General features: G+C 39.2%; 3 protein-coding genes across 7 annotated transcripts in view; 1 reads left to right on the top strand and 2 right to left on the bottom strand.

Annotated features, from left to right (window-relative positions):
- Window positions 1–873: 873 nt before the first annotated feature.
- Window positions 874–30,074, bottom strand: LOC102232354 (probable cation-transporting ATPase 13A3). Of its 4 annotated transcripts, XM_023334963.1 has the most exons (32): window positions 29,733–30,073; window positions 26,835–26,904; window positions 26,284–26,457; window positions 25,194–25,364; window positions 25,018–25,088; window positions 22,954–23,037; window positions 22,759–22,828; window positions 22,521–22,655; window positions 22,278–22,350; window positions 22,073–22,204; window positions 20,984–21,151; window positions 20,737–20,894; window positions 19,200–19,388; window positions 18,766–18,827; window positions 18,533–18,683; window positions 18,294–18,416; window positions 16,632–16,782; window positions 16,359–16,479; window positions 15,015–15,139; window positions 14,760–14,923; window positions 12,608–12,706; window positions 12,434–12,513; window positions 12,291–12,333; window positions 11,534–11,643; window positions 10,725–10,821; window positions 10,573–10,645; window positions 10,274–10,451; window positions 7,997–8,181; window positions 7,794–7,882; window positions 6,620–6,700; window positions 6,279–6,374; window positions 874–4,138 (listed from the first exon to the last, which is right to left on the bottom strand). In XM_023334963.1, exons 2-32 carry the CDS (start codon window positions 26,886–26,888, stop codon window positions 3,956–3,958), a joined length of 3,690 nt encoding a protein of 1,229 aa, XP_023190731.1. In that variant the 5' UTR covers window positions 26,889–26,904; window positions 29,733–30,073; the 3' UTR covers window positions 874–3,955. The 4 variants fall into 4 exon arrangements, with proteins under 4 accessions (XP_023190731.1, XP_023190732.1, XP_023190733.1 ...); XM_023334964.1 differs by lacking the exon at window positions 6,279–6,374 and having other exon boundaries at window positions 29,733–30,074; XM_023334965.1 differs by lacking the exons at window positions 26,284–26,457; window positions 26,835–26,904; window positions 29,733–30,073 and having other exon boundaries at window positions 22,954–23,035; window positions 25,194–25,326.
- Window positions 30,075–41,890: 11,816 nt separating this feature from the next.
- On the bottom strand, window positions 41,891–48,597 carry LOC102232101 (nucleolin-like). Of its 2 annotated transcripts, none has more exons than XM_023335144.1 (14): window positions 48,496–48,597; window positions 47,372–47,432; window positions 47,222–47,284; window positions 46,854–46,955; window positions 45,927–45,998; window positions 45,722–45,845; window positions 45,464–45,621; window positions 45,000–45,126; window positions 43,618–43,769; window positions 43,385–43,532; window positions 43,173–43,306; window positions 42,970–43,096; window positions 42,681–42,856; window positions 41,891–42,169 (listed from the first exon to the last, which is right to left on the bottom strand). In XM_023335144.1, the coding sequence occupies exons 1-14, from the start codon at window positions 48,508–48,510 to the stop codon at window positions 42,162–42,164; spliced, it is 1,467 nt and encodes a 488-aa protein (XP_023190912.1). In that variant the 5' UTR covers window positions 48,511–48,597; the 3' UTR covers window positions 41,891–42,161. The 2 variants fall into 2 exon arrangements, with proteins under 2 accessions (XP_023190912.1, XP_023190914.1); XM_023335146.1 differs by lacking the exon at window positions 48,496–48,597 and adding an exon at window positions 48,441–48,459.
- Window positions 48,598–48,600: 3 nt separating this feature from the next.
- The window catches only part of gk5 (glycerol kinase 5 (putative)), a 19,129-nt gene continuing 6,200 nt past the window's right edge, over window positions 48,601–61,529 (top strand). Inside the window, exons 1-14 of the mRNA XM_005802367.3 lie at window positions 48,601–48,637; window positions 48,975–49,285; window positions 50,750–50,843; window positions 50,980–51,055; window positions 51,180–51,273; window positions 54,514–54,645; window positions 55,788–55,863; window positions 56,177–56,238; window positions 56,338–56,411; window positions 57,733–57,793; window positions 58,980–59,106; window positions 59,199–59,303; window positions 59,403–59,497; window positions 61,367–61,470. Coding sequence (XP_005802424.2) covers window positions 49,148–49,285; window positions 50,750–50,843; window positions 50,980–51,055; window positions 51,180–51,273; window positions 54,514–54,645; window positions 55,788–55,863; window positions 56,177–56,238; window positions 56,338–56,411; window positions 57,733–57,793; window positions 58,980–59,106; window positions 59,199–59,303; window positions 59,403–59,497; window positions 61,367–61,470 — 1,238 coding nt within the window. The 5' untranslated portion in view covers window positions 48,601–48,637; window positions 48,975–49,147. The remainder of the gene's footprint in view (window positions 48,638–48,974; window positions 49,286–50,749; window positions 50,844–50,979; window positions 51,056–51,179; window positions 51,274–54,513; window positions 54,646–55,787; window positions 55,864–56,176; window positions 56,239–56,337; window positions 56,412–57,732; window positions 57,794–58,979; window positions 59,107–59,198; window positions 59,304–59,402; window positions 59,498–61,366; window positions 61,471–61,529) is intronic.

Raw genomic sequence — 61,529 nt, 5'->3', positions numbered from 1 at the left:
GGTGAGTTGCTAGCTGCGAGGAAGAAAGACTGTTTGTTTTAGCTTCTTTATTTGTCTTCACCACTCTCCATCTGTTCCGACTACGGACACAAAAGCAATACAGCAGAGAGTACACACACACACACACACACACACACACACACACACACACACACACACACACGCCAACCCACGTCTCTCTGCGCAGAGGCAACACTATCCGCAAAAAACACCACACGGCAAACAAGCCGGCGAAGGCAAGACATCGGTGTTTACCGAAAAGATGATCCCACAAGTCACAGAGACACATGAATTCATGATGCCTCCTCATCCTCATCATGAATATTCCCCTGAAATAAAAGGCCCCTTCCCTGATCTGTGGGAGATTCCTTTCTTTTGGCTACAAGCGAGGAACCCCTTCCCCTTATTCACGGTCCCCGCTAAATCCGTCCATTCACGGCCCGTAGGCCCTGATCTCCACATGAAATGATAGCACTCTTTCTCCTCCACTCCTGCGCCCTTAAGGGCCCATATGCCAGGCAGCGAGGAGGCTGGGAAAGCCCATAATTGATCAGTGAGTCTTGGCTGAAAAAGTGTGACCAAGGTCAGCCCCCCACGAAGTCTGCAACACTGGCTTCAAATACACATTTACTGGGGGAATTTCATGGAAGTTCTGCAGAGCAAACACTGGCATCAAAAAAAAGAAAAAGAAAAAAAGATACAGTACATATATGTTTATATATATGTTTACATATATGTACATATATGTTTATATGTACAAATACGGAATTACATTTTCATTCAAATGAGACTTTTTCCACATTTTCACAGATTTATTTTTGTGGAGCTGACTGGGAAACACTTTATGTGAACAAGAATCTACGGACACAAAAATCTGATAAAATCAAGTTTTCAGTTCCATGACATTTTAATATGCAATTATTAAAGTGGAATGTACCATAATCATAAAAAAGAGAGTCATATCAATCAGAAAAGGAGGACAAAAGGATCTACAGGAAGACGGGTGGTTGTTTCTTTTCTCTTCCACAGGAAGAATTCTGTCTCTATAAGAAAAAAAAAAGCTAATTTAACGCTTTCTATCTCAAAAGTACAACAGCCCTGCATATTTTTAATAAACTTAGATTACAATCACCAGTAAAATGACACCCTCTTTCATTTGTATGGTATTATCAATCAGAAACAGCATTCAGTTTTTATGCTGTATTAATATGGAAAGAACTCCCAGAATCAAAACACTGAGTTCATTTACACATTAAAAGCCACATGTTTATTTTTACTATTGATTAGCAGTAAGTGGAATACTGATCAACAGTCTCTAGAAAACCTCTGAGATTAATGTCAAAATTTCTTTTTTTTTCTAGAGAATTTTTGAGTTTTCAAACTCAAGAACTTCCCAAGTTTTTTTCTAGAAAATTTCTGAGCTTAATCTCAAAATTTCTGAGATGTTTTTGGTGGAAATTTACTCTTCCCTTGGGCTCTAGTACGCCATATGGCAGACAACCTCAAAGAAATGAAACAGGAGTAGTTTTCTTTACAAACTGGAAAGAAAAGTGAGCAAAAGAATCTCCACAACAGTCTGATGAACCAAAACGGCTCCAGAGACCTAATGCTGCTGCAGGTTGCTCTTAAAGCTACATGGGGTGTACTTAGTTCTCCAGAGAAATAATCACAGAGTTGCATCTGTTGTTAATTTTTGACAGAAGGTTAGATTGAATTCATTTTACAACCTTGTAGAGAGATGAGCCTAGAAATGAAAGAGGGTGTACTGTCTTTCGTTTATGACTAAATCTTCCATTTATCCTTAAATGCATCACGTCATCTTCATGTTAAACTTCAAGTTTATTTGAATAATGACGGCTTGATGATAGTAAAATAAACTCCATGATAAACTCAGTCGTCTGAAGTGTGTGTATTTTGTCTCAGCACTGTTAGCCTAGTAAGATGAATTCATAAAAAACTATTATTACAGTAGTCAGTGTTTAATATGTGCAATTATATTCTGTACCACTTCTGAACCTTTTAATAACTCAAGTTGCAAATGACCTGCAGAGGAGAGGACATGAAATATAAACCTCACAACTGTAAAAAAAAAAAAGTATCTGACCCTCACTTTAGTTTGATGTATTTCAGATCACCAAACCAACAAGCCAATTTTGACATCAGACAGATAACCTGATTAAATACAGAAAGGGATGATTTCATTCAGAAAGCTGTTCCAACTGACCTGCTACTATGTGAAAGAGTAAACGTCCATCTTGTTATGAATTAACTGTGATTAACCAGGTTGTTTTTTTTTGGGGGGGGGGGGGGGTTCAGTTTTACTAACCACAACCAGGCCTGGTTAGTTCCAGACCTGTTTGCAGACATGCCAACAGCAGGACCTGTCTGACAGCAAGAGGCACACAGAGATCTGGAAAAGCAACACATCACGTCCCGATCTAAACAAGTCCAGAAAGTGGTGAGAAACAAACTTCATTGATATTTAATCTTAACGTTGAAATGTCTGTTTTCTCTCCGTTTTCTTCTCTCCACAGAGGCCACGCCTGGTCTGGCGTTCTGTTTGGCTGTGACTCCGTCTTGGAAGACGGCACCGGCTGAGATAATGCTGCCATCAACTAATCCTTCTCCCTCTCCTGCTGTTAATTTTTACTTTTTTTATTAACAATGAAGTTACTCCTGTTTCTGTTTTGTGTCTCTGCTCTGTCTTCTCAAACCCACAGGCAGACAGCTGCTTGTACTGAGCCAGGTTCTGGTTCTGCTGGAAGTTTCTTCCTGTTAAAGGGGAGTTTTTCCTGCCCACTATCGCTACATGCATGATCGGTCTGAGGGATTGCGGTAAAGTTAATGACACAATGCAGGCGATTTTCGCTGAAATAATTTTATGTTGTAAATTATAAATAAACTGGACTGAATTGAAAATTACTTTAAGTGTACATCATGTACGACCTTTGGGCGTACATGCTCAAAAACTCTCCAGTTTGACTGAATTCAAGAATTCTGCCGTAAAAAGTGAACCACAACTCTTTTACAGTCATGTAAAAAAAATAATCAGCAGTTCTTGAAGGCTGTTGTCTCTCTAGGTAAAACAAGCTGTGTTTCCATTGACTGTATAGATACGCAGTTTGACATTATGAAAGTAGTTTAGCTTAATGGAAACACGGCACTGTAGGAAAAAATCTCATTTTTGGATGAAAGGTTTGGGATAAGGTGAGGTGGAGGGATTTTTTGGCCGTACTGAAATTGTTTTATTTTGCAAAACTGCAGTGGAAACACTTATGTTTTTTTTTGTTTTGTTTTTTGCTCACAGAAGTCACATAATCATCAACCAGATGTTCCCATCGACGCAAACCATGAAGAAGAAGTCAACAGGAAGCAGTTGGAGGATGATGGCGAGGAATGATTTTTAATGACTTATCGCCTGAACAAACATATTCACATGTGATTTTATTTGCATTTTCTATTCAATGGAAACGCCGCATTACCAAAATTGTGTTTGTTTTTTTAATTAGGGGAATATTGGCAAAGTTTTGCGCAACCCAGATCAGGTAGTTCTTAGGCTCAGGAGTAATTTATCTCTTACATACGTCTGTTGAACAATTTGTATTTAGTCAGGTTATCTTTGTCTGTTTGGTGATCTGAAACATGTAACTGTGACAACAAAAGAGATGAAATCTGTATGAGGGCAAACCATTTTTTACGGTATGCTCGTCATTTCTGCACTCATTAGAACATTCAAGTATGATTCATGACAGTTGCTCCAGAGCATTAGCATTAGCATACAAGGCTCCAAAAATGGAAAGCCCTCTGGCTCAACCCAGGATTCAGAGTTTAGTTCACTTTGATATGGCGGGTAAGAATGAAGGACATCAAGTAGGAGACCGTGTGTGTGGGCTTGTGTGTGTGTGTGTGTTAGTCTGTATCAGTAGGACATGTCAGGCTCCACCTCCTGCAGGGATCAGAGAGTTGCAGAGATGTGGGGCTGTGCTTCAGCAGCATATGTGACAGTAGAGGGTTGGGGGGGCCAGTTGGCGTCGTCCTGCAGCTCCAGGGCCAGGTGCCTGTACAGAACCTTCGGCCGCTTGTTCCTCCGACAGAACAAGCAGGACAGGAACAACGCGCCCCAGCTGTCATTAGCAACCTGTCAACACATCAACACCAACACAAATCTAGGAGTCAAAGCACTCCTACAAGTGCTTTGACTCCTAGATTAGCTATTCAATCTAGGAAATATCAACTTTTTAGTTGATATTTAACTAAAAAGATGCAGAAATCTATGTTTTTAAATGAGCAGCACAATAAACACATTCCTGAAATTCTGAATTTGTTTACAAAGCTTATTAAAGAGGATTCTGCTACATTTTCATCATCATAGAAAGTTATCAACATAAAAAAACTAAACAAAATAAAAGCGTGTACTACAGTATCTACTCCTGCTACACCTGTCTTGTGTATCTACACTGTAAAAACACAAGGTCTTACTAGATATTTTTGCTCTAGTTTCTAGTGCAAATATCTTAGTACACTTGAAATGAGACAAAAGTAACTTAAGTGGCTTTTTAGCACTACGTCTTAAGTTAATTATTGACTTAAGATGTAGTAACAAGTGTTATTCACTTGTTATAACAATGACAGATTATTTCAGTGTTATCAATGAAATAATCTGCCTGTGGAACCATTACTTTTTTATCAATATTAAGGAATGATTTACTGAAAACAAGCTTTTATATCTCACTCAAAAATTAATTGTACGTCGGTTTTGTCTTATTTCAAGTGTATTAAGATATTTGCACCAGAAAGTAGACCAAAAATACCTAGTAAGACTTTGTGTTTTTGCAGTGTATAAATAAATGGTTTGAGGTAAATATTGCTTCAGCATTCTAGATTGATACATAAAGCATTGAAAATAAGAGATTCACATACACTTCATAGAGAAACACAACAATTTTTTTCACTGTCTAAAAAAAATAAAACAAATTAAACTTTAATGTTTAATATCAACTTAAACATTGAAGTTAATCAAATTAAACTTTTAATTTGTCAGGTTTAATATTAATTTTTTTCAAATTAGGAAGTTTGTACACACTCAGATTGCTCTGTGTTTAAATAGTTTGAGATAGGCCAAGTGGTGATGTCATGGCTTTATAAGCTTCTGATAGGTACATTTAAAAGGTTGAATTAAACCGGGACAATCATGACAAAGTATTTTAAGGCAACAACTTAAACAAAGCCGTCTTGGGTGACGTCATGGGAAAAAAAGCACTTCTGCTAGTTCTTTAATGTGCTAATAGCAGAGCTAACTTTTCGTTTAGCATTTTTGATATCTTTGAAAACACTTAGCGCATTTAGCTTCTTCATAAACAAATCTTTCCAGATAAAGTGCCGATGTACTGTTTTGTTAACTTTTAGTTGAATAAAGTTCGACATCTGTGTTGACGTTTTTGTCATTGACTGTTATGAATTCTTAAAGTAGTAAGGCATTTATATTAATGCTCTTATTTTGAAGTGGGTGAAGACTGTTAACGCAGCCTCAGTTACACAGAAGGACTGGGACAAAATTCAGCAAACTACTGTGAAAAGCCTGAGCTAAGTCATTCAGCAAAAATATCAATTCTACCAAATACTAAGAAAATATGGAAATCTATGAATTAATACTCTCAAAAAAATTATCTTGCATGTTTTTGGCATTTGGGAAAAAGACAGAATTTCGGTGACCTTAACTGAAAACAGGACATGTTTGGTCTGATTTAATTACAGACATGAAAAATAAAAAGGCTACATCTTTATACAGCGTAACTAAACATTTAGCTGCTCCTTCTGCAATAATGAAGATCTGCTCACCTACAAATAGCTCAGTGAGTGAAATCTGTCCTATTTTCTGATTGATTTGGATCAATCAGAAATCTTGATTGATCCGTAGACTTTGTAATAAGCGTTGAGCTTTCAGTATCAGATGGTCAGGCAGGAAAAAGAAAGAAATGACATCACAGTAGCACACCTTCGATCCGAGTACCATGCACTATACCAAATGTTGACGAATCAAGAGCAACACACATATGTTCATGTTTCACCAAATGTTTCACCAAATGTGCAAAATTGTCTTCACATTTAAACCCACTAAAACGAGATTTTCATACACACTGAACCACCACGCTTATCAAGAAAAGACAGACAGCAGGTTTAGGAGTGAAAGAGAGCTAGCGTTAAGTACAAGGTGCTATCTAAACAGTGAGACCGAATGAAGCAGATTTTAGTAAGACAGAAAAAAAAGGCTTCCCAACCTGTGGTGTGTCGCCAGAGGAGGACTCTCTGGGGCCATTTGCCCCCTGACTTCCTCTGGAAACAAGCCTCCACAAGATGATGTCAACGATCAAAATCTAAAGGGAGATTTCAGGGGAGGGGAACTTCAAGAGTCGGCTAATCATCAAGATCGAGTTACAGCACCAGAAAAACGGCAAGTGTCACAAATTTAAAAGATTTAATTAACATCTTTCATTCATTAAGAAGCAACTGTGCAGCTACAAGCAGGATTTTGGTCAAGGAAAAAAAAAAATTTCAATGCATGCAAATCACACTTTGCATATTCAGGCAGATCGGTCAGAGACAGGATGTGATGTCGTACCTCCAACATGAAAGACACAACGGCATTCGCTGCAACAACGATGACCAGAGTAACGCGCCAGTCATGTGGAACACACACGATCTGATGGGTGGGGGAGGGGTGGGGGGATTGGAGGGAGACGTGATGAGCAGTGCAGACAGCATCACACAAAAGACTTTTTCTCACACAACCGGTCACTTTACTTTAAAGCTGCAGTATGTAACTTTTATAAAAATATATATATTTTTAATATTTTTGTTAAAACTGTCACTATGTGGTGACAGTTTGTTATTAGACAGATAATCTGTGAAAAGATCGATCTCCTCCACCTTCTCCCTGAGCAGCTATCACCGTCTGATGAAATGCACTAAAAACAACCAATCAGAGTCAGGAGGAGGGGCTTACAGCTGTCAATCATCCTCATGCATTCACAACTAAACGTGCTAATGGTGGAGAAACAACTTACAGTTACAGGAAAATTGTTTATCCGCCTTCCACAGTGGGCATGCTAACTAGTGTAGCATTCACTACAGGCTTTGCTAGCTGCAGCGTAGCAAAGAGCAAGAGGGATGAGCAGCGCCACACGAGGGATGACTGACAACGCTAAGACCTGTTTCCTGGCTTTGATTGATTGTTTTTTTGGGGGGGGAGTTATAAATTAGTGCACACAGAACAAACATTACAGATCAAAAGATTTGTGCAAAATAATTTTATTATCTTTAAATTTATTATTGTCTGACTCTCTAATATTCCTGAATTAACCTAGCGTCACAGGTATTTTGGGTAGAATTGGAAAAGAGAGAGAAAAAAGAATAACAAAATTGATAATTAAATTAATAAAAGTATGCACCAAGACTAACAGGTTAAATATATAAAGGATAACTAAAGAACACTTTCTGTGGTCTTTTTGTTAGACTGTGGTTGTTTCTAGTTAACACTCGGAGAAGGTAGAGGAGCTCGGATCTTTTCACAAATTATCTGTTTCATAGCATACTCTCATGACATGGTGACAGTTTCAACAAATATGTAAAAAAATATATATTTAATACTACAGCTTTAAACATGCTTTAAAAAAAGAATGTTTGAATGAATGTATCGATGGCATTCTTTTATCATCCATTAGCATGAAACTACCACCTAAGCAGTGCCTTGGATTTACACCCAGAATTAATGAAAAAGTAGTCAAAACGTTTACCTCTAGAAAGTTATCGATAGCAGAGATGGGGGACAGCATGATGAAGAGGAGAAAAGAGTAGAGACCGACACAGGACAGCATGAACGGCCCTTATGAAAGATAAAAAAAAAAAAGACATTCAGATGGTGTTTTTATGTTTGCCTTGACTTCACATATCACAAAGGCAACACATCAATAAAGGCGCGTCGCTGCAACTGACTTACAGTTCTTGTAACTCGGCTGCCTGAAGGGCTTCCCCTTGGAGAAAACTATAGCCACGGCTAAATACTGGAAGGACGACACGTAGAAGAGGGACGTGTTCTCGTAATTGCGGATGTTTTTGTGGTCGTGAGAGGTCGTTCCGTTCCGGCGGTCGGAGAAGCTGCTGGGTCGGGAGACGTTACAGGCGCTGCAGGACAGAGGGAACGCAAGAAAATAAATAAACTGATTCCGAAATAAAATAACTTCTTTAAATCAAAATGATTCATGCAGCGAATCGATGAAAAAATTTTATCAGCCTAATTGCAAAGTCACGTTTTAATCAAAAATTATATATTGATAAAGTATGTAACATTTTCAATCCACAAACTCTTATTGCTGCAAATATTTTGAATAAATAGACATATAAAGATATTTATTGTTATTTAGGATCTTCACCCATCAGATTGGTGAAAAGTGCTATAATACACCTTCAGATTGTATCCTGATCATTCACAGAACTTCTTTGAAAAAGAATTCTTATTTTGAAATGTTTGTGCTGCTGCTAAATGTTTACCACTGAGATGCTATTATAGACTACAATATCTTAGCTCATAGGCTAACTCCTGGAAGGACGACATGTTCCCAACAACAAGGACTGTTGTTGTCCTTTTAGCACAACAACAGTCTTTTCCACTGTCCCATTAGGTTGTTTCTTGTAGCTAAAATGTACCCCCAGTCGGGCCAAGGTGAGGAAGTCTTAAATGCCAAATTCCTTCAGATTTTGCATCCAAGTCCTTGTAATCGGCCATTTTAGACACGGCTCTGGATGATCGGGTGTTATTCGGAAAAGCATAGAATCTGTTGACAAGATTACATTCAGTTGTGAAACTCCACAAATTTGCAACTATTACGCAAGACTGACGAATTGTTGGGGGGAAAAAACAAGCAAAAGAAAAATCATGCTTGGATTTTGCCGTAAGCGGTTTGGTAGAAACAACAAACATGAGGAATCGGCTGTGTGTTTTTAAATGACACGTATAACGCTGTGCTAAAAAGCTAACACCAGAGACACACTCTGCAAAATATGTACAGCTGTAACTTTACTGAACCAGAGGGTTGAATGCAAATGCAGGAAACCCACATTAAATTTTTTTTTTTTTTTTTTTTGCAAAACATGAAAACCATGTATAGTTTAGTTGTCCTTCCACCTCACAAAAGTGTGTTTGTCTATCATGTAGAACAACATACAGCTCTGGGACAAATGAAGAGTCCACTGCACTGAACCTTGTTGAAAACCTTCTGGTTATTCCACCAAATATTGATTTCTGAACTCTTCTTGAGTTAAAACATTAGTATTAACTCAGTTTCGAAATGAATATCAACTTGTTTTTTTTGCATTATTTGAGGTCTGACAGCACTGCATGTTTGTCGTTATTTTGACAATTTCTCCTTTTCTGCAAATAAATGCAAAACTTTTGCTTGGAATTTCGGAGACATGTTGTCAGTAGTTCATAGAATAAAACATGTTCATTTTACCCAAATGTTGCACTCACGAAACAGACAGAAGTCCTTCTTCAGTTTCGTGCAAACTTTATTTGCACCAGGCTGTGGATTTTTTTTTTTTTTTTTGGAATTGTTCTTCTCAGAAGCAGCAGACGCGCAGAAACAAAACCGCTACAAAGTTTCTTGTTTAAGAGCTACAACCTTACAACTGACCAACTGACACACCCCCAGCTACGCAACAAAACGGTGACGTAGCGCACAGCTCAGATTCTGTAATGTTTCTGCGGCTGAACAAAAGCAACTGAGCAAATCAAATATATTAAATAAATGAATAGAGTGTTTTATTCATAAATTTAAAAAAAATTGCAATTTAAATGAAAGACTTCTAGGACGCAACACAAACATATGCCTATAAAAAGTCAAATCAGAGAAACGGATCATTTTAAGTGATCCAGAGCTGCATGTTATAATTTGTGGTTGTTAATGTAACAAAAAAATCCTTTCAACCAGTTTTGACACAATCGGATGGACTTCAATGTCCTACACTTTTTTACGCCACACATCTTGATCTTTCTTGTCATGGAACAGGCAAAAAAAAAAAAAAATATTTTAAACTTTAAAAAGTTAGGACAAGTCTGATTCAGTAGAGGGAAAAATGAGAAAAAAAAGGATGAACCAAGACTTTTGGACCTCAAACTTGAAGAAAAGCCAAAGATTGAACACACTGATGCTGCTGCGGTAGGCCTGAGTGGCCTGACCGGTGAAGCCATCGGTGTCCCACAGTGACGGTGACTCACTCTGACTGAGGCGTCCACGTCTCGTACCAGCTCTGCTGCTGCACCAAGTAGAAAGCCAAGACCTGGAAGGCCAGGCAGGTGAGGATCTGGGTCAGAACCGAGCAGAGCAGCGAGCCCGAGATAAGACTGGACGGAGGACGCTGCCTCGCCAGATCCTTCCACGCTGGGTTCAGACTCACTGAAGACAGGCCAAACAAAAAAGAAAACACACATACATACACACACACACACCCCCACACACACACAGGCATCAGCAGAATGACCTCCGGTGACTGACAACCCGTTCAGCTGGAGCTCACTTGTGAAGGCAATGATGAGAATGATGACGAGGTCAATGAAGAGAAACTGGAAGTCTCCCAAGTTGCTGAGGATCTGCGTTAACAAAAAGGTTAAAACTGCGCAAATAAAAAGGAGAAGACACAGAAAAAAAAGAGATCAGTGGAGTATTTACCCAGTAAAGCAAAATGACACTGATGTACTGGATGATGCTGTAGAGAGCCATGAACTTAAAGACGCAGAACGACGTGATGAGGGCGGCTCGTCCCTCCCTTTGGAAAACATAAATATTCAGGCTTTCACATTATCGACTACAATTATTTTATCATTATCACTAAATTAAGAATTTTAATCTCATGGAAAATGTGTAGTTTTCCATCAGATACTAACTAGGTTCTGAGGTTTTTGTGTCAGTCGATACCGATCCGATACGGAAAAATAGTGCTGAATTGACTTATTACAAATTAATTTGATAACTTTGGATCAGTACATTATAGGTAAATACACCAACAGCTTCACAAGCTTGGACAAACATGTAAAAATAACTTTCATTTGTTCAGTCAGAGCAATTAGGAAGCTAACAGCCAATGGAAAATAAATGACAAAGAAACTGAAACGGATAAAAACAACAGGCTGACCACATTGGTCAAACATGTAAAAATAAACTGTAACAAACTTTCTTTCAAATGGTTTAGAAAGTGCAATTAGGAATTCTAAATATAATGTAAAATAGATAATAAAGCATGACGTTGTTGAGAGCATAAAAACATAGAATTAGAATGAATAGATCTGCCCTTACGGATCAGGTACATTGTCATCGATACTTGAGCTAGAATTTTTTTTTCCAATATCAGGACCGATACAGATATTAATATCGGATCGGTGCATCTCTATCAGACACCAGGAGAAAAGTGTGAAAAGTTGCTAACATGTGTGTCACTTTGCTCATCGACGCTCCGGGTCAGGACCTAGTCTTCACCGTACCTGATGAGGTTGGGGACACAGGAGATGTTGGAGGTGGAGGAAGTGAAGGGAGAGGCGACCGACGCCTCCAGCTCAGACAGAGAAATCCCACTGTGTGCTCTCTTCAGGGCCTGAGAGGGAAACGCCTTCGGTTACTCTGAGACAGGCGACAGAGTATTCATTTTCTAAGTTAATTTCTTGTTCTAAATTACGAGAATAAAAACATAACATTATGAGAATAAAGGAATATGAAAATAAGGTCTAAATATTAAGAGAAAAAAAAGTCCTCGTAAGGTAATAATAAAATCATAATATTACCAGAATAAAGTGTTCATAATACGAGAATAAAGTATGCAGCAGACGAATAAAGTCGTCTGTTGCAGAGAAATACATATTTTTGCAAGAGGCTGAAAAAAACTGTAATCTAAACTCTAGTACTGAATATTTCCTAAAACTAAATTAATATGATTTTTAATGTTATATTTTACGTTTCTTTGCTTTTCTTGTTTGTTTTTAATGTGCTGTGTATTTACGTTTTCTCCTTTATGATTCTGTTTGATCTACTTAGTGCTCTGTTTGCAATTTTACTTGATTCCTGTAAAGTATCTTTGATTGTTTGGAAAAGTGCTATATCTTTTTAAATTAAATTATTATTATCAATCAGCTTGTGGAGCATATTACCATTACGTGTCTACCTGAGCTGTCTGAGCAACATCCCATCATATTTCACATGAACTGATTTGCCAATGCACCAGCAGTCTAGAGAACCCAAACTTACCCCACAGTCATTGGCGCCGTCGCCACACATTCCAACAATGTAGCTGGAAAGTAAACAGAGTGGATGAAGCTGCAGCAGTGAAAACAGATGGAAATGAGCCGAAGTGCAGCTGCAGCTGCAGCAGCAGAATCAGAGAGGCTCACTCAATGCCCTGTAGGACCTCCACCAGCTGGGTCTTCTGGTCTGGCGCCATGCGTGCGAACACGGTGGCTCTTAGCGCGAGCTGCAGCGCCCCCGTGTGGGAGGAAAAATGTCATTACAACTACAGAAGCGAGAAAAGCAAAACAACGTGTCAACGTGCAAAAACAAGAAAGTACCTTCTGTATTAGCTGAGGAAAGTGTTCTGTGATAACAGCAAAGGCTCTACCGTTCAGAGCGAAGTGATACATCTCCTCCTCCACGAGGATCTGTGCAGTCTGAGGGAGATAGTTCATGGTGTGGGCAAACTGATAGTTTCATCTCAATTCATCTCACGTTATTATACCAATGTACAAAATAATTAAATCAGGAACAACACAAAGTCATTCAATACTGATTTAAGTATTTACATAAGAGATGAAAATGTTCTGTTCTTTATTTTATGTTACATTTTTATGTCAACCAGAAGAGAACAGCTGTTATCAAAGAATCTTACTAAAGTTACCTTAGAGGTTTATGATCTATTTGTCTGTCTCCTGCATTCTTAAAATTTTCAATTTCTCAAAAAAAAAGCACCAGAAGCAATAATAAAAAAATTAATACAACCAAAGTATGAAAAAACTAAAACTATTACAATAACTGATATAAACTGAAACTAAACAATATTTAACTAATAACTAGCAAACAGACTCTAAAAACAAATTAAATCTGAATGAATTAGTCAAACAAAAAGTCACAAGAAAATAAAACTAAACTATAATGAAAAGCCGAAACCCTTGACTGAACCGCCTTTGGACTTCTAGTCACTTCCTCCTTCAGACTGCAGCTCAGCTGGAGAACCAGCCTCATTCCACAGGGACTCCAGGGTTGGTTGTAGTTTTAGTCGATGGGAACATTAACTCTGATCTCCAGCAGAAAATACTGAAGGAGAAAATCTAACCATCACTTTCTGGTTCCGCAGCATTTAAATGATCCGAAGCACATCAGCAACTTCACCTCTAAATGTCTCACAAAAAGATCAAAATGAAAGTTTTCATCAAAGTCAAAGTGTGGACTGGAATCAGACTAAGATGCTGTGGGATGTTTTTAAATGAGTCATTAATAATTGGAAAAAACTCCACTTTGCCTGAATTAAAAACAACTTTATGTGAGTGGGCCAAAATTACTCTAGAGTGGGAGAAAACACTTATTGTCAATTTCCACAAGCATCTGATAGCTAAATTTCTAAACAAATTAAATAATCAACTGAAATCTGCTTATTGTACTAATAGGTTATCTTTGTCTAAAATTTGCTTGATGATCTAAAATATGGCAGTGTGACAAGCAGAACCAATCTGTACTTGTTCACAGAGCCGTAGGTCTGAGAAGCTCGCTGTCACAGGATAACAACTATAACAGCAGAAAGCTGTTAAAAACTGAGTCCCCAGTGGGTGGAGGGGTGGGTGGGTTGAGTGTTTGATGTGGGGAGACACCTGCACAAATAATATGACATAATGGAAGAGCGAAAAGCAGAAAGTCCTGCAGAGATCTGTGAGCTGGTAATGATGTAGAAATCTGAGGATTAACCTCATTTGGTTGCTCCTTACTTAATGTGTGTAACTTTTATCATTTTGATTGTTGAATTGTTTTTGCTCTTGAGGAAAAAAATGGAGTACATGTATTAGACAGTGAAAGTCTTTCAATCTCTTTCTGGAAACGTTTTGATGAAATAGTCAAAAGAAATATTTATAAACTTTGACAGGTTACTAGCAGTGATGGGAACACTTCAGCTAAACCGCTAAGTTTATATCCCTGCTCTTCGTTTGGAAGCTGTTTAGTTCCATTTCGTCTCCTAACTTTCTCTCTCTTTTCTCCCCAAATAGCTTTATTCCAAACAAGGAACATGCAGGAACAATAAAACAGACGGTAGGGAATGAGAACAAGCTATAAACATAAATACAATGTCTAAGGGCATTATGGTAAATGAAGTTACAATGTCAACTAATTTTGTGCTGAAGGATTGTAGTCTTTCAAGGGCAGATAAGATTTGAAATAAAGTTAGCGCCTTAGCATTAGCTTCTGAAAATATTGTTGGAGTAATGGCTTAGCATTAGCGGAACTAACGTTTATTATTAGTACTTTAGGGTTTGGCAGCTAACCTTTTGGTTAGCGGTGCCCACCACTGGTTAACAGACAACAAAAAGATTAATATCAAATTCCTGCCTTCTTTTGTTCTTTTTCTTTAAAACAGTAATCATTATTATTGAAAATAACGTGTTTTAAACGTTTCTTAATCATTACTTTTGCTTTTAACGACTTCAACCCAGCGTTCCTCGAAACCTCCAGGCTCACCTGATCATCGCTGGCGGTCTGAGCGGGTTTGTCCACATAACGCCACGTGATGCTGGGGGGGAGTGAGTCTCTGGGGGGAGCAGCGTCAGCGACAATGACGTTCTCGTGTGGACGGACCATGCCGCAGTCTCGAGCCACAGAGACAGCTGTCAGCATGTTGTCCCCTGATACAGAAAAGCGGTCAGAAAGAGGGCGTCAGCGCGGACCGGCGAACGTTATCCCCGATGAGCGAACGTCTTCACAGAGCAGAGATACCTGTGACCATCAGAGTGCGGATGTTAGCCCTCCGGAGCTCAGTCAGAACGCCAGCTGTCTCCTGTTTGATTTTGTTCTGCATGACGATCAACCCGAGGAACTCCATGTTGGTCTCTATCAAATCTCTGAAAAAAAAAAAAAACACAAACCAAACACCTGTTTGACTGTAATATCAGAGTAAACAGAAACAATGAGTCGATGAAATCCAAATTCAAATGAAAAATACTTTATTTATACAAAAGGGAAATTAAATAAGGTGCTTAGAGAATGATAAATAAAATGTTTCTGCTTAGAGATCTATGATATAGCAGCGTCATTGGTATCAGCCGATATTAGTCATTTAGTAACATATCGGTATCGGTCCGTCCTACAAAATATTAACAACCGATATTAATTTCTATCTTGTTGCCATTTGTTTCTGGTTTTAGATCATGCTTGTTTGGTCATGTGACAGTGAGAGTGGTTGATTTTTTTTTTAAGGTGGCAGAAGTGTAGTGAGATATATAAATTATACAATATCGGTAAATATTGGCAGTCGGCCATAACAACAATGCTTACAGGGATATTGAAATTGACCCAAATTTTCATATTAGTTCTGCTACTAGCTTAAGTTTGGGCATTTATTGTACCATTTAAATTTCTTAGTCTGATATGATTTTTGATTTATTGCTACCACAATAAATTCCAGCTAATGATAAATAAAACCCCACAAAACTGTCAGGACTGTTATTTTTACGGTTTTCTCTATATTTGTTTAAGAAACGTATCAATACATATGAATTAATTTAAAAATATGATACAAGCTTAGTGTATCATATTAGTGATACAAATTAAGACTTCTTTCTGTAAGTAGGGTCCTAAAAAAGAATGTTACAGATGGATTTTTCTTTTTCTAATCAGTATTTGTGTGGCTCTGATTGCTGTGTCATGTCGTCACAGCTACATGGTTACCTAAAATAAAAGTAATAAATAGTTCTTATCCTCACTTTTATCATTATCACAATAACACCATAAAATATTGTGATAAAACTTTAAGTCCATATCGCCAAGCGTTGTAATGGCTGCCCGTCTTCTGAGGCATTTCTTTACTAGCGTTTCACAGCTGGAGGTTAAAGGTTTTGCTGAATTGAATAAAATCCCCAAATAACAAATTGAAGTTTGTGGTTGTGACGTTACATAAAGTTTACGCAGTGTGAAAGCCATATTTGCTTGTAGGAGAGACGGGAGAAGATCAGGGTCGGAGTTTAAACATTAACAGTGGAAATGCGGGCAGACAGATTCAGAATCCAGGTGGGAGCGAGCGCATGCAGTGCCAACGCTTTTTATCTGGGATTAGTGACGTACCTGCTGAGCGTCTGGACTTTGTGCCAGGACAGTTTGGACTCCAGCTGTCGGTGTGCCAGTGCAATCACCCTGAAGCCCTGCCTGGTGTAGCTCTCCAGAGTCTCAGTGAAACTCTGTGGGACTGAAGGGAAGGACAGGATGGGATCAGACCGGTCTGGACGCACTAGGCCCCTGGATGAGGGACCAAACCATTCTGCTGCCACTTTCTTGCTATTATTATAAAGAAGACAAAAAAGAAGAGGCTGTCTTCACCCCAAAAGAAGAAGGCCTGACCTGAGTGTGGTTTGCATAGGCCAGCCACGACCTCCGGTGCCCCCTTCAGGAAGGCTTCCATGTGTTTGTCCCCAAGCCTCCTGACCACCACGCTCATCCTCTGCAGCACCGAGGAGAAGGGGAACTGTCGCACTATGCCCAACTCACAGGACTGGGGAGACAACGTTAATAAAAACTTTAAAATTTTCATTTTCTCCATGCCCACAACGCCGTGTTAGGGCGACAGAAAAAGGAGAAAATTTCCACCAAAAATTCAGAAATTTTGAGATTAAGCTCCGAAATCTTCTAGAAAAAAATTCTGAGCACCAAAAGTAAAAAATTTGCTATAAATGAATCAATCACGTTTATTTGTATAGCACATTTCAGCAATAAGGCAGTTCCAAGAGCTTTACATTAAAGCGCTTTTTAACCCTAACGCTTTGACCACAAACTGACTTTACAGTTCAGAATCATTAGATTTAATTAAACCAGATTTAATGTTGAAAACATTAAATCTGGTTGGTTTTCTACGGGGGGTTTTTCCAGCCTTTCTCCCTGGATCAACTCTGGCTACCTTCATCGAAATTGCTGGAAAAAAAAAGAAACTCTACATCGCGATGCAGTCACTTCCGTGTTTAATTGTGGTGATGATCAGTGTTTTGATCAGAGATCAGTTTTGATTTGATCAGTTTTTGTAACTCTCACACACAGCTATAAAAAGTATTCCCAAAAATGCTTATGGCAACATTTCAACTGGATTTCACTGCAAAAACATAAACTCTTCAGTAGTTTTTGGTCTAGTTTTTGAAAATATCTCAGGTCACTTGAAATAAGACAAATTTAAATTACAAGTAATTTTTCAACAAGATTATAGGAGCCTATTTTAAGTCAATAATTCTTGAATATTAATAAAAAGTTGTAGTTTCACCAGCATATTTTGTTCTCTTAACAACATATTTTTTCCATTTTATAACTGAAACAATCAATCATTGGAACTGTTACTATTTATCAATATTCAAGAATTATTGACTTGGGGTGCTGTGGTAGTGCAGGGGCAAAGCACGACCCCCATATTGAGGCCTTAGTCCTCGTGCCGGTGGTCGCAGGTTCGACTCCCACGTTTGTCGCATCATCTTCCCCCTTCTCTCATTACCCTCTTTCCTGTCAAACTTCTTTCAAATAAAGGCCACTAGAGCCAGCAAAATCTTTAAAAAGATTATTGACTTAAAACAAGTTGGAAAGCTACATGTAAGTTAGTTATGTCAGGTTTTAAATGAACCAAGATATTTGAAGTAGAAACCAGACCAAACATACTTGGTAATATTTTGCGTTTTTGCAGTGTTCTTCACAGAGCAGCTGGATTCAGACACTAATTAAATTACAAGCGGATCTATTTACTGATTTCATGATTCTGAAGGAAACTGGTTCCGCTGGATTTTATTTAGAAGCATCACAGTAGAAGAGACCCGGCTACAAATGTATGCCACACTTTTCAGACCTTTATTTATTATGAAAAGAAAAGAACATGAATCATTTTCCTTCTGCTTCACAATTACGCCCTACTTTGTGTTGGTCTGTTGAATAGAATCCTGATCAAATCTGCTAAAGCTTGTGGTTGTTATGTGACAGAACGTGAATGTCCTGTCTTGCACTAATGTAAAAGTGGACATGTTGGACATGTACCATGTTCTGGACTTGTGACTGCCTCTGACCGTCTCCAGTGATGGCTCGCTTTGGAGGTCGGACCACTGTTGGCATCAGCGGATTGTGAAGAGCAGTTTCTTCTTCTGTTGGCTCCTCTAAGACCTAAAGAGTGGGGGGGGGAATCCATAAATATTTCTTTATGGATTTCCCATAAATATTTCTTTGGAGAAACAGAAACACATTCAAACTGTTTCTGTCTGAAAGAACGTTTTACTCACCCAGCCTGTGGAGGCAAACATCTTCAGATCTAAAGGGTCTCCGGAGAGCTCTCCCTCTATTTTGGTGAGAGAGTGACACGTTGCCATGCAGGCCACGAAGGCGCTCTTCACCAGGCGCTCCTCGGCTGGGCCCGGCTCCGGAGCTACAAAGCTGCAGTAGCAAGTCGGGGAGTTCTGCATTCGTTTTTAGGGAGGAAATGAGGGAGAGAGAGAGAGAGAGACGTTTCCTCTACCTGCCATGTTCTGCTCTATGGATGCCCCACAGGTCCAATCCATCCTCAGTGAGGGTGCCAGTCTGCAGGATAAATACAAACATTCAGCTAAAGCACCAACCAGAGTATTTCAGTCAGGATCTTTGCTTCACTCTTAAACTGCTTCCTTTTCATGAGATCATTTTTATAACTGCAAAAACACAAAATCTTTTCCAAGTATTTTTGATCTGGTTTATAGTGCAAATATCTTAGTGCACTTGAAATAAGACGAAACTAACTTACAAGTAACTTTTCAGCTTGTTTAAAGTCAATAATTCTTGAAAATTGATTTTTTTTTTTAAAAAAGTACCAGTTCTACTAGCAGACTGTTTCACTAACAACATGGGAAAATGTTTTGGTGCAACTGAAAAAAATCTGTTAGTGAAATGTGAACTTGTCTTGTTGCAGTGGATTACCTTGTCAAAGCAGACCAGGTTAAGCTGGCCGCACATGTTGATCCTCTGAGGACTGATGCAAAAGATGCCGACGCGCTTCAGACGCCGCTGTGCGTACACGATGCCGGCTGTCATGGCCGCCGGTAAGGCCGGTGGAATGGTGATGGTGATAATGTCCAGAGACTCGATGATGATGGTTTTAGCTGGAACCTTCATGTTTTTCAGACACGTCAATGAAAACTACAAATCCCACATTTAGAGGCATCCCTAGTAAAGACATGGGAAAAGCCTTAAAGGGGCATCATTATCTGCAGCTACGTAGTGCCATTTTATAGCAAAGTCATGCTATAAAACACCTTCAGATGTCATATACTGTATATCAAATATGAAATTTGACTTTGTAAGTTAACTCCTTGAAATTGGGCCTCTGTCTCTTTAAAATCTCTGCTCTTTCTGAAACTCTGCCTTCAGGAAGTCATCACAACATGGCTCCTCTACTAACCCTTTAACAAGATTTTTACCAGCGTTGCACTGAGAAATAGCTCCTATAATGAGCTCATTAGGCACACAGTTCCACCAGCTGTTTGCTAATTGCTGCAAATTAGGAAAGAAGGTATATGCTAGTCTGAAGGAGCCAAGGGGTGGTGCTGCGGTGGAAGGGCTGACACTCAGCTGGCACTAGGTTGCCTTCAACATCTGAATGGTTGCCACGGGAGATTAAATGATTTCTCAAACTTTTGCATGAAAGAATCAAAGCAACCCTCACAGGTATGTGTTTGATGAGGGAATAACATTATAACAAGAAGTAACGCTTAAAAAAGTCAATTTTACATCATACTGACCCTTTAATGGGGGGAATCCATTTTAAGAAATAATTGTCACTATAAAATGTCCACTGACCCAAATACACAAAATATAACAGAGGAAATCAATTTCCTTTAAACGTTCTAAAAGCTGATCAGGGTTTGTAGGAACTTTTAATAAGTAACCCATGGCCTCCTTTTTCCCAGGGGAATGCAGATTAAGTGGCACCTGTATTTACGTTGATATCTCACATTGAGAACAAAGGAAGGGAGGCAAATCAACCTCTAAAACTTACTGATAGGACAGTTGCAGATAGGAGTGACATTGCTTAATAGTTATGCAAGAAAAAAGTCTATTCTGTCCTACTATCACAAAGATAAACATGCACTAAACTCAGCTGGGAGACTGGTGTTTGGGTGTGTTGTCTTATATTACTTGGAAATGGACTCAAAACAACAACATTATCGTTTATGCCAAGAACTTCTGTCACAACTTATCGTCCAGCAACATTTGTTATCACACGGCTTATACTGGTGAAAAACTATTTACTCACGTGGTATCGCCCCCCCCAACTGTATAAATGTACAAATTAAAGGTTGGATTTTTCTACACTTTTTCATTTGAATTCATGCAAAATGAATTCACAGAACAGACATGGCCTGTTCTGTGTCTGCAACATAATGCGTTTCCACATCTTTACGCTGAGAAACATGATAAGCCCCTGCAGACGTGTGTAGAATAGCGGCAGTGGGACCTTGTTCATGATGCTGAGGATGATGGTGTAGACGAAGCCGATGCCCGCCACGCCGACCAGACACAGCAGGAAGAGGTAGGCGTCCCGGTACAGCCTGAAGTCTGTGGGCTTAGGGTGGAGAATGGAGCGCACCAGCTGGCCCTTCTCTGTACTGAAGCCTGTGGGGGGGGGTTAGGCGGAGGGAAGTCATAGAGATTGTTGTCATTTTTGCGTTTTGATGACGGACATTTTTAAGTTGATGCCTCACCTGTTCGGATCACCACGGCCTTCACCAGCTCGCCAGCATAGAATCGGGTCTGGATGACGTTGGTTCCACAGAACAGCGTGTGTCTCTTGTGTTCCTCCATGCTGTATCTCCTCGCCGCCTCATCGCCCGAACTGGGCAGACTGGTTTTGGTCACTGGAACGCTTTCGCCTGCAGAAAGAAGGCATGTGGAGAGATATCCAGTGAAAGCCAAGTTTGGATGGATTTCTTTCTTTTTAGTTCAAACTGTAGCACTTAGGATGCCATTAGTAGAAAATAATTCTCAGAATATTTCCACAGGTCAGGAACAAATGAAGATTTTAAAGGGGCAGAATTATGTAAAATTGACTTTTCGAGTCTTGCATCATGCTAGCTCAATCATATCTGTCTCATTTCCAGAGCTGGATAGAGTACCAAAAACTGTACTGAAGTAAGAGCAGCACTACTTCAACATGTTTTCACTCAAGTAAAAGTAAAAAGTAGCCGTCCAAGAAATTACTCAAGTTAGAGTAAAAAAGTATTTGGTAAAAAGGCGACTGAACTGATCAAGACATTAATCATTAACAATTAAAAATGACGTCATCAGACAAACCAAAATATAAAGTTTTGTGGACATTTTGGTATGTTAAAGACCAGAATGAAAATAACTCATATAAATGGCGTAAATAGAAAATAAGATCATGCATAAGGAACATTTTTGCAAAATCTATTTATTTTCATATAAAACTTATGAAATTTTAACAAAAATCTGCAGGTGTGTGTCTGTGTCCGGTGAATTGTTTTGGTTAAAACATGTTTGTGTTTTCATTCAGAATCTGGAAATTTTACTCAAGTAAGAGTAAAAATACTTCATGACAAAATTACTCAAGTAAAAGTAAAAAGTACTTGTTTTTAGGGAGGAAATGAGGAAATTGGGTATTACTAAAAATACCCCTAAAAGTACATTTATTTTACAAACCCACTTAAGTAAATGTAACTGAGTAAATGTAACTAGTTACTACCCAACTCTATAAAACATTTTTTTTTTAAATAAAAGTTACATACTGCACCTTTAAAACTTAAAAGAACCTGAAGCCCAGCAAACATCCACACCTGTCAGCATGCTCTCGTTCACAACGCAGGTCCCTTGGAAAAGCACGGCGTCACACGGCATCACCATCCCATTGGCCGGGATGGCGATGACATCACCGGGCACGAGCTCCGTCGACATGGCCTGTTCTGTGTCTGAGACAGACACAACAGTGAGCGAGGAGAGCGGGCACTCCAGCAGCGACGTGCAGCAGAACGTCAAACATGCCTTTGTCTCCTCTGCAAACCGACACTCGCACCACGCTGTGAGACGCCACCATGTCGTGCAGCATCACGTATTGCTGCAGAACAGTCAGCAGGGAGATTTACTCAGAAATAATAATAATAATAAAAAAAGAAACGGTCACATGACTACCAGAATTCCAGTGACAAATATTATGTGTAGAAATCTAGAAGACAAACAAGCTGAACAGGGTCAGCTCCGGTCAGCTTTCGCTCGTCTATGCCTCACCTTCCTAATGGTGTACAGTGAGGTAGCTATGGATATGACCGACATGAAAACGATGGCTGTGGCGTAATAGTAGTAGTCTTCGGCGGTCCACAGAACAACACTGAAGAGCTGGAAGATGTAGAAAGGATTCAGCACCTGGTGGGAAATAAGAGAGAAACAAAACACCATCTGGAACTGTTGGAAGGAGAGCTGATTAAAGCGGGAGTGTTAAAGGAAGAGGCGCGGGTTCAACGCTCACCTCCTTGATGAGAAGCTTGAACAGAGAGGGGACTCTCACAGCGATCTCATTCTCCCCGAAAAACAACCTCCTGAAAGAATGTTTGAGATTTAATCCTTCTTTACTTTGTCACCAATAAATTTGTGGGAATTGACTCTTTTTTTTATTCATCAAATAAATAAATAAATAAAATAAAACTCTGATGCAGAGAGATACCTGTAGTCCTGCAGTGCTTTGGTCAGCCCACGGCTGTGTTCGGCGTGGATGTGGGCACAGCTCACCTTCACATCCTCCAGGCCTCTAGGGAAGCACAGAGTTTTATCTTCTATTGTCGTGTGGACAGCTCTTCCACTCATAACAACGTCAGGGCCCTCATGCATAAACCATGCACAGATCCACATCAGCTACACACTAAAATACGCTGGCTGTTTTCTTCAAACCAAAACCTGGGTGTGTGCTGTCTGAACCAAACTTTGGATCAAAAATTGGGACCCAGTATGTTGGATTAAAGAAGAGACCAGAAAGAGCCTTATTGTTCTTCACAGAGTAACATTTGAGATGCTACATTTCACCAGACCTCTTCCACAGGATGAGAGAAGAAATGGTTAGATGGTAAATTGCCATTTTATAACAATATTAGTCTCAGTGGGTTGGATTAATGACTTCAGTTCAAGCTAGTGAGCCGGTTGATTCACTTGAAGGGGAACTATTGTTTTGAAATGTTTTTGTACTTTCACTTGGTTCTGTACCGCTTTTAGTAACAAAAAAGAAGAAAAAAAAACATCCAATCATTTTCTGGCTAAAAGTTCATGTGTTTTTGTTGTGTGGAAAACAAACCGTTTTAAAAACCTCTTGATTATGGCGTCACAATTGGCAGGCACTGATATATTTGTTACCTAGCAACCCAAACTAAGCTGGTCGGCTGGTTTTATCACTGTTTGCTCTGTACAGTGGCTACTGGAAAAGTCGAGTGTAAACAGTGAGTTGGGGGTTGTGGTCAGCAACAGCTCATTTGCATAAAAGTGATAGAGACCTAAAACGGTTCATTCTGAGATGAGTTCAAAATAAGCAGGATGAGGAGGTGAAATCTCATTTTATGAGAATGATACAAAAGATTTAACAATAATAAATTGTACAGCCCATAGACCAATCCTAACCTGTTTAAAATGAAGTATAATGTGTCCCCCTTAAAAGGGCTGTATTATGTAAAGTTGACTTTTTAGAGCTTTACATAATGTTATAAAGTTATTCCCTCATCAAATACATGCCTGGAGTGTCGTTTTCATTATTTCATGCATGTGTGAGAAATCCTTAAATCTCCCCTGGCAACTATTCAGGTTTGCAAAACGTTTGGTGAAACTGAGCGATGCCTTCAAGCTTCCGCCTCACAGGGCACCCCTCCTCCCCACGACTCCCCCACTCTGCTCCTTCAGACTAGCCAGCAGCAATTAGCAAACACCAAGTGGAACTGGTCACCTCCTGAGCTCATTACATGAACTATTTCTCAGTCCAGCTCTTAACAGAGAAAGGTTCTTGTGATGACATTCTGAAGGCGGACTGTGGGAAAGAGCAGGAGCTTCTTAAAGAGACAGACGTCCAATTTCAAGGCCTTAAATTGCAATGTCAAATTTCTTTTACGTCATGTTTGATATATATATGTAGCATTTTTATAACAACTGATTATTATATTATTATAATTATTTAATTGAACTATAAAATGGCACCATGTGCCTGGAAAACACATAATACCGCCCCTTTAGGGAAACATTGGGTTTCTACCTGCTACCAATTCCAAGCTAGAATAAAAACAAATACAGAAAAGGTCGGACATCAACCTGCATCAACCTGCACTGAGTGGACAGTTTTCTGCCCACTGAGTGGACAGTTACCAGAAAACAATGGCAACAGTTTGGAATAGCCCAGCCAGAAATATGAAGCCGATAGAGAATCTGAACCAGAAACTAAAACGCTGAAAGACTGCAGGGATAACATCTGACCAAATCATCCTGATGGAGAAGAAAGAAAGGCTCTCCAGAAACTTCAAGCACAGCTTTATTGTCTGACTTTGTTTCCTTGAAACATGAAAATATTTAACTTTATTTCTCAGCACAATAAATAATATTACACAATTTCAGCAGAACTGTAATTGTGGGCTCAACTGTATGTAAGTTTGTAAGACAAGTTGTGCTATCACTTCATAAGTAGAGACTTAGTTCATTTTAGTGGTTTATTGTCTCAATATAAGGCAGTATAGGTGAAATGGCTGTGGGAACCACTTACTGATAGAATGCAAAGTTCTGGATGGCATCATTCCAGTAGTATCTAAAGCTGTGGTGTGTGAAGTATTGTATCTAAGAGGGGAAAGGAGACTAAGATGATCAGAGGCCGAATTCTTCGTCATTATGTTCCACAATAATATACTCCATATAAGTAAAAACACATGTAATGTAACGTACCTGAACCTGCTGCTCCTGGGGAAGCTGTTCATCTTGAACAGAGCAGACCTGGTGACCGAAGTTTCCGTTTGCGAGCTGACTTCTGGGTTTTACATCCAAATCGTCAAAGGGCTTCCTGCCTGGAGCCAGCATTCTGTGGACTCTGACTCGAAACCACTGCCTGAACTCATCCTACAGAGTTCACCCAAAAAAGACATTCCTCAAAGCTTCAGTATGTTGTAACTTTTATTTTAAAAAAAGGTTTTTGACATATTTGATAAAACTGTCACCAAGCTGTGACAGTTAGCTATGAGACAGATAATGTGAGAAGTTCGATCTCCTCCACCTCTATCCTGAATTATTATTGCCGTCTGAAGAAATGCGCCACTCCTGACCTAAACAACCAATCAGAGCCAGGAGGAGGGGCTTAACCCTGTCAATAATCCTCATGTATGCATCACTAAATGTGCTAATGGTGGAGAAACAACAGGAAAACTGTTTATTCGCCTTCATCGGTGGCTATGCTAACTAGCCTTAGGAGTCATGATACGCTGTGTTCACTGTAAGGCAGCGGTGGGCAACTCCAGGCCTCGAGGGCCGGTCTCCTGCAACGTTTAGATGCATCTCTACTTCAACACACCTAAGTCAAATAATAAGGTCATTAGCAGGACTCTGGAGAACTTGACTGCACTTAGGAGGTGATTCAGCTATTGGATTCAAGTGTGTTGGAAAAGGGAGACTTCTAAGAGTTGCAGGACACCGGCCCTCGAGGACCAGGATTTCCCACCCCTGCTGTAGGGTGATAAAGAGGAGCAGAGGACTGACAATGCAGAGGAGCTCAATTTTTTCAGATTATCTGTCTCATATTGTCCTCTCTTGACATAGTGACAGTTTCAACAAGTATGTAAAAAAATATATTTTTATTAATAAAAGTTACATACTAGAGCTTTAACATTTGCTGTTCAAATTAATCAAGGAAATACAACATGCAGAATATACACAAATCAGGTGTTTTCTACTCTTCCCATGTTTTGCTCGTATGAAAACAAGTCCAAACAGGTTATGAATAAATTATCAAAGTTCGTTGCTTAATGTTGGTTTTGTTTTGCACCTTGGTTCTGAGCAGCAGGGTGTGTGCATCGCTCAGAGACGTGTGTGTGCAAGTCCCCTTGACGCCCCACTCAGGCAGCCAGTAGAGCAGCAGGAGGAGGAGACCCCCAGAGCAAACTGCACCCACCCCAACCAGGACCAGCTTCCACAGACAGGGGCGGTAGCCGCTGACTTCCTGCACACACACACATACATACACACACACACACCCACACACGCACAACCGTTTCTGCTGAAACGCTTCACAGTCAAATGCATCGCCGTGTTTTAAAGGAAGTGTTACGTGAACAACCAAAAGATATCAAGTTTGCTGTGATATTTTTTTTATGTACTAGTGAATAACACAAAGGCAGGTATTACAATACCTGCCATTGTGTTTTAGATCAGTTAGGATTACCAACATTATTTCTATTTGCTAAACTTAAAAATAATGTAAGAACAATTGAGTTTACATGTATTTGGAGCCAAATATATTGTCACAATTTCTAATTTTAGTATAACGCGGGAATATTGTCTGAACAATAAGTAATGAAACAAAACAGTTGTATTTACCATCTCACCGTCCAGACCCTGGTTGATTATTGTTACATCTTCTCTTGTCTTCATTTTGTCAACCTAACATCTGCAAAGAAAATATAAATAGGTGAGGACAAATCAATTTTATTCCTTACAGAGACAAAACTTTAACTCTCTATAATTATCATTATCATTAAAACATAATCTCTTACCAAGAGCATAAAATAGATTACATTTAATTCAATTCAGTTTATTTGTGTAGAGCCAATTCACAACATAATTATAAATAATTAGAAATTCTATTCAATCATACAGACTGGTTCAAAGTCATTTACATTCACTTCAAAGTGATTCTAGTTATTAAAATATGCAGTGAAGTTCAATTTATATTTTGTCAAATACCAACTCGTGTCTTTGGGTTTGCAGCAATAGCTTACAATGAGCATGCATGTGGCGACAGCAGAAAGGAAAACTCCCCTTTAACACAAAGAAGCCTCCTAATACTATTTAACCCTTTATTTACTAAATTGAAAATCTCCACCTGGATATTTTTGCTTATTTTACACAGTTTTTTAAATGTCCTGCGAGTACATATATTAGCCCATTTATCCATAACAACTAGAACTTTCAATATCTAGCAAGTTATTTTCGCAATTTACCATCTATTAAAAAAGCGTCCCAAGATTAATTTCACTCCCTGCTACGGTGGGAGTGAAATTACCGTAATAACCTGATATTGGCTGGAAAGGGCAACGCTTCCCCGTTCAGAAACCGTTGGAATTTTTCAGACAGCGCAGTGCGACGGAATCACAGTACTACAAATTTGGCTGGATCGTCACCGCTACGTTTAGGACTTAAATGGTAAATAACTTTAGCAACAAAACTTGAATAAAGATGATGTCAGGCATTTAACTGTGAGTCGTTGGAAGACATAAACAGAAGGAAGGGAAGCAAAAAAAATCACTATGTCCCTCACAGATAGGAAATGGACCATGAAAGAAAGAGTCTCTCAGACTTGGCAGCTAAGCAGGAAAATTATTAAGACACTCAGGTCAGTTTGACTTCAAAATCCTCCTACATCCTATGAAGGTACCAGAATAAGAACCGTGTGGCCAAACGGTTCCTGTTCTGTTGAAAAACCTGTAACTTTACATTATCTGGATCTCCATGCCGACAACCTTTACTTAAACTTTTATTGACACTGTTGTGCAATTTCTCATGTGCAATGTAACTGCCGTGGTGTTAACCAGCGATCCAGTGGAATATAGGCTGTAATACATCTGAACCTGGGCACCATGTACACATGTTCACACTCTGGAACAGCTTTACCGACAATAAGGTCTGATCCTCAGGCAGCCCGGCTCTTTGAAGCACACAGAAGAATTACCCAGTTCAGATTCTTCTCAGCTCCCTGCAGAGTGTTAACGCCTCATGTGAAACTATTCACATTTTGTCACTTCATAACCACAAACCCATTGTACTTCAATCAGGTTGTATGTGGCTGCTGATCTTCAGTATTTTTCACTAGTAAAAAGCTATAAAATGTTTTTTGTATGCACCTCAAAAACCACAAAATCTTACCAGGTATTTTTTTTCCAGTTTCTTGCGCAAATGTCTTAGTAACACTTGAAATAAAACAAAACTTACTTCCAAGTGAGAAAGAGACAGGAGCTTGTTTTGAGTCAATAATTCCTTAATGATGATACAAAGTACTAGCTCTCCTGGCAGATTATTTCACTTAAAGTTGCAGTATGTAACTTTGATTAAAAAAAAAAGAAAAACGAAAAAGTTTTTTACATATTAGATAAAACTCTCACCATGTCGTGACAATATAAGGCAAGGCAACTTTATTTATACAGCCCCTTCCAGTCAGAGACAATTCAAAGTGCTTGTACAAAAAAGTTAAAAACAACAGACAACAAGAAAGAAAAAGAAAATCAAACAGACTAAAAATCTAATCTGTTTGATGTTTTTACAGTATAAGACAGTTAATATATGAAAAGATCGATCTCCTTCACCTCCTCCCTGAGCTGCTACTGTTTTTCTGAAGAACTGCACCACTTCTGGTCAAAAACAAAGAATCAGAGCCAGGAGGAGGGGCTTAGCGCTGTCAATCATACTCATGTATTCATATGGAGAAACAACTCACTGGTAAAGGAAAACCTTTCATCGGTGGTCATGCTAACTAGCCTGAGGATTCACAGCAGACTGGGAAAAAAAGGTGGGTGGGGGCATATTGATAATGATATTATCAATATTTTTGGATTGATCCGCCCACCTCTACTTTGCAGATAAGGTAGAAGATAAAAGCTACACACAACTCTTTCTTTACTAAGAGTAATATTAAGCTACACTCTACACACCCAACACCACGGCACCTTGCTGAGGGGAAGAGGCTCCCATGCACTGGGGAAGGGAGTGCATGGTGTGCTGACAAAAAAATCACTACTGCGTCGCTGTCACAAACTAAACACTTCAGCTCAGAGGAAAGAATGCAAGAATGCTGAGCTGACATAAAGCCATTCACACAGAACCAAGAGTTCAGCTGCGATAGGAACTCAGATTAGAGGATTACTGCAAATATCAGGAGTTTTCAGCTCATAAATCAGCCTGAAGAGCCAAGGAAGTGGACTCCAACGCAGAACGCAGACAATGCAGAAATAATAATAATAAAAAAAGTTAATCATAGCGGAATATTTTGTTTATTTCCAGTCAGGTTGTCGATGCCATAAGAAAAGCTCTTGCACAATCAAAACAAGCACATTGCATAGATTTTGTCCCATGGATTACACAAAATCATTCATGTTTCAAGTTGCAGATAAAGTTAGAATGTGATCTTTCTCTCTCTCTTTTTTTTTTTTTTTACCAATAGCCTAAAACACCTTAAATCCCAGAATTTAACTGAGGACGTTTCCACTCGCAGTGGAGACTTACCGACGCCTCCTTTCTTCTGTGTCAACAAATCAGCCGCTGCATGCTTGTGAGTCCGGATCGTCGCTTTGGAAAAACTCCACGGTCCCCCCAGATCTGACAGCGTGCGATCGCGGCACACGGTGCGTGGAGACAGGACGGTCCCAGTCCACGCCGATCATTCAGAAGGAAGTGGGGAAAACAGGATGTGAAGTCATCACGGGGGACACAGTGTGTGTGTTTGTTTGTTTGTTTGTTTTTGTTTGTTTGTTTGTGGGGGTTTTTAAAGTTGAGTTTCTGGAAGTTTAAACAAATCGTTGCACGGCAGCGGCACATGTGTCCACGCAGCAGGTATTCAGAGGACACGTTCAAGACTGGGGGAAACTACGGCAAACCGAGTGGACATTTAGTCCAACAACCTCTCCATTATGTGACTGCTTCTTAACCCAATGCAAAATAATACTGGTATTTTGCAAGTACTACCAATACGTAAGAAATTAATAATGCTTAAAAGTGCAATATTTCTTGCACTTTCAGAAAATGAAGTGACATATTCCAATTTTGAAGATTATCGTGCACAAATAATGAAAATCCAAAATTTAGGGTCTCAAAAAATTTGAAAAATGTCAAAAAAGTTGTTAATGGAAACTTCTCCTGTCACATCCCAAACTGCTTCAAGTGGAAACACCGAAGCCAGAGGTTTCCCAAGCCTTTGAACGCCTCTTTCACTCTGGGTTGGTCAGTAAGACACAATCATGCTGACTTGACTGATGTCCAGAAGACAGTCATTGACACCCTTCACAAGAAGGGTAAGCCAATAGGCCATTGCTGAAGGAGGGGGTTGCTCATAAAGTTCTGTGTGCAACCATTTTAACAGAAAACGGGGTGGAAGTTAAGAAGTGGGAAAAGGTGCACCAAAAACAGGGAGCACCGCAGCTTGGAACGGGCTGTCAAGCAAAATCCATTCCATAGGAGCTACCAGCAAGACATCTGAGTACTAGACACAAAAGTTCCTTTCCCACGTAAAGCCACTCCAGAACCAGAGACGATGTCTTACCTCGGCTAAGGAGAAAAGGTCCAGAGTCCTATATGAAAATAAATTCTGCATTTCATTTAGAAATCGACATCCCACAGTGTGGAGGAAGAGTGGAGAGACACAGAAAGTCCAGTGTGAAGTTTCTATAGTCAGTGACGGTTTGGGGTGCCATGTCATTGCTGATGTTGGTCCTCTGGGTTTTCTGAAGTCTACTGTCAACACAGACATCTATCAAACTGCCAAAAATGCCAAAAGCTGCTTCAGTGACCATCATGTCCCTGTTCTTGATTGACCAGAAAACTCTTCTTACCTCAACCCCCAAGAAAATCTATGGGCTGTTGTGGAGAGGAAGACGAGAGAAGCCAGACCCAACAAAGCAGATGACCAGAAGCAATCTGGGCTGATCGCCTATGCCACGGTGCATCAATGCAGGAATTCATGCAACAGGAGGTCCAACCAAGCATTGATATTTTGTCTCATGGTTCAGAGTTTGCACCTTGTTTCTACAAGTGTCCTCCACTAAATCCTGCAGGTGGACATATGAAAAAGTTGTTGTAAATGAAGTATTTGGAAAGAGGAAAGTAACCAAGACCTCCAACTAGGTCAGAGTGTCCCAGTGAAAGTTCTTATGGTCTGCATCAAGCCGTATCTTGAATTTTCTGAAAGCTGTTCAGCAGGTGAAGCTTTGCCTCATTTTGAAAGAATTCAGCAATAGAATGTTAAGAAAGGAATTTACAAGAATGTCATGACAGCAGTATTTCCTGTTGGCCTCAATAAGATACTTAAATAAAATTAATAAATGAAATGAATTTTCAGTAGAGCAAAGTCTTTTAAGGCGTCTCAAATGAACCTTGTGCTCTTGCTCAAGCTCAGAGGTGAAGTTGGCACCAGCTGTATGGGAAAGTTCGCAGGGATCTCCCGAAAGGCCCTGGCAACTGGGTCTTCCACAGCAGATGAAACAAATCTCCTTCTGTCGCTTAAAAAAAAAGATGCAGCGTCTGCCAGCTGGTTGAGCAAACTAGCAGGATAATGGCATAAAACTTCTTTATATGAATATTAGAGGTAATAAAGGCAAAGTTAAATTGATTGTTCTTCTTCTGAACTATGGATTTCACCTAGCACTGTTTCGTATCAATTTAAGCAAAAAAAAAGATGGAATGTTCCAATTGGGATATATCTAAATATTAGTGTCAAATATTTGATTTACAGGTTTTTAGGTTGTTTACATAGAATGGCAACAGAAGGCAATATGTCGCCATTTTATGTACCAGATAACACCTAGTGTTATTTGGTACTAACCACAACAAATCTGAGTTTAGCACCTGAATTTCTCCATTGTTGGACAGTAAAAGAATTTCTATTCTGCTATATTTTGTTTAACAGGGTCGGTGCTGGACTCGCTCTCAGAAGAGGATCTGATTAAGACATACTTTCATGACGGCTACAGTCATGCAGAAGTTTTGGATTTCTTGCCAGCAGTTCACAATGTTCAAATGAGCCTTCGCTCTTCAAAGAGCAAATTTAAGAAATTATCCATTTTTTGGAAACCAATGTCATTCTAGACTGTTTGTGTCTTCTCCGCTGAAATTTTCCTTAATTTGTTATACTTTTGGTTTGTTGTTAGTTCCAGTTCTGGATGATCTGATGAATAATCTGAAGCAGAGACACGTCTTTAGTGGCAGTCATGTACAGACATGTCTAGTGCGGTTTGTGTTCACGGGTATGTTGCAATGTGACATTGATGAAAGCAAGGAAAGATGGAATATAAATACCATCAGACCTGCTAAACAGTCTCACGGTGCATCTGGTAATCCGGATGTAATGTACCACGTACCTAAAAAGGTTTTTTGGTTATTTTTCTCATGTATTTAATTAACATATGGTTAATTTGTTGCCTGTTTGGCAGCTTTCAAAAATAATTTAACAAAAATAAATAAATCTGCCATGTGTTAGTATGTCACTTTTTATTGTAACAATTTCTGATGACATAAACACAATTAAGCATTATTAAAGTTTTCAACAATAGTCATAGAAGTTGGTAGTGACAGTTGAATGAAGAAATGTAACTATATAACTAAACTAAACTTTCCTGTGCATATTTTACTCCTCGGTTTGGCAGAACAGACTGTGGGTCCCCAGACTCCCAGGAGGACTTGGGACAGTTTATGACCGAGTCAAAGTCCATGTCTTTTTTGAAACTGATCGTATGTCTTGGGCATTAGTGTTTTGACAGTGTTTGAACAGGAAAGCGAGGTATGGTCTGTCTCCCGGAGAATCCTAGCAGTCTGGTTTCTTCTTGTCATCTGGTGCTGCCCTTTTCGCTGAGCCGAACTTCAAAGATTTCCTCTAACATTTCAGCTTTTCCGCACATAAAGGGCCTAAACACAGAAGCATGAAGCTCCAAAGCATAAATGAAATCCAGGGTTGAAAGGCCATTCTTGAATCTAGGAAACATTTAGAACAACCATCACTTTAATGATGCTAAAATGAGCATGCTATTAAATGGATGTTTTACTGTCACACATAAATATTAATATCTCTAATCTTGTTTTTTGTTTAGCACAGGTAATATTCCAAATCCACTAACTGCATATTTTCTCCAGTTAGTCAAGAACTTGAATCAGGGTCTTACTTATTTGTCTACTGTCGATTCTTAGCCTGCATTCACTTATTTTAACTGCAACAAAATAGTAACTAATTAACATAGCTAATAAAGATGAGAAACATTACCTTTGAATAGAGAAATGATAGTGGTAAATGATGGACCACTGTTCGAAGTCTTTCACAATCTTCTCTCTGTCATCGACAATCACAGAGAACTGAAAGCAACCAGCAGTTTGTAAGATGTTTCCATGTCTGTCATCTGACTGATCTTCATTCAATGTAGCTGCACTGGATATGTATGGTAGAAAACAATAACCAAAAACATAAATCAATATACTACTGCAGACCTGGGACAGTGTTATGTGAAATCTAATTTTTTAGCTTTACATCATATTATGTTATTCCCTCATCAAAAACATACCTGGAGTGTTGCCTTGATTCTGTTGTGAAAGTTTGAAAAATTCTTTAATATTCCATGGCGACGGTGTAAGAATCTTTGTTTTACCAAGTCTATGTCTAAAAAGCTCATCCTTGAAGCTGCAGCCTTATTAAAGGTCTTATGGAGGGGCAAAGTGATGATGTGCTGAAAGCAAGAAAAGGCCCAGTTTCTAGATGTTAAATTATGAAGTAAAATTTTGTTTACATCATATTTGATATATACAGCATTTCCATAACAGCTGAAGGTAACGTACAGTACAGACCAAAAGTTTGGACACACCTTTTAATTCAATGAGTTTCCTTTATTTCCATGACTATTGACATTGTAGATTCACACTGAAGGCATCAAAACTATGAATAACACATGCAGAAATATGCACTAAACAAAAAAGTGTAAAACAACTGAAAATAGCCCTTATATTCTAGTTTCTTCAAAGTAGCAACCTTTTGTTGTGATTACTGCTTTGCACACACTCTGCATTTTCTTGATGAGCTTCAAGAGGTCGTCACCTGAAATGGTTTTCACTTCATAGGTCAACCTGCCCTGTCAGGTTAATAAGTGGGATTTATTGCTTATAAATAGTCATGAAAATAAAAAAACCCCATTGAATTAGAAAGGTGTGTCCAAACTTTTGGTCTGTACTGTAGGTACTTCATTGTGCAATAACATGACACTATCTGCCTGGAAAATACATAATATTGCCCCTTCAGTAAATATCTGATTTATCCTGCACAGAATCGTCTTATAAACACAAAACACAAATGGTTTCAGTGTTAAATTAAACTATGGAGCAATACACTTGTCACTTGACTAGTCAACTTGTCACTTGAAAAAATGATAGAAACATGTTTTTGGCTTCAGTGACGGTATAAGCAAGTTCAGTTTGGAAATGTAAAAAGATCTTTTTGTTTCACGTTTTCTGTGCCGTTTCACCTGATTGCAGCTCGTTTCACTGTTTGCTGCACGTTTGCACTTGTTGGTCACCGTATCTGATCAAGTCATCATCATGACGTCACCTCTTCACAATCTGTTACAACCAGTAGATCAGCAGCTCAAATCGTGTGACATACAGTAAGTTGATAGAGAAATTAAATACAGAGAAAAGACAACAGGGTTAAATAAAGAGAGTAGACATGGACAGAAGAAATGTTACTGTCACAGTTTTGACAGTGATCTCAATTTCATCCATATTTTAAATTGTTAGGTGGGTAAAAATATGTTTTTTTACTTTTTTTTCTGAACTGGGTTCTCTTATCTTCCTCTTCCTGACTGATGGTGTTGAAGGTGGAGGTTTGCAGGTTCAGGAGATCCAACGTGGGATGATCAGAGAAATTATTGATCTGCAGAATCTGAATCTGGGATCAGAAACCAGCGCTGGATTTTCTATAATGTTTCTAAAATTCTTTAATATTCAACGTCTGACATCTGAACAGGTGAATTTTAATTTGAAATGCTGGAGAATCAACACATTCAGTCTAAATAACAGATGATTGAAGGGGACTCTGATCAAGTCATCATCATGTCCTCACCTTTTCCAAAACCTGTTACAACCAGTAGAACAGCAGGTGGAGCAGGTCTTCTGCTTTAATTGTTGGTCAACTCAAGTCATGTGACACGAGTTGACAGAGAAATGAAATAAAGAGAAAAGACAACAGAGTTAGAGGAAAATATGCACGGACAGCAGACAGAACCAGTTTCTAACTTTCAACTCAACTCTACGCAGCTTCATTTGAAATGTTTAGTTATGTTGTGTAGATAAAATGTTCTTACTTTTTTTGTCAACTGGGTTCTCTTATCTTCCTCCACCTGACTGGTGGTGTTGAAGGTGGAGGATTACAGGCTGATGAGGATCCACTTCACATGATCTCTGTCTCTTTATTCTGCGTCCTGTCCTCAGGTGTCCTGATGATGCATCAGGAAACTTCTCTGGATTTCCAGCACGGTTTCCTGCGTCTCCTCAGTCCTCTGTGTCTTCCCTCTCCTCATTGGTCCAGTGCTGTTGACTTGTTTCAGTCATGCTAGTGAACCAACACATGATCAGACACACATTCCTTAATTTCTGTCAAAATAATAGATGATTGAATCAGACATTCTGATCAAGTCATAATCATGACCTCACCATTTATAAAGTCTACTATAAGCAGTAGGTCAGCAGGTCCTCTGCTCTATTCCTGATCCTCCTTCCATCAGCACAAAGCTCATCAAAGCTCTGCTGTTAGGAAATGACTCAATGAAAAAAAAACCCAGACAAAACAAAAAAGTCAATGAGGAAAAAGTACAGCAGAAAGTAGGAATCAGATTATTGAAAACTTTTTGTTGTGTAAAAGTAAATGTTCTTACTTTTTTTGTCAACTGGGTTCTCTTATCTTCCTCTTCCTGAATGATGGTGTTGAAGGTGGAGGTTTGCAGGTCCAGGAGATCCAACCTGAGATAATCAGAGAAATTATTGATCTGCAGAATCTGAATCTGGGATCAGAAGTCAGCGCTGGGTTTTCTATAATGTTTCTAAAATTCTTTAATATTCAACGTCTGACCCATGAACAGGTGTATTAACAAGCAGTATTATGTGTTGTGGAATGCAAAAACTTACAAGCAGGAACCACGAGGACAGGAACCACATGGACAACGACGAAAGAATCCAGCGATAAGCAGCTAAAACCTGAAAGATTAAGACTGGGAGAGTGGATTAATGGAAGAACAGGTGAGAACAATTTACTATATGTGGGGAAGCACCGCTACTACACCCTGAAACATGGGAGAGCAGAGAGGAAAACAGAGACAGAAGCACAGAGAGAATCTTGGAAGAAGCAGTCTCACTGCGCGCTGCTCTGTCTGGGACTGATACTGATACTTACTTTTGCTTTATCAGAAAGGTGACTGCAGCTCCTGATGGTCCTCAGAATATATCTATGGTGGTCCAAGTCACTGGACCAAGAATTAACCAAAGATTTATCTCTGTCTTTTTCTTTTATCCTTAAAAATTTTAATTTGTACTCCGCAGGGTTGTTTTAATTCCTCTACATCTTAATTTATCCACCATGGCATCATATTAGTCCTAAAAGATTTAAATTTCTCACTATTTGAAAGATTTCATTTGTCCACAGAAGCGTTGTCTCCATCCTTAAAGAGATGAAACTGTCCCGAAAAGTGTTGTCTCTTCTCAGTTCTAAGAGATTTTAGGCTTGACACCCAGCAGCATTACCTACTTTTAAAACCATTATCACCTGAGTTCAACGACATTTTAACATGTGGACTTGAGGGTTTTGGAATCCAGCCACCAAACAGTTCATTTCTGGGATTCAAAGGACCTGCCCATTTCTCTCTTCCTCTTGTTATCTTTGAACATTTGAATTAACTCCCATTCTTATTGTCCCTGCAGTTGTTATTTCATACGCAAAAACGCCTCATTTTTATAATGGATTTTATAATGTCCAGACCAAAATGGTTATAACTTTAAAACCGCTGTTTCAATCCGTTTATACCACAGCTCAACCGATTATATTGTGTCTCAATTTGTGTTTTTTCATGTCTTAAATTTGCAGCAGTGTTGTCTCAATTGTATTGATTCCAGTGTCCCGAGCCGCGTTGTCTTAATCGTTTTTAGGTTTGATTTTTACCCAGCAAGATTGTTTTAGATTTAGTATTAATCCTGTAGCGTTGTCTCATTCCTTTTATCTTTATTTTTTATGCACCAGCCATGTCCGACTCCTTTTAGTGTTTTTTGTTCAGCAATATGGTCTTGTTCCTCAAAAAATTTAATTAGCCTTCTCCAGCATTTAGTCATTCATTGGTTAATCGCAAAAAAGTTAGCATTGCCTGTTCAGCCAGAATTCTTAACATCTGAAATGAAAAATCTAGCAGCGGGATAAAGAAAAGCCCCGGTGCAAGACGCTACCTAAGGCATCCTCGGTCCTGCTAGAATCCTTAACACCTAAAATGTAAAATCTAGCAGCGGGATAAAGAAAAGCCCCGGTGCAAGACGCTACCTAAGGCATCCTCGGTCCTGCTAGAATCCTTAACATGTAAAATGAACAATCTAGCAGCGGGATAAAGAAAAGCCCTGGTGTGAGACGCTACCTAAGGCATCCTCGGTCCTGCTAGAAAGCCATTGGCTTTAACAAAAACAGAGAAATTGTGGTATCCTAATAGGACTTCTCAGGAAGATCTTCAGTTTCTCAAGATCCCAATCTAATCAGAGTCATCACTTGACAAGTCGTAGTGAGGTCTAATCCACACTTGTCTGGAACTCACTCTTTCTCCAGTTCTGTCAGATCCAATCCCAGATGTTGAAGGTATTGGTTCCTCTTCTTTGTCCATCTGAGACTTCATCCAGACACATATGCAAGGGAATGACAAACTTGGAATTTTGCAGTATGGTGATGGTGAAGAACTAACGACAGGGGAAGACACAATGGGATCTTCACACGCTGTCCTTCGTGGACGACTGAGGACAGGGGATGACAAAATAGGATCTTCACTGATTGGGGGACTGATGGCATGAACTGACACAATGGGACCTTCACATGGCATTCTTGGTGAGGGACTGAAGACAGGGGAGGACAGAATTGGATCCTCACATGCACTCTGAGGTGAAAGACTGAAGGGTGAAAAAATGGGATCCACCCAGAATGTCATGGGCAAAGGACTGGAGACAGGGGATGACTGAAAAGAATCCTCTTGCACCGACCCTTGTGAGGGACTGATAACAGGGGATGACAGAAGGGGATCCTCACACAACGTATTTGTGGAAGGACTGAGAACAGGTTCCTCTTCATCATCGCTGTTCCTGGACCTCTTGGCAGGGATCTCCTCTTCAGCACCACTGTCCCTGGTCCTCTTGGACGGGAGCTCCTCTCTAGTTTGATTATACCTGGTGCTTTTGGCAGAGTGCTCCTCTTCAGCATAATCACTCTTCCTGGTCCTCTTGGAGGAGAGCTCCTCTTTCGCAACAGTGTCCCTAGTCTTCTTGGCAGGGGGCTCCTCTTCAGAGTCACTGCCCTTTGTCCTCTTTCTGCTTACGCCGGTCACAGATGTCACACGAGCCACATTCCCTACCAATCCTACCTGATGACATTGTGAGATACCAAAAAGTCTGTAGTCAGCTGAACTCAAAAGGGGCTCTTCCCGCTTGTCAAGTCCACGTGTGGATTCAAGTGAGGTCTGAGCCATCTCGAGCTCAGCGTAAGGACGGTCCACTGTTGGACTACAGCTGGTAGTACTGATACTACCGTAACTGCTAGTCCACTCACTACCTACCTCATCTTCACTGAAGATGGTAGTAGAGCTACCACTGGTGCTGCTAATACAGCTACCACTGAAACTGGTAGCCCAGTCATCTTGACTGGAGCTACTACTGGAGCTGGTAGTACAGTCAACAGACAGAGGAGGTGAACTACACTGCGACTCCTCTCCATGATCTCCAGAAACCATGTTGCCTGACATGGTTTCCGGGAAAACATGTGACCACACCTTACCAAGATCCTTACCATCGTCTAGATGTTTCTCCAACGTTGGGGATCCATCTGCTGGAAGCGCTACACTATGAGCTGTGAAGGAAAACAAGAAAAAACTATAGTTCAGTATCAAGACCTTCACAAAAATCCAAAGCAATGTTTAAAGAGAACACTGAAATAAAAAAATACCCAGGTTAGAGAATGTCTAAATATAAATTAACGAAGTATGTGCTGTGTTGAGGACTTTTTAATAGCTAATAAAATACCTTTAATCTTACATTGTACTATTAGTGTGAATAAAATAAAATACTGCAACAAGTTACTCAGTTTACCCTTCTATAACTCTCACAAATCTTTGATGCTGCTGAACAGGTAAGCTTTAACTTAATAGCCAAAACAAGATACATGAGCCATTCATTACTATTCAACTTAAATTACTGCTTACATAACTTTAACACTATAAGAGAATTGAAAAAATAATTAATATGTTTCCATTAGCATTTTTAAATTACTAAAACGTTAACTGCAGTTAATTAAATTTAATTCCCCCGAGCGCCACAAATTTTCAGAATCACAACCACAGCTACTCTGACACCCCATCAGTAAAACCTACAGTATGAATAAATACATATGCTCCTGTACGGACAGGAGCATATGTATTTATATACTCCATTAACAGCAGAAATGTACATCTGTAAAAGTCAGACTCTAAAGACTGGGGATCTAAATAAACAGGTCGACACAAGTATCCAGTAAAAAGGGGCTCCTACAAAAATAAAACTGTTTATCTGGTTTAGAAATCCATATCCAGTGTTAAAATGCCCATTATATTGTGCCCATTATATATAAAATACATGTTGTTAAATGATTTTTAAGTAACATTAAATAGCTAATGTACTATATTTAGCGTATCCATGGAAACTGAGTGTTTATCAGAGCATTTTTCAAAAAATAACTGTCAAGACCAAGCAATGTTTTCAAGAATTTGACATTAATTCAACTACGACGACATTAATTAGCTAAAATGCATATATTTCTTAAAACACTACTCTACAGTTTAACATTCCTGACATTTCCTGGAAATTAAGTCAAGAAAAAGGCTCATTAATTAAGAAAGATCTATGCTAGCAAGAATGCTACTTGTCTTTTTTTGTATAGCAGGCAGTATTTCTTAGAAAAACACGCACACAAACACAAAATAAACTAAACAATTCATTATTATTTTAGTAATAACTTGTTTTTGTTTATTAAAAATAGTAGAAGAATGATATTAACCTTCCAGCTGGTCACCCTGCTGATTCTTCTCCTGGCCAGGATCCATCTTTCGCGGGTTTTGGGGCTTCTTCAGCAAGTTCTTCTTCAGCAAGTTTCGCAATGCAGACTTCTCAATGGGTTCAAACCTTCCGAGGCGTTATGCTCCTTCAGAAGTCCCGTAGCAAAGGGAAAGATTTCAGAAGGTCAGCGTCATTTATAGGGTTGCCGACGTCGTTTCCATGATTTCATTGACGAAGGATCAATGACGGATCCACGCGCTGGTGCGTGAGAGAAATTGGACTACAGAAGTTGCACATTGCACCAGCTAAATAGTAAAAAATTCATGCAGGGCACCTTGTGTTGTAGCACATAGCTCAGTTCAAATCACTCTTACAAGGCAAAAAAATATATTAAAATATATAATTATAACATATGTTCATATTTTAATATTAATGTTGAATTATTATCTTGATATATGTCATTCTAAGGTGTTATAAGTGTAGCTTTCATTCTTTGGCGCCACAGAAACATCGCCACATCTATGATGCCCATCAGTGAACTACTGAATGATAATCAGACAGGAGATTCCTTGTATGGACATTAGACGAAACCACTTTGATTGGGGGTCACATTTTATTTATGCATGGGGGTAGCATTGTTTAATCCACCTAAAATGCTGTCTTCTCTTTCCAACATGGTGCAGCATGGAGCAGGGGTAGCTGCACTGATGCAGTCATTGGCTCCAACACTGGGCCTCTCCAATATCAGCACCTGTAGACGGTTCTACATTAGGGCCATTCAGCCTCATGCATAAGCCTGTCGCAATAAATCAATTAATCACATGACACATTAAAACGACCTTGATTTGCATGATTGTATGTTTTTCTTGTGTCTCTGACTCTTTCTGCCAAATACTTAAAAAGTCTGCAGAATTGGTCTTAAGATGCATGTATCTTTGGTCACATTGATTACTGCAGCAGTCTTCACAGGTCTGCCTAATAAATAAATAAATAATCAGGCAGCTGCAGCTAAAACTTGAAACCAGGAAGATAGAGAACATCACCCAGTTCTAGAGTAATTACACTTTAAAATATTGCTAGTTTATAAATCACTCAACGGTTTAGCACAACACATTAAAGATCTGCTGTTGTTGTTCAACCTTCCAGAACCTCTCAGGTCTTCTGGTTCTGCTCTGCATCTCCAGAACCAGAACCAAACATGGAGAAACAGCATTGAGCTTCTATTCATGAATATCCTAGAAGCTATCAAATGTATTAGAAAATAATCAATTATTTGCACTTAAATAGTCAAAAGGACATGAAGGTCAATGCTCTGTTAGGAGACTTTATCTACATGCTGGACTTTTTAATATTTAACAAACACCAAAAACACCAGGTTGGGTTTTAAATAATTTATCAACAGTAGAAAACTTTATCATCTGACAATGTTTTTATTGGCAAACTTTTAATAAATGAACAGTGAATGTTTCACAATCCAAAACGTGACTTCTAATAACAAGATCTGTTTAAAAATATGTTACAGTTGTACTGAAAGAAGCTTAAAGGTGTTACAAACTGAAACAAAGAAACATCAGCAGAAAAGTCTTCCAGAAGTTAAATTGTAGTTTTCACTTCTTCAGCAGCTTGGTGGCGAATTCCAGATCCACATCATTTACCTAAAAAAAAACACACAAAAAAGACAAGCAAATCATCTTCTTCTTTAAAGAACATATTTATAAAAAAAATGATTTTTTTTTACACTTTGTTTGGTCTCTTAATAAAATGAGGCCAAACAGTTTCTTTGCTGAACTGATAAAGAAGCTTGGGTTCAGCTCAAAAATACAATTGGACAAAATTTTTTGTCCAATATAAAGATCATTGCATAGTATTAGGTTGAAATTCTGTAAAAACAAAAATTCGTATGAAGAACCTTTTGCTGTCCAATTATTAATCTGTTAACCGAAGAATGAATCAAAAGATCAATCCAGGAGAAAAGCCTGAGCTTTTCACATGTTGATGTTGGAAGGGTTTGTTTGACTGCAGATGATTCCTTTGTCACAAATGATCACTGAAGGAACGCTGTTGTTGCATTTTAGCCAATAAAATTACCAGAATAAATCGATTAGTAAAACAACGTTTAGTTCCAGCCCTTCTTTGTTGGGTTCACAGTGATGCCGTCCCGTATACCTTTGTGTTTCCTGCTGTGTGTGCCAGGCGACGCCCCCCCAGCAGGCTCAGATGAACTTTCACCCTTTGGTGCGGCATAAATTACAGTGACCCCGCTGCCGTCGATCTCACAGTCCTCCATGCTGTCTTTGGCAGCTTTACAGTTTTCCTCACTGTCAAATTCCACAAATCCAAACCTGGAGGAAAAATAGTAAAATAGCAAAAAGCAGAGTAATCAGAAAAAGACGGGTTTTTTTTTTTTTTAATAAAAAGCTAACATGATCCACTGATAAAATCACGTGACACCAACCGTTTTGAAGCTCCGGTGTTCTTATCAATGGCGACTCTTGCGCTGACGGCTCCGTCAAAAGCGCTCTGGAGAGTTTCTGCGGTCGTCGTCTCAGCCAGACCGGCAACAAACAGGGTTTTCAGCTGACCTAAACACGAAACCGCTCAATTATTCGCTTCTGGAGAGCGTGGCACATTCAACTGATGAAGAAATCTTTAAAGTACCTTCAGCTTTCTGAGGCTCCACACCGCTGCGACTCCTTTCAACTTTGACCTTTTGGTTGCAGATCTTGACAGTTTTGGACCACTGCAGCGCTTTTTCAGCGTTGGCCACGGTTGCAAACTCGACAAAGGCAAACCTGCAGAGAATCGCAAATGCTTGGTGAGGGTCCTGACGGGAATCCGTTCCATAAAGAGTAGAGAAATCGTTGGGTTACCGTTTTCTTTCGTCTTTCCCTGCAGTGACTCCTGGCCGTGTGAGAATCCTCACACCAACAGCTTTTTTAAAGGCGGACTTCAGGTGGCTTTCTTTTGCTTTTCCAGGCAGACGGCTTACGAATAAGATGTTATTTGGAGGAGCTGCAGCTGTTAGAATTAAGAGGATTTCTTTAATCATTTTTAAAAATGTCAGGCGGCTAACAGACTTTCTTTGATGATGAGGTCTTCTTACCCTTCGTTTTTTTACCGCTGGTTTTGGATTTAGCGGCCGCTCTTTGTTGTACACGATCCACGATCAGGTCCCGGCCTTTAATCTGAGCTTTTTGTTTTTTCTTAAGCATTTCCTCAGCAATGGCTTTGTTTTTAAACTCCACAAAGGCAATGCTGTAAAAAAAAAGTCCATTAGATGAGAAATCTGTGAGAAATGCTTTCCTCATAAAACATCGATAAAAAGACGGATGATGCTTTATTCCCCTCACTATCTGCGTTTCCATTGACCACTACATAATTTGACATTTCTAAAATATATTTGCTTAATAGAAACACTAATTAAAAAAGAATCTTGGTTTTTAATAAAAGGTTTTGATGCTAGAACGATGTGGGGGGCTGGAGGATGGGTTGTTGCTGGATCAAAACTGGTTTATTTCACAAAACTGTAATGGAAAAAAATTTTTTGGCATCGCATGATCAACAACCGGATGTTACTACTGGTGGAAACCACGAAGAAGATGACGACAGGAAGCGGTTGGAGGATGATGGTGCACAAAGTGGGTCATCACATGGGATTTTAATTTTGTTACTTATTTAATGGAAACACCGCGACTGTAAAATTGTGTTTTGTCTAACATTAGCAAGATATTGACATAGTTTTGCATACATTTGTATGGAAATGCAGCTACTGTCTGAAGTTAAATCAGATCAAAAACCTGTTTGAGAATTAGAATTACAAGAACGATTTCTTTTTGCTAATTGCCACAATAATAACAGAAAGAAGTAGTCAAAGATTTATTCAACAATATCCTTGAAATCAGATGTTTACATACATTTCCTCTGTATTTGGTCACATTCCCATTGAACTGAAAGCCTAAAAAAACATCAGGCAACTAAAAAACATTTGCACTACTGCTTTAGATGTTCTTTTATTCCATTTATCTTGATTTGTTTTTCAATTTTATCACTTCTTTGCAGTGTGTTACCTGCAGAGCTGGGCTTTTATCACTGTTTTGACTAATTATTGTTTTGATAAATTCGAATAAAAGGTGTTAAGAAACCAAAACTGACGGTATTATAGGAACTGTTGCTTTACTATTTTCAAAAGTTTTTGTTCCATGACAGTGTCAATAAATATTAATATAGTTATTGTATGGAGTTTAGTGATACAGATCACACTTCTTTAGTTAAGTGGTGTCCTCAAAAAGCCAAGAACAATATTTGTGTTTATGGCGTTATAAATGCTCTCATGCAGCCACAGCTACACAGCTACCTAAAAAAGAAAGACCTAATTATCATTTTTATTATCACAACTGTATTCTATTACTGTAACATTTAGTAAACAAAACAACCTTTTGGTTTCAACTGTAGCAGGGAGAAACAATAAAAAGTCCAAACTCTCACCCATGAGTCGGACTTTTGGCTCCGCCAGCAAAGCGAACAGAGATGGCTTTGCGGAAAACCTTTCGGATGTCTTCTTCGGTTGCGTCGTATGGGACGTTCTTCAGAAACAAGCACCGCTTGTCTTTCACTGACAAAACAAAACAAATACAAAATATATTTTCCTGGGCGTGAGTTTCAGTGTTCTTAGAACAGATTCTGATATCACTTCTACAGGTCAGTACATACGGTGCAAAACTGACTATTAGTCAATTTTTCTGTGGAACAGAACTCCGAATTTCTCCTTAGAGAATATCTAAAATATTTAAAGAAAATGCAGCTTGGGAAGCTGAAATATTTAGGCACAATGCTACCTGACACAGCATTGGCTGGCGTTTGCAAATAGGCAGTGATAAGTGTTTTAGAGGGTGTCTTGAGCTGTAGACACTCACCCCCTAGAATATCTGGGGTCTGCTGTACAGCTTTACCTTTCTTATCCACAGGTGGCGTTTTCGACTTGCCCTGGTCGTTGCTTTTAACTTTGGCTTTCGCCATCTGCATGGGCTTATCGAGGATTTCCTCTCCATTCAGGGCCAAAGCTTTCTTCAGGTCCATATCTGAGGCCATATCTACAAACGCATGCCTCCTACAGGAACAGAAACTTGTTCGTTTTATTAACCGTTTCATACATCAGCAGCTCCAATAACAAAAAAAAACCTCAACCGTGAACATCTAAACAAACTCACTTGGACTGTCCCAACCGGATGTCCTGAAACAGCAGACTTTGCGCCATGAAGCACTTCGCCAGAGAGCTTCTGATTTCCTCCGATGTTTTGGTGAAGTTCAGGTTGCCAACATAAAGACAAAGACCTGCAACGGAGGAAAACGTGTGAAACGCTGTTTACTGAAAGAAGCTGGCGTTTGGGTGTCCACCACAGAATGAGTTCATACCGTCGTTGGTCGGTTTGGTTTTCTTTGACGGGGAAGAATTGGAGGCAGCGTCTGCTTTCCGTTTTCTATTTACTGTAAGACACAAATTCAGACAATCAGCAACCAACACATTAAAGAAAACTTTATTCTCCAATGACAGCTGTTAAAACAGAAACGGTCTCAGCCTAAGAAATAAAACATATCTTTAGAAAAATAAACAAACCATTAACCACATTAATTCATTACTGAGCTATGATTCCTCTAGTTATTTCACTATTCTAAACCCCCAGTAACAAGAATCAAAGGATTTCACCAGGACTGGCCTTTAGCTCAGAACTGAAATCATTCACTAGAAACTAAATTCATCCTACACAAGCGCTGCTACGTTTTACGGACAGCAACACTCTTCAGGGAGAACTCTGTTACTGACAGAAGAAATTCAACGTTAGCTTTTTTTAAGTACCTGTGTAGAGTTTTTAAAATGACAAAGCACAGAAGCTGATTAAAGTGTAACTAACCCCCCTTGTGAAAGCAAAACCCCTCCCCCAGTCAAATTCGGAATAATTTCACCAAAGTGGGAGGAGCCAAGAAACACTGAGGGCGTGGCTAAGTGTGGGGATGAGGTCTAGTGCATTGTTGCCAACTTATTGATTTTTTAGCAACAAATCTTTTGACTCTTTTCTGTTATTAGTAACTTTCTCTATAAAACGTGAAGCACCATAAGCCCCTCCCACTTCCTCTATGGTTATGCTTGTGTCATGATGCACTAGAAAGTACATCATGGAAGGTGCCCCAGTGTGTTTTTATATCATTTCCTGAGGAGAAACCAGGAGGTCAAACCTTTTCTATAACCAGAGATTTTTAAATCAGACACAAACTTCTGATCAGTAAAACTGAACCAGAATTAAGAGCTCACAGCATCACCATGGAGACAACCCTGACCAGCACCTGTCCTCTCTGTCTTGCCGTCTTCTCCTTCTGCATCCTTCTTCTCCCAAGACACCGTTACCGTGGGAACGTTTCTTTTTACCTCGATGTCCATCTGAAGATCTTAAAAAAAAAAGAACTTTGCATTAATTATTGGACTTATCAAAAAGCTGCTGTACAGTAGGCGTTTCCCTAAAAATGTTGCCATTTTGTGCTTAATCAACTTATTTGTGTTTAAACAAATTAACCCTATTCTACTTGTCCTTATAATAAAGCTATTAGCATTATTCTTGATATTGTGTCGAGATTGAATTGTGTGTACTGTGACAAACATATCTCAGAGCCGGCTTGTAATACCTCTCAGAGTTACATGTTATGAGTCACAGTACCTTGCTCGTCTCCACTCTCCTCCTGTCGCATCTCCACTTCTGTGTTCTCTTCTGGCTGCCAATCTGGTGCAATGAAATGATTTTTATTATCATCATCATCATAAAGACGAGATTATACTTCATATAAAGCATTAAGACAAAATAACCTACCATTATTGTGTGTGTTCTCTTCCTTTATGTTGTGGTTTTGGCTTTTTTTATGTCTCTTATTCTAAGAAAAAACAAAACAAAAACAAAAAAACAAGAAAGTTATGGGTCTGCATTGCTGGCTGGCTGTCAGTCAAATCGGGTTTGTTAAATGTGCATATTGATGTCTTTAAATCTAACATTTGAAAGCGGTAAGTTCACTCACCAAAAGCATAAAAAAATACAATCAATGTCAGGATTCTGTGTATTTTGATGGATTTCCAGACCAGTGATGGGAATGTTCATGACTTGACTTATAAAGTTGAGAAAATGATTTTTGCCAACTTCTGGACTTGAAGGTGGGTAGACATTTTACTCTGCACTCTGAACTATCAGATAATCCTTAATTTTTCCTACAAAGTGGACCGTATTAAAATTTTGGGGTAAATATTCAACACTTAAAAAAGGCCATCACTCCAGAGGTCAGTGTTAGGAACCTACACATATTTTCCAGCTTAACTCCTGTTAACAATTATCAGATCTTACATTTGTAACTTAACTGCATCTGTTTTCTAAGTTTTGGTTTATTGTCTGACTACTTCTTTTTTTTTGCTGCTTCCTCAGAAAAATGTATTTCCCTGTTGGATTTTTTCAACATCTCCTGGATCCCACAAAACAATATTGTCCTTTTGTTTCAGAGTTTGAAAAATGAGGAAGCCAAAAAGCTTCACAAAAGTATTAATTAAATGTATGCATATAAATCTGGAATAATATAAGGCATGTCACCAACAGAGATCTGCATGGCAATTTGTTCCAAGTTTCCTAATATTTTGCTAACACGTTTAAATATACGTCCATCTGTAGCTGTAGTCTCAGAAAGTGACTAAAAACCGTACAGGTCTATAAGTAATAGAACGGTAGTAATAATAGAGTTAATAAAGTTACCGCCACTAAAAAATACATTTAACTTGTTACGAAATTCTAATATCTAAAATAGTCCTTTCACGCAGAAGTTCCATGTTTTGTTAAGCTAAGCTGCTAAATAACAAGCTAACTTGTTAGCTTGACGATTTACTTACAACGGTTCACTTACGTTGTCTACAAACGCCGCCAGCAGCAGTTAATATGAACATAAATACAATTCTTACTTGTTTCTTTGCCATGTTATGCTCCAACAGGAAGCGTAGACAGAAAAACACACGTGTCAGAGATGCAAGTTAAGCGTATGCTACACACTGCGCATGTGTTACACTAATCTACGGATGCCGGCAGGGAGAGCGCGCTGTTCAGGTGCGTACGCGAAAACTACAACTGAACAGTTTGTGAATTCCTCCTTTAATGACAACCGTCGACGTTGTAAACTCTATCCATGTAGCATGTAATGGTTTATAACAGTCTCATTTTAAACAAATAATCATTTAAATATCTATTTCTAACAGCTAACCATGTAGCCTTAGCTTGAGTCTAATCTAATAGTTTCCCTATGTATTCACCACCCAGTCTGTAGAGACTCTCCGGATACGTAATCGTGTTAGCTTTTTCCAGGATGTCGGTATGTTATTAGAGCAGATTGTAGCTTTGTTTGCCCGGAAATGTAATCTGCCGCACTATGTTTGTTTCTGAGCAGGTTGGACTGGAACTGGAAGTTCAAAGAAACCAAAGTCCAGGGTTCGAGTTACAGTCCCACCATCCGCCCAGGCTCAAAACAGAGCCGGTGGGAGCTGACCATGGAGGACCCGGGATTCCTCTGAGAAACACTCGACACACCTAATTAGGGTTTTCTTTTTGTTAACTCATCTGATGTTTACAATGATGGGCAGTCGGAGAAACGGCTTAACGAAGGAAAGCTTTATCCTGTCGGTGGACGTCGGTACAACGTCAATCAGATGTCATGTGTATGACAAGAAAGCGAGGATCAGAGGATCATGCACCAGCAAGGTATTATATTTACATCTAATAGATTCTTCAGTTTTTACACGCTATTTTCATAGGGGTGTAAACCTGTAAATGGGATTGTATGTGGTACAGTAGCAGGAAGTACTAAATGATAACAAACTGGGATGTTTGTCCATTCTTCTTTGCAAAATAGCTCAAGCCACATGACTGGGCCGTTCTAACACATAGATATACTGTGATCTAAGCCTCTTCACTCTAGCTTTGGCTGGGTTGTTGTAAGGGCTGGACAGAAAAGCAATATCACGACAGACACTTGATCAAGATAGGACAGAATTCAGATCCAGAAATGATGGATCTGAACTCAGGGCCAGAACCTCCCAGCGTCCTGGGGGATGTAGGCAGAGGAAATGCTTTAGCCGCTCAACCTCTCAGGGCTAGCCAAGAAAAGTTGAGGCTATGAACTAACTAACTCGTTTCTAAGTTACCTAGCAGCAAGTTGTTGAGTAACTTGCGCAGCAGCAGTTTCAGGTGTGGTCACCATGCCTCATAACTCTTTAAAAATAATAATAAAAAAGTGAAATGGGACGTCAGCAGATTGCTTGCCTTTCCGATATTTAAATCAAAAATCTAGTCAATACTTATCGACATGGACTGATCTGAAACGCTTACACCGTGATATGTTTTTTTAGGTGACACGTTTATTGTCCAGCACTACTGTAGTTGTTGCCTTTATAGAGTGTTTGTTTTCTTACACTTATCATTCCAAATGTTGGCCAAATGGTTCATTTTTCATCTCATGTAGCCAACCTGACCTGTTGTTGGCTTCTTTCAACAACAATTCTCTCAACAAAAAAGACCAGATTTGTGGAGTGGTTGACTAATCGTTTCTATATTAACCAAGCCTGTCGCAATAAATAATAGAATAACTAATTGCATGATAAATTAGAATGAGTTCTTTATTTCCACTCTGATGATTAATATATTTGGAAGGACAGTTTTATTTACAGAATCTTCATAATCCATTTTATCTATGGTTACGGTAGTGTGGGGGTAGTATTATTTATTATTTTTGGTCATTGTGTTTATTGTTTTTATCTACCTAATAATGTTTGGTCATTTAAAACATATTCTAGTTTCAATATTAAGCATTCTTTTACAAAATTTAACTTTATTGGTCTTTTGAGGGGACAAATTTGCATTATTATGTCACTACCATTATATTACTTGAAAATGGTCTCAAAACAACAATGATATTGTTTATCACAACAATTTCTGGAACAATTTATTGTCCGAGCAAATTGTTATTGTGGCATACCTACTGCCGACAGATCCTCTCACCTGAGCTGCACCGCTTTGTGTTGTTTATTATTTAACACACTAACAAAATGCTCTGCAAATGTAGAAATGTAGAACGGTTATGAAGTATTTGAAGTATTTTGCAGACTTTTGCGTAAACCTGTTTTTCTGCCACATTTAAAGCCAGATTATTCCCTGTGAATGTTCCAGGTTGTCCCGTTGTATCCAGAGGTGGGACACGTGGAGATGGACCCAGATGCATTGTGGGAAGGCTTTATCACTGTGGTCAAAGGGGCAGTGCAAGGTACAGCCGCACGACGTCCTGTTATCGAATCCATCTGCAGCTGTGTCAGGGCAGCAATGCTAACAGGATTCAAGCAGCGTTAACTGTTACAGTATTACGCTGATATTTTTTAAGTGTTGCTGCGTTCCCGTTACAGACGCAGGAGTCCAGATGTGCCAGATGGAGGCCCTCGGCATCTCCACTCAGAGAGCAACCTTCACCACCTGGGACAGGTCGCAGAAATGAAACAGCCTGACAGTTTCTCATTCGTTGAGAAGCTGGAAAGTGAGTGAGAACGCTTCTGGTTTGACATTGCTGTGATTCCTCTTCTCTCTCGTTGTGTTTGAACTTTAACAGAAGGACGGGGGTTCCTTTTCACAACTTCATCAGCTGGCAGGACCAAAGAGCTGCAGACCTGGTGAAGTCTTGGAACAGATCCTGCATCATGAAGGTGGATCTCCATCCATCCACAAGCCCAGACATACATACATACATACATACATACATACATACATACATACATACATACATACATACATACATACATACATACATACATACATCCATCCATCCATCCATCCATCCATCCATCCATCCATCCATCCATCCATCCATCCATCCATCCATCCATCCAGAGGCTGGTCCATTACAGGGCTCCTTGACATCTTTACCTCTTATATATCTTTAATAAACATCACATAAGAAAGTATATTGTCATGGAGGTAGTACTTTATGTAACCACATAGGGATTTGAATGTTTAAATATTTTAAATTCATTTTTTTAAATGAGATTTTCCAAGAAACTCTTAGACTTGTATTGTTTAAAGAAGCACATATAAATCCTCTTTTCTTCGTTAAGAAAATATGTTTTCTGGAATAAACTGATTTATTTACAGTAGTCACAAAAGTGAAGATAGTTTAGCGCAATAATTTCTGTGATGCCATAAAATCTATTAAAAAAACCAATAAAATATGACCATTAAAAATATTTGATTACTATTTTTAGTAAAATAAAAATCGCCTGCTTTATCTATAAACATTAGATTGATTTGTTTAGACTACAACGTTTGTGTTTCCCAATAACACAAAGTATGTCACAATCCAATTCCAGACTCCAAAGTTCGGAAGTTCAAATTAGAAACGTATCTTAAACTTTACAATATAGAGCAATATTTACATGTTGCATTAATCTAATTGGCTTGTTAATTAATTAATCAATATAGATTAAGATTTTAATTTAAAGACATAAATAGAAATGTGTCTCTTAACTGAAGAAAAAAGTTGCACACCTCGTACAATACCAGCTGGTGTTGAGCTAAAAGAATTGAATTAGGAAGCTTCACTTCCACCTCCTCGTCTTTTCTGGAATGCTTTGCTTTCGGCGTGCCCCTGGACCCCTGATCTGGGGTCCAAATCAGGATCAGCCATGATTCCAGAAGTCCTTGTCTTTGTTTCTGTTGTTCCTGGTAAACATTATTCTGGCCTTCGTACAGAACAAAGGTTTCCTTCTTGCACAGCGTCCTTGATAGTTAAACTAGTGTATCTCTCTGATTGTACAAGTATGCGCCGTCATATCAACAGTAGCAACAGCCTGCTGCTGGTCCCATAAGGACATTTTAGAGGTTTGGTAACTTCTTTTAGGATCTTGCTGACTGCTTTCAGGGTGAACAGCCAGACCTGGGAATGTTTTCTGCTTATAATCCGTTTTCCCAGACATTGGAGTTGCTAAGTGTAATTATTTTAAATCTCTTTAAATCCCTTACTCAAAACGCTGAGTAATTGTGTTCTCCTCATGTCCACCCAGTGTGATACACCAGTAAGTGATTCACAGGGTGGGGGTTCATGTTTGCGTGTGCAATTTGGAGCAGCGGCCCGAAGGGGGCGTAAGAATGAGCATTTCATCAACAAGCTCTGCAGGTTAGGCAGCCATTTTTAACTCTGCTTCCAGTCCATCCCACAACCTAAATATCCTACTGACTGCAGAGTGGAAACTTGTGGCGCATGAAACCAGGCCTGAAACAATTAATCAAGTTTCAGGCCCATTTATTGAGATATGAATCGATTATTGAGATAATTGACAACTAATTTAGTAATCGATTAATCGTTAAAGTTAGTATGCAAGTAAAAAAAAAAAAAAGCCTATTGTTAAAAGAACAACAAATTCAGGGCAGTAATTGAGCAAAAATGTAACAAAAAATATACATTTTGCATTTAAAAATACTAATAATAAAACTTCTTTGTCTGTAATATGTTCTAACCTGAACTCCTTAAGTAGCATAGTTTTATTATTATTATTCTGTTTAGCAGATTTTGCTATACAATTATCATTTGGTTAATCAAAAACTTAATCATAACATCACCTGACACTGTACTGATGCCGTGCCAAGCAGAAAGGCCTGAGCTTTTCACATTATTTTAGCTACGGACGCATCTCATAAAACAAATGCATTCACTAAAGGAATGCCATGTGACTGCATTTTAGGCAATACAATTTGTATTTTCTTATTTATTACATATAAGATAAGCTTAAGTGGTTAAATGAAAAATCTGCTTAATGTGACTTTTTCTTAATCCGATTAATCGACAGAATAATTAATTGATTAATCGATTACTAAAACAATTAGTAGTTGCAGCTATATATAAAATACATTCGCAGAAACTTTCCACATGACAGTCCTTCTGGCTAATAATATAATATTGCGTATACTGAGATTCGCTGATGTGGACGAACATGTAGAAGGGCAAATCAAGGCCACTGTCATGTATGGTGGAGGATCAGTGATGCTGTGGGCCTGCTTCTCTTTCATCAGAACCTTGCTAAGGTGTGTGGGAATCTGGACAATGATCCAGAACCTGTGACCAAATCAACATAGAGATTTCTTTTTTTCTTTTTTTTAAAGGTTTTTATTGGCTCTAGTGGCCTTTATTTGATAGTTAATTGACAGGAAAGTGGGTAATGAGAGAAGGGGGAAGACATGCGGCAAAGGTTGTCAGGCCGGGAATCGAACCTGCAACAGCCGCATAGAAGACTAAGGCCTCCTTATGTGGGTTGTGCTTAACCCCTGCGCCACCACAGCACCAACATAGAGATTTTTCACCAGACTAACTCCTCCTAGTTCCATGCCCACCTCAGTCCTCAGACCTAAATCCTGTAGAAAACATGTTCGCTGAAGAACAGAGAGCTTAACGTCTTTTCAATGTGAGGTCATGTTGGTGAAATTTCTTTTATTTTTATTAGAGATACGTAAAGGTGGAGGGTGCCGTCACATGGCATCGTTTAAAAATAATAAAATGACTCTTTAATGTAATTATGGAATTTAAAAATGACAGTGTAATGATAAGTTGTGGGAATGCACTCTGACCTCTACTCTGTCATGTGATTGGCTGTCGCTCTTCTTCTAGTTTAACACAACTTTAGGATGTATGTAAACTCTATTCCCTCTGATTATCACATTAATACTTTGTATTCCACGGCAGCAACATAATCAGTCCCAAACAAACTTGATTATCAGTACAGTGGGTACATCATGGAACTAAACTACCAGATACCCGCTATCAGTCATGTGGCTAATAGCAGCATAACTTTGACTCAGGTTTTAAATAAACATGACTGAGCTGGAGCTGAACATGATGACCACTCATTCACCATCTTTTTATCTTTATTCTTTTTTTTTTTTTTTGACACTCTCAGATAATCCACGGCGCAATGAAGGTGGCCTACTTCCTGACGCGGGACAAGCGGTCGCTCGCAGCGAGCCTCATCGTCTTTTCCACTCAGCACGTCACCTTTCGCCTCGTGTGGGTGTTGGCCCACTACAAGCAGGTGTGTGGACGACCCGGCTGGTGAACACAACAGGAAGTTTAAATGAAGCTGTGCTGATGTGCTTCTGTTTTCTGCCTAGGTAGATAAAGTAAAACCCACAAGCATGCATTAAAACAATATCTCTCCAGAGGGTTTGCAGCGTCTTGAGCTCTAATGCTGCAAAGGTTTTAGATCTCTTACAAATTGTGTTCTGTTTTTTTTGTTTTGTTTTTTTTGGTAATTTTTTAAAAATTAAGTGGGTAAAAAAACAAACATTAACATGAAGGCTAACCTGAGTTAATGTAGAATGCAGTTTGAATCTGGACCTTTGTGAAGAATAATTCCTCCTTTACTTTATCACAATATTTTGCAAAAAAAAAAAAGAATCATCCAAAATTGGAATTGGCAGGTCAGGCTTTTTGAAAATCATCCAGCGATCAGCCAGGGAACTACAATTGGTGCAACTCAAATTTTTTAGAAGGTGCGTCATCATTCACTAACTTTATTTTAAAAATAAAAGTATATTTTAGTAATAGTTAAACATGGCGGTGGTTGTGTGATGGTCTGGGCTTGACTTTCCAGCTATAGGACCAGGACAACTTGTCATAACTGATGGAACTGTGAATTCTGCTGTCTAGCAGAAAATCCCAAATGTTTAAGGACTTGAGCTCAAGCTGGGTAATACAGCAGGACAGTGACAAAAGCATCTCAGCCATTTTAGCCTGAATAGCTCCAAAACACAAAGTGAAGACCTGGATGCTGACTGTTCATGCTCAAACGTCTCCACAGGGCTGATTTCAAACAATCCTGCTAAGAAAAGGAGACCAAGAGTCCCACTGAGATGTAAAAGACAGCCTGTCCTGTCCTAATAGGGCCAGGCTGGTGTGGCTTACGTTTTTTTCTTTTTACTATTAATAAATTAAATCACCACTTAAAAAATGTTTTTGTATTAACTCTGGTTACGTTTCACTAATACTAGAATTTGTTTAGCGATCTGAAACAATACTTTTTCAGGGCACTCTAGTTTTTAATGAGAGCAGCATAAAGACATGGTCCCAGTGTGGCTCGTTTTCTAAACCAACCTCCACACCGGGTCAATAATCCCAGCAGGAACAGACTGTACTCTTCCTCCTCCTCCTCATCATGGCTTCTTCTTTTTCCAGGTCCATCAGGCGATCGAAGAAGGCAACTGCTGCTTTGGAACCATAGACACTTGGCTCCTGTTCAAACTCACCAAAGGTCTGTGTCAGTCTGTCTGTCAGTCAGTCTGTCGGTCAGTCAGTCAGTCAGTCAGTCGCTCCCACCTACACACAGAGAGCATTTGTAGAAATGTGTGATCCAAACCTGCCAGTTTGACTCTGTGGACTTTCTAATAGGATATTAAGGTCCAAACAGGGCGCTCTTTGTCTCACACATTTCTCTTGCATCGCTGATTGCCTGCAATTTCTGAGGAATGTTTCAGCCCTCTGCAGGAGGGGAAGTGGAAAACAAACGATTAGGACTTTTTTTTTCCAGACAGTTCCTTCACATATTGCTACCTAATCTGTTTCAGGTCGCGTCCACGCCACAGACTACTCCAACGCCAGTTCAACGGGGATTTTTGACTCCTACCAGGTGTGGTGCATCATGTTGCTGCTTCCTCTCTGCTCAGCATGGTGGGGTTACTGTATTTTACATTTTTTTTTTACCTCTCTGTCATGTGTTGTTTCACAGATGTGCTGGAGTCAGTTTCTCTGCTCTCTTGTCTCTCTGCCCCTCTCAATATTCCCCCAAGTAGAAAATACAGGGTAAGTTAAACCTTCACTACAAGTCTAGACGTTTCAGCTTCTGGTCAGTAGAAGTTTTTACCGGTAGAAGAACACAGAGACATTAAAAATGAGATGAACATCAATCTGAACTGTGTGGCCAATTTCTCGTTTTTGTAAAGCTTTTCTCTCCTGGAGGTGTAGGGCTGCTGATCAGGCTTGGAATTTACTATTAGCTTGACTCTGACAGAAAATCTGTGGGAGGATCTAAAGATTAGGGCGATGGCAAGGAGGTCTGCCAACCTCACAGCTGATCACCAAAATTCCCATGGAAACATCAAACAGCTGCTCAGCAATTAGAAGAAGGCTTCGATCGGTGTAATGCTAACCAAGATGTTTCCTTTGATTATTGAAAGGAGTATAAATCGTTAACATGACATTTAAATAGAAAATGCAATTTTTTTTTTTTTTGTTTCTAAACTGATTGGCGCTTCTGCATTGTTTTGTTACGGTTTATATACAGACTTCTAAAGTCAATGAAATTGATTTCAAATCTAAAACTGCTGGAGGTATGACTACATTCAGACTTAAAGGGGCAGTATTATGTGTTTATAAGACACATATTGCCATTTTACAGCATAATCAAGTAACTATGTTACCTTCAGTTATTATAAAAATGCTATATATATCAAATATGACTAAAAAGAAATTTTGCTTCCTGATTTCACACCTTAAAATTGGGCCTCTGTCTCTTTAAAATCTCCTGCTCTGTCTGAAGCTCCACCTTCAGGAAGTCATCACAACATGGTTCTGTTAACCCCTTAACATTTTTACCAGAGTTGCACTAAGAGGTAGCTCGTATAATGAGCTAATCAGATGTGCAGTTCTACCAGGTATTTGCCAATTGCTGCTGGCTAGTCTGAAGGAGCAGAGCTGGTGAGGGCTGCTCTGTGAGGCAGAAGCTTGGCCACTGCAGCTCAAAAGAGTCGATTTTACATGACACTGCCCCTTTAACTGTTTAGGAAAGTTTTTTTTACCAGTTTTTGTAGGTGGATTTGATTTAGATTTTTATCTTTTTAAAGATAATGACGTACTACTGTTTGTGTATTAATAACATAACCTCCATTTCCTTTCACGCTGGTAAACCAGTGAGGTAGAAACATTAACAGGTTGTTGGACAGGCTTGTGTGGGGTGGTGGGGGCGGGGGTCTAATAATAATTTCACCATGTTTTTATGATGAAGCGTATTGTACATTATGCCATGTTCCCGGTCCGGTTCCTGCATTAGAACAGATTGCTGATGGATGAGACGAGAGCAGGAGATAATGTGTTGTCTCTGGTTTCTGTTTTCATAATCCATCAGCCATAAGTTCGGCTCCACAGATCCGTCCGTCCTCGGAGTGTCCATTCCCATCATGTCAGTGGTGAGTGAACGTTCTTGGCATCACAATCCAGCAGCAGCAGCATGAATATAATAAACAGCCACAGTGAATCTGTGTCTCATTTGTTCCTCCGTATCTCACTTACTCTGTTGTTAAAATGTAAAAAAAAGTACCCTGTCAAATTTTCACTCAGGCAAAGTTTAATTAGACATTTAAAGGACAATTTATTGGTGATAGTGACCTCATCTCCTGCTTTTCTGTGTCTAATTGCTCTGTTTAAATTACAGAGTGATGCTTTTGTTTGTACATCCTCGCTTCCTGAGCACCGACCAGTCTTTGTTGCTCTTCTATCAGCAATGTTTTTGTATCAAGAAGAAACACACTTCACCCGGTGTTTCTATCATCTGTAGAAAGACAACAGGAAGTCGTAGGTAACAGTGGCCTCCTCCGGGAAGGTTTCACAGCCAAGTAGAAACACCAGGGTAATGGTGTGAAGTGCTTTATTTGTTGGCTCCATCCATCCGTTTTTTTACACCTTTGTCCCTTGTGGGGTCGGGAGAGGTGCTGGTGCCTGTCTCCAGGGAGACATTTCGGGCGAGAGGCTGGGTCCCCCTGGACAGGTCGCCAATCTCTCGCAGGGCAATATTGGCTGTAAATAACAATTATTTTAGTAATCGATTATTTGATCTTTTTTTTTTGACGATCAATCAATGATTTGGATGAAGAAATTGGCACATCCTGCTGATTTTTTTCCATTTGGCCTCTTAAGCAATATTGAAAATACATTAAAAAAGACCAATAAAGATATACTCCTTTTTTTAAATAAGAAGATAAACATTTTATAGCGTAGAATACGATAACAACTTTCCTTTAACAAATCAGGTAAAGCTTCAACTATGCCACTTGAGTTCTGAATAGAACAGATTTACAGACAAAGATGTTTTTTTTATCTTAAATGCTAAGTGTATATATATTTTTTTGTTCTTTCATCAATTGTTTTTTTGGAGTCTGTATTCTCCAGTGAACGATTAATCAATTACTAAATTTGTTAACAATTAGTTAATGATTAATCACGATTAATCGTTTCAGCCCTACTAAAAACATCAAACACTTTCTAAGTTTGGTCAAAATTTTCTAAGTTTTTAGACGCGCCATCCCGTCGATGGGATGGCGCGTCTTGGAGTTTTTCGTTCCTGCTCCATAAGCTCACTCTGCCCTCCTGTGGCAGATGGCGGACCAGCAGGCGGCCATGTTTGGAGAGTGCTGCTTTGACGTGGGCGACGTGAAAATCACAATGGGAACCGGCACCTTCATGGACATCAACACTGGGAGCAAACCACACACGTCTGTGGCAGGTAGAGGAGCAGCACATGTTTCTTTTGTTTAGTTTAGTTTTTTTTCATCCAGATTTTAATCCTGCTGGATTATTCCAACCCGTCTACTGCAGGTCTGTATCCGCTGGTGGGGTGGAAGATTGGCTCAGACGTCGTTTACCTGGCAGAGGGCAACGCAGCAGACACGGGCACTGCCGTCAAATGGGCCCAAGAACTTGGTGAGGACTGAACCGTGTCGCTTATTGTAAAAATGTTTGGGTTTTTTTTCTTAAAAAATCCAATAATTATTCCTCTTCACATCTAAAATGACATTGCAGAGCTCTTCTCAGACGTCGGAGAGACCAGCGACATGGCTTACAGTGTCAGCGACTCAGATGGAGTGTGCTTCGTCCCTTCCTTCAGCGGCCTGCAGGTAAATGCACTCATATATTTGTTGCTAACATATGTCGTATTGTATTTTTATGCACATGCCTATCTCCACCTCTAATAAAAACACATGCATTGTGGTAATGGTTTTCATCTGGTTTCTATGAGGGTGTATTAGGGCCTTAATAGATAGAAAAAAAGAGTAGTAAATTAATCAGAAATTTTGTAATAAAAGCTCATAAACTTTCATGAAAAAAAACTGAAATTTTATCAGTTTTCTTTTTTTTTTTTTTAGAAAATGTGTGCTTTTTTTGGCAAATTTTCAAACTCAGAAGTTTTTTTTTGTAGACAATTTTTTTGATCCCCAAATTTCTGAGATTTCTAGCAAACTCAAATATTTCCTTGTTTTTTTGTTGACATTTTTCTTGAGATTTTTAGCAGAAATCTACTCCTCCTTTCCTTTTTTTCTGTCTAGAATGGCCCTAATATGCCGCCACAGGTTTCGCATTGTCTCTCTGTAACATGCTTTTCTTTTTTTCCCTCTGCCCTCCATTTTGAACTGGCAGTTGTAAGTGTTTTCTGCTGGATGTTGATATTCTAGTTCTGATTAGAAAATGTCTCCCCTCCGCTTGTTGGCCAGGCGAATGTTGTCTAGTGAAAATGGCCAGCGTTCCTGCATGTTTTCAGTTTGTGTTCCTCCTTCAACATAAATCAAATGGCTGAATGACCGTGTCAACATTTCCAGTAAAACACTAACCAAGTGGTTTTAAGTGTTCTCCTGGAAATCCATTCACTTTGTGCTTTATGTTTGAACTGCTGTATTTTCAGAGTGGAGTGATTACACAGCAGTCAACTTCAGTGATTATAGAAAACATGATCTGAGTGCTTTCCAGAAGTCTAGGTTCTACCATCCACCTGAAAAGGTTTAGGAGTTTGTACCGCTGGTAGGGATGCAACGTTGCCACCACCAGGCTTGACTGTTGATTCAAATTTGATTTGATCAAATCAAATCAGACTTGATTTGATTTTATTTCATGCACAAACAAAAATAGTCAAATACAAGACAAGAAAGCAAAGTTTGCTTTGCTTTCTTGTCTTGTATTTGACCCTAACCCTGTCCAACCCTGTCCAAAAAGGAGTTGGTAGACATAGAAAACTTCTCTTCACCCCCTGTTTTTCTTGACAATATATTTGATGCGGTTTGCATGAGTTGCTACCAAATCACTTCACATCTCAGCTCCACACTTCTATCCCACTTGGATTTCTATATAATGACACCAGTCAGTCCTCTCTCATAGCAGAGCTAAAGAGGACAGTGGATAAGATCAGTTTCTCATGTAATTATCGTCCAATCGCCCCAAATGAAGGAAATCAGAGCCGATGTATCGGTGAATTTCTCCAGCCATATTTTGGCCAGTGTAGCCTAATAGCTTCTGTTTCCAGCTCCTTCCACTTAATCCCAAGCTTGAACCTCGATGGTTCTGGATTGTCGCTGAACATCCAAAATTATTTCCTTTCACCTCAGGTTGACCGTTTGCTTCCTGTTCAAATGGTGACATAGACTAATAACTTGCATCTGATTGATGAGGTTGGATGGCGCTGCTGTTTAGAAACGGCACTATTGACTATAAGCCAAACATTCTCCTCCTTAGATCTTCCGTGACGTCGTTGTATTCTGTTTAGAGTATTTACGACTCTAAACAACAGTCAATCATTTTGGTGACAGACCAACAGAAATGATCAGCTGCAGTCCGTCGTGGCTTTGTCCCACTGGTCTCCCAGTTTTTAGTTCATTGAAGATGTGTTTTGTTTTTTCCTTCCACCCTGGAGAATTCATCATAACTGTGTCAATGCATGAAGAGAAAGCTGATTCGGATAGGAGGCTTGTGTTTAACCTGTGTGTGTCCTATTGAAGGCTCCTCTGAATGACCCCAGAGCGTGTGCTTCCCTGATGGGCCTCAAACCTTCCACGACTAAAAGCCATTTGGTCCGAGCCATTCTGGAGTCGGTCGCCTTCAGGTGATTGGCTTTAGGCAGGCTTCAAACGAATCAGTTTGAACTCGTCTCCTCCTCCTCCA

This window comes from Xiphophorus maculatus, chromosome 6 (genome assembly GCF_002775205.1).
Source record: "Xiphophorus maculatus strain JP 163 A chromosome 6, X_maculatus-5.0-male, whole genome shotgun sequence".
NCBI classification, from domain to species: domain Eukaryota; kingdom Metazoa; phylum Chordata; class Actinopteri; order Cyprinodontiformes; family Poeciliidae; genus Xiphophorus; species Xiphophorus maculatus.
The sequence above is the reverse complement of the archived record's forward strand: the minus strand, read 5'-3'. Positions and strand labels throughout refer to the sequence as shown.

Excerpts from the sequence above, each read along its gene's own strand:
- LOC102232354 (XM_023334963.1), bottom strand. The coding sequence starts at position 26,888 with ATGAAGACAAGAGAAGATGTAACAATAATCAACCAGGGTCTGGACGGT. Across the intron at positions 20,895-20,983 it reads GGCCGTGGTGATCCGAACAG|GCTTCAGTACAGAGAAGGGC; the intron begins GTGAGGCATCAA and ends CCCCCCCCACAG. Across the intron at positions 6,375-6,619 it reads TTGTGTCTTTCATGTTGGAG|ATTTTGATCGTTGACATCAT; the intron begins GTACGACATCAC and ends ATCTCCCTTTAG.
- LOC102232101 (XM_023335144.1), bottom strand. Across the intron at positions 45,846-45,926 it reads AACCAAACCGACCAACGACG|GTCTTTGTCTTTATGTTGGC; the intron begins GTATGAACTCAT and ends CCTCCGTTGCAG. Across the intron at positions 43,533-43,617 it reads CAGCGGTAAAAAAACGAAGG|CTGCAGCTCCTCCAAATAAC; the intron begins GTAAGAAGACCT and ends TAATTCTAACAG.